This window comes from Lissotriton helveticus, chromosome 7 (genome assembly GCF_964261635.1).
Source record: "Lissotriton helveticus chromosome 7, aLisHel1.1, whole genome shotgun sequence".
In the NCBI taxonomy this organism is placed as follows: domain Eukaryota; kingdom Metazoa; phylum Chordata; class Amphibia; order Caudata; family Salamandridae; genus Lissotriton; species Lissotriton helveticus.
The window spans coordinates 1,423,190,357-1,423,262,445 of record NC_136068.1 but is presented as its reverse complement, the minus strand read 5'-3'; the positions used below and the strand labels follow the sequence as shown (position 1 = coordinate 1,423,262,445).

The window sequence follows — 72,089 nt, the reverse complement described above, 5'->3', positions numbered from 1 at the left end:
ATATGGCCAGTATGTCATTTTAATGTTCCAACGATGTAGGCCTGATGGAACAAAATTGACAACTTTAATTAAAAATTTTGTGGCTTCACAGTTGTCAATATCAGGAAGGACTTTTGTAACTGTAGCAATTATATATCATGATGGTCCTTCAATAACATCAGGACATTATACAGCTTATTTAAAGTGTAGAAATGGCTGGTCATTCTGCAATGATTCTGTTTTAATTTTCAAAAAAAAATTGCCGTATGACCTTAAAAACTCTTACCTGGTGTTTTTAAAACCAACATTTTAGGGAAAGAATCTCGGGATGTGCTCTGAGGAATTTCAAGAAGTTCTAATGGCTCCTACACGATTTGGCCTTGAGGATAAGTGTAGTACAGAGACATAACTTCTTACCATAACACTGGACGTCATGGAGAAATACGTGCACTTTGAATGAGTTCAGAAAAACTGTTTCTTTTTATAAGCTAATTGAAGCAGCCAATCAAAACATGGAGTAGAGGGAATGTAAGTCTGCAATGCTGTCTACTGTTTTACATTGCTTTGTGATTAAAAGTGATGTAGAGAATTAAATAATTGTACTAGTCATAAAGGTAGTGTAAGTCTGCTTCATAGTAAGCAGTATCAGTGTGATAGGAAATGTAGAACATGATTGAGCAAGAAGGGGAAGATATTACTAGTCCAGGATTGTGAAAATGATCTTCAACATTTTAATTGTGAAAGTTGCGGAAATACAACATGACGGGATTGGCTTAAAAGAATTCTAAGAGTTATAAATGGCTCAGACACGATTTGGCCTTGTGGAAACGTGTGGTAGAGAGCGAGAAGTCATTTATTGTATGTAACATGTTTTTGAAAACGATGGAGGTTTTCTTTCAGAAAGTGGCGGGTTGAAAGTAATAACAGCACAACAGAGTGTAAGCTGTTCATAGGACATCCTTGGCCGTCATGGAAAGTAAGTTAACTTTAAGGAGTTCTGAATTCTGATTTGTTATGTTGTATGGGTTTTTTAAACACAATCATTTTGATTGTGTTTTTTTTTTCCCGCTGTTATATGATGAATACCTTCAAGTCACTGTTTTAGTGAAATTTGATACATTCTGAGAACAGCAAAAATAAACCATTTAACATGTATAATTAATTCTGTTCTGTTTGCATTTATGATGTACATGTAGAACTGTGTAGGAGGCATGGAGAAGGTGAGGCTTCTGTAAGTGTCAAAGTTGTTGCATACAGTGCTCATATTCTACGTAGTCTTTTATATTTCATTACTTTCACTGTTTCTGACTGATGTAAAAAAAATTTATAAAAAGAACAGTAAGTATAAGGGAAGGAAACAGACAGTTATGTTAAAAGAAACACAGCTATAGGGAATAAACTAGGGATACTGTTACCCGCAATCCTCTGCTGATGATGTCACTGAGCATGTCATGAATGATGTAATATGTGACATCATCAGCAGTGGATTATGGGTAATAGTATCTCTAGTTTACTCCCCTATAGCTGTCTTTCTTTTAACATAACTGTCTGTTTACTTCCCTTATACTTACTGTTCTTTTTTTTTAAAAAAAATGTTTGGTTCGCTTCCGGTTCGCGTACCGGGGAGCAAACTGGGAAGCGAACTAAGAGAAATAGAGGTTGGCACAGTTCCAAATATTGTACCAATTTTTTAATAACGGGGAGGTAGTTCTGAAAAGAACTTTTTTTTTATTGTTTTTGTTGCTTTATATTTTTTTTTATTTTTTTTCTGAACATTTTTTTACTTTTTTTGAATTTTTCTGAACAGTTTTATATTTTTTTGGGTTTTTTTTCGGAGGGGGCAACGAAAACGATTCATTGTAAAGGGCTCAACAGGAGCAACAAAACAAAAAAAAAGAATTTATTATTTGGGGCGTTTCGTACAAACTTGCATATGATAGTCAATAGCTCTGTTGATCAGAGTGATGCTACTTTCTCCGTAGCAAATGAATCCACTGCAATGTACGCAGACTTGTTTTACTTCACGAAATCTCGTTTGTATATTTGGCACCATCTCCCTGCCCTCTGGTCCCGTTACTTCCGGTACAACAGATCTTCTGGCCATAATAGGGAGATTATCTAGGTCATTACGAAACTGTGCAGCACTGTAGTTGTTAGGATGCCACCTAGTCATATGGCGATGCATTGTGTAGTTTCCGAAACTGTATTTTTTGTCGGTCCCTCTGGACAGTCTATCTTGACATATAAGGCAAGTTACGTATCTTGCATTTACTTTTTTCTGACCTTTGGGAATTTTAAAAAATTGCCAAATGAAGTTTTCTTTCCGGTGAGACGTCCTGGGCTCCTCAGGCAAAAAGTGCCTCTCTTCGTGCTCGTCGTCCTGTTCCTCTTCTTCCTCTTCTTGCTGAATTATAACTTCAGCAGGTGGTCCACTCTTCCTTGGATGTGGTGGAGGTGGTGGGGAAGCACCAGCTGAAGCTACTAAAGAAGCCATTGCTCACTGGTAACAAAGGGTCTTTCTCTCACAATGATGAAAGTCAGAGTGAGGAAAGAAGGAGGGATTTTCATCATTTGGGAAAAACAATAGTTCTCAACCAATGAAAAGTGTTCATTTTAGATTATATGACCTAGTCTTACATCATTAGGAAACCAAAAGTGAAATGAACCAATGAAAAGTGTTATTACCAAGTCACATGACCTGCTGTGTTTACGTTACGCGCTTTGCAGGGCCTCCCGGTTTGCTTCCAGAAACCTGTGCTTTGCGACTCGGTAAGCGTACCAGTTCGCTAACGTAGCACGTCATATGACGTATCACGCGACAACGCGAAACGTCATGCGGACGGGAGGCGTCACGATGTTGTTTTCTAACGCGGCAGTTGCGGTAAAGAAACGTTTACCGGCTCGCGGTCTATTTCGCGGCATCAAGGTCAGCTAACGGGAAGCTTCCCGATTCGCGAAGCGAGAACGAAGAAAAAAAAATATTTTAAAAAAAAGTTATTAATAAACATATAAAATATATTTTTGGATTTAAAGAAGAATACATTTTACAGCTACAGATATTAGCTGTTAAAAAACCAATGAAATTCACTGAAAAAACCATAGGTTATAGACCATATATAGTTAGGAATTAGCATTTACAAAACCTTGAAAATTCACTGAAAAAACCATAGGTTATAGACCATATATAGTTAGGAATTAGCATTTAGAAAACCTTATTTTACTCACACAAAACCATTGAAATTCCATATATAGTTAGTTGCACTAACTATATATCGCGCACCCGCAATCCACTGCTGATGATGTCACATATTACATCATTCATGACATGGTCAGTGACATCACTGATGACATCACTGATGACATCTCAAATGACATCACTGATGACATCTCAAATGACATCACTGATGACATCATGACACACCAATACCAGTTACTACATACGCACTCACTGATTCCTACGTCTACACACACATTCACTCATTCACCCATACAATCACTCATACATACAGTCACTCATTATTACAACACTATCATATGCACTCATACACCTATGCAGACAGTCACACACTGCCACTCATCCATGGAGTTACTCACACACCAAGTCAGTCCTGTAAAGAATCAATCACACTTCCATTTCTTCATCTATACAGTTAAACACAGAACACCATACTTCAGTGACATCACTGATGACATCACTAATGACATCTGAAATGACATCACTGATGACATCTCAAATGACATCACTGATGACATCATGACACACCAATACCAGTTACTACATACGCACTCACTGATTCGTACGTCTACACACTTTCACTCATTCACCCATACAATTACTCATACATACAGTCACTTATTATTAGAACACTATCATATGCACTCATACACCTAGTCAGTCCTGTGAAGAATCAATCACACTTCGATTTCCTCATCTATAGTTAAACACAGAACACCATACTTTTCACACATATACTAACACATACTTACTCTCTTATACAATCACTGATACAAGTACACATTGATATGCACAGAGTCACACACCTCCCAGCCAGCCACACACACACTCAGTCTTCCATACATCCAGTCATTCTTCAATATGTAAAACGTATTTAAACTTTACAAAAACACACAGACACTAGATGATGTCATCAGTGATGTCATTTGAGATGTCATCAGTGATGTCATCAGTGATGTCACTGACCATGTCATGAATGATGTAATATGTGACATCATCAGCAGTGGATTGCGGGTGCGCGATATATAGTTAGTGCAACTAACTATATATGGAATTTCGATGGTTTTGTGTGAGTAAAATAAGGTTTTCTAAATGCTAATTCCTAACTATATATGGTCTATAACCTATGGTTTTTTCAGTGAATTTTCAAGGTTTTGTAAATGCTAATTCCTAACTATATATGGTCTATAACCTATGGTTTTTTCAGTGAATATATATATATATATGTTTGTGACATATGTTAGTGGCGTATAAATGCACAACAGTCCACTTATTACATGTAGGTTCCAGGCTCTTGGTGCAATTTCTGTGGCAACTAACAATGGACAAAACTGAAAGTTAAATAAGAGTGGGCGACCCATTTAAGAAGCTTGTTTTTGTTTCAGATTCAGGTTATGCTAATGGGTTGTTGGCTACCCCTGTTCCCATGTCACATACTTTCAACGGGAGAGGGTTAGCAACTACCAAAGACTTTATTTTAGCCTCACGTTCGCACGCGCACATGCCCCTCTCTTTTACCATGGGGGAAAATGCCCTGAGCGACCACTTCCCCCTTTCCTTATTGGTTAAGTTACCCATCTTGAGACCCAAAATTTCTAACAAGACTACACAAGCATTAGAAAATTTCGAACTGGACAAAACAAATGGATACACCTTAAGGTGGGTGAAAGTAGATCCTGACACCCTGGCTAAAAATGTGATTATGAATTGTAAGTCCTCAATCGACACCTGCTTAAATGTTTTAGCACCCAATGCTAACATTGTGCGCTCCTTTTATGAAATTTCCAAGGAGGTTAATAATCTGCTAACTATTCAGTATCGTAAGATTAAGAAAAATCATGGGTGGTTCGAAAGGAAATGCACCAAAGCTTATTCTAAGATAAACAAGCATTAGAAATGCAATCGGGCTCGGATTTATTTGAGTTTGAGCTAATGGCATTGTAAATGCCAATGTCTTTTTGCCATGTGTTATGGAGTGTGTGCATGTGGTGTGTAGTGGAAGTATCTTGGTTGAATTGTAATTTTACCAATGGTGGCATGCTGTGCTTTATATGAATATGTTTAAAAGTAAAGTGTACCATACTGCGATTGCTTGGTGGAAAAGTGCACTGCCGGCTGGAGGTGTGTGTGCCTGGTGGAAGGGTGCACTGACGGCTGGTGGGTGTGTGCTTGGTAAAAGCGTGCACAGATGGATAATGGTTGTTGGTGTTTGTGCATGGTGAAAGCATTCATTGACGGCTGGGGGTGTGTTGTTGTGTGTGTTGTTTTCTGTGTGCTGGTGAGTGTGTGGTGGTGAGTCTGTGGGGGTGAGCCTGGGGAGTGAGTGTGGTGGTGAGTGTGTTGTGTTGAGTGGTGACAAGTGTGTGGTGTTGAGAGACTGAGGTGTGTGGTTTGTGTGTGCGTTATGTGTGTGTGGTGTATGTGTGTGTGGTGTTTTCTGCACACTCACACACTGCCCCTACACATTCACACACTGCTCACCCGCACACTCCCAATGTCACCCTGCATAGTCACACACTGTTTACCCTGCACACTCATTCTGCACACTCACACAATGTGCACCCTGACACACTGTCTCTGCAGTCACTCTGCACTCACTGTCACTCTGCACTCACTGTCACTCTGCACTCACTGTCACTCTGCACTCACTGTCACTCATTGTCACTCTGCACTCACTGTCACTCTGCACTCACTGTCACTCTGCACTCACTGTCACTCTGCAATCACTGTCACTCTGCACTCACTGTCACTCTGCACTCACTGTCACTCTGCACTCACTGTCACTCTGCACTCACTGTCACTCTGCACTCACTGTCACTCTGCACTCACTGTCACTCTGCACTCACTCTGCACTCACTGTCACTCTGCACTCACTCTACAGTCACTCTGCCCTCACTGTCACTCTGCACTCACTGTCACTCTGCTGTCACTCTGCAATCACTGTCACTCTGCACTCATTGTCACTCTGCACTCACTCTGCACTCACTCTACAGTCACTCTGCACTCACTGTCACTCTGCACTCACTGTCACTCTGCACTCACTGTCACTCTGCACTCTACAGTCACTCTGCACTCTACAGTCACTCTGCACTCTACAGTCACTATGCACTCACTGTCACTCTGCACTCACTGTCACTCTGCACTCACTGTCACTCTGCACTCACTCTGCACTCACTGTCACTCTGCACTCACTCTGCACTCACTCTACAGTCACTCTGCCGTCACTGTCACTCTGCACTCACTGTCACTCTGCACTCACTGTCACTCTGCACTCACTGTCACTCTGCACTCACTGTGAATCTGCACTCACTGTCACTCTGCACTCACTGTCACTCTGCTGTCACTCTGCACTCACTGTCACTCTGCACTCACTGTCACTCTGCTGTCACTCTGCACTCACTGTCACTCTGCACTCACTGTCACTCTGCACTCACTGTCACTCTGCTGTCACTCTGCACTCACTGTCACTCTGCACTCACTGTAACTCTGCACTCACTGCCACTCTGCACTCACTGTCACTCTGCACTCACTGTCACTCTACAGTCACTCTGCCCTCACTGTCACTCTGCCCTCACTGTCACTCTGCCCTCACTGTCACTCTGCACTCACTGTCACTCTGCACTCACTGTCACTCTGCACTCACTGTCACTCTGCACTCACTGTCACTCTGCTGTCACTCTGCACTCACTGTCACTCTGCACTCACTGTCACTCTGCTGTCACTCTGCACTCACTGTCACTCTGCACTCACTGTCACTCTGCTGTCACTCTGCACTCACTGTCACTCTGCACTCACTGTCACTCACTGTCACTCTGCACTCACTCTGCACTCACTCTACAGTCACTCTGCACTCACTGTCACTCTGCACTCACTGTCACTCTGCACTCACTGTCACTCTGCACTCACTGTCACTCTGCTGTCACTCTGCACTCACTGTCACTCTGCACTCACTGTCACTCTGCACTCACTGTCACTCTGCACTCACTGTCACTCTGCACTCACTGTCACTCTGCACTCACTGTCATTCTGCACTCGCTGTCACTCTGCACTCGCTGTCACTCTGCACTCGCTGTCACTCTGCACTCACTGTCACTCTGCACTCACTGTCACTCTGCACTCACTCTGCACTCACTCTGCACTCACTCTGCACTCACTGTCACTCTGCAATCACTGTCACTCTGCACTCACTGTCACTCTGCACTCAGTCTGCACTCACTGTCACTCTGCACTCAGTCTGCACTCACTGTCACTCTGCACTCAGTCTGCACTCACTGCCACTCTGCACTCTCAATCTGCACTCTCAAACTGCACTCTCAATCTGCACTCTCAAACTGCACTCTCCACTCTCAATCTGCACTCTGCACTCTCAAACTGCACTCTCAAACTGCAATCTGCACTCTGCACTCTCAAACTGCACTATCAATCTGCACTCTCAATCTGCACTCTCAAGTCTCATACTGCACTCTCAAACTGCACTCTCAACTCTCATACTGCACTCTCAAACTACACTCTCAAACTGCACTCTCAAACTGCACTCTCAATCTGCACTCTCAATCTGCACTCTCAAACTGCACTCTCAAACTGCACTCTCCACTCTCAAACTGCACTCTGCACTCTCAAACTGCACTCTCAAACTGCACTCTCAAACTGCAATCTGCACTCTGCACTCTGATTATGCACTCTCAATCTGCACTATCAATCTGCACTCTCAATCTGCACTCTCAAGTCTCATACTGCACTCTCAAACTGCACTCTCAAACTGCACTCTCAATCTGCACTCTCGAACTGCACTCTCAAACTGCACTCTCAAACTGCACTCTCAAACTGCACTCTCAATCTGCACTCTCCACTCTCAAACTGCACTCTGCACTCTCAATCTGCACTCTCAAACTGCACTCTCAATCTGCACTCTCAATCTGCACTCTCAAACTGCACTCTCAATCTGCACTCTCAACTCTCAAACTACACTCTCAAACTGCACTCTCAAACTGCACTCTCAATCTGCACTCTCAAACTGCACTCTCAAACTGCACTCTCCACTCTCAATCTGCACTCTGCACTCTCAAACTGCACTCTGATTCTGCACTCTGATTCTGCACTCTGCACTGCCCGTAGTCCCATCACACGCAGGCGGCTATGCCCGAAAACAAATGGAAGCGCACTAGCTGGTAAAACAGTCCTGAGGGTTAATGCTCCTGCTGCTGAGGTATGGGTGTAGCCTGCAGGTCTCAGGGAAGAATCCAATGGACAAACCTAGGTGAGCGACTGTACATTCTCTAAGCTCCGTGTTTAATTTGCAGATCACACCCTCGTATCCGGGTAAGATAGCTCAGTTGGTTAATGTTGCTGCAATCTTTGTATATTCACGAGGCAACAGGGTTGAACGCTGGTCAAGTACATCAGTGAGTTAATGGTTCTTCAGCCAGTGTCTCCTTCTGCCCATGGTTACGAGGAGCCAAAGCAGGGGCCAGGCCCACCCAAATGTGAACTTTGGCCCACCCAATCACGGCAGAAGAGGCCACGGAGAAGGCACCTGTTAAGTGCTCCATCAATCTCAACGTCAGCATGTCGAAATGTTGTTTTCACCGTCTTTAAAATTGAAAATGGGTTTTGGGGTTAGAGGTGAGAGAGGAAACAAGTTAACAGGGACAGCCAAGCTCAGGCTCTGGCTTGGCTCTTAGAGCCATGCACAATCCGAGCCCTGAAAATGTTTGCTATGTAAAACATATAACAAACATCATGTAATTTGTTATTTATGGTGTAGTTTTCTCAACTATTGGGTGAAACCTGACGATTTTATATCTCTGCAACTGTAATGTTAATTGTGCTTATATAGAGCTTCATGCCTCTGACGCGTCGCCAAAGCGCTTTACCGAACGGGTACCATCTGTGAGGAAGTGCTTGATCGCAATAATTTGCAGAGGTCTTGTGGGAAGAGTTTAGTGTCACTCATGAGTGACTGACCAGAGTGGCCCTCTTATTCTGTCTGTTCAGTACTGGAGAGAAGAGAGTGAGTGATAGCGGACACATGGTTTAACATTAGTTGGTTTCTAACACACACATGCCCGCTTGTACGTATGTTAAGTTGCATGTGGCTGCTTTGAAACGGGCATCTTTTACCCAATTCGAAGCGCTCCATGGTGCATCTAGCCAGCTCCTAGGCACTCTTTATTGCATCTGTCCTGTTTCGCCGATACAGATGAGGGAGGGGGCCTGTCTCAGCGCCGGATGAGTGAGGCTAATGAAGCCCTTTCCCGGCCTGGCATGCAGCAGCTGCGCGCTGAGCGCTGCTGAATGGTGAACGCGCCCGGCCATCTGGATTCACTTACGGAGGCACCCTGACAGCTCCTAATTATAATTAATGTACTTCTTTGCGCGCACACGAACGAAAAATGACCAACATGGTGGACGAAAACTACATTTACCCTATCACTTCAAGGCTATTAAAACGACACCACAACGAAGACGAATCACTGGCCAGATGACATAACACACTAAGGAATGTGTGGAATTTGTCTCGCCAAAGCCCTAGGAGATACTTTTTTTCCTCTTCTTTAACATTAGGATCTCGAAACTCCTCCCACTTACGTGGGCGGAGGCCTCGCCCTAAAAAGGAACTGCATAAGCAGCCCAGATCATTACTCAGAGTCAGACAGGCTAGATCAGAATATAGAGGGGCGGTCTTAGAGAGGAAGCGTACTTTACGTAATGAAGCATGGTACTCCCTTCATAGTGCGGCGTAATTGAAGGATAGTGCTGCCTTTTGGAAAGTTCTGAGGGCCCCTTTTCTGTCTTCTAATGATGGCCCATCTGTAGACATAGCCATTTCTGAAGAAACTTGAATTACCCATTTTTCCGGGTTGTATAGTGACCAAGGAAACCAGGGGTCGACATTGACTGACACTACTAGTGACAATTACGACCGGGTCGATCTTAAAATTACCCTGGAAGAAGTGAACAGGGCCCTGGCCCTTAGTCTGAGAGGCAAGGCACGTGGTCCCGATGGGGTACCAGTTGATCTGTTTAAATTTAACGTGCCTTTTTGGGGGCCCCTATTAATCCAAGTCATTTACTCCAGCATTAAATCAAGTTTCCCCAAGACCTGGGTGGAATCCACCATTATTCCTATTTTTAAAAAGGGGGACCGGCATTACCCGGGGTGCTACAGACCTATCTCCCAGTTGGATTCTATGGTGAAAGTGGCCGGGTGGGTATATTAGAGCGCCTGCAAAATTGGACAAAGGACATCCAGATTTTATCTGACCTACAGTATGGTTTTCGTGCCGGGCATGGCACAATAGAACAGAGTCTGAACTTAGCCATCCTGGTGGGCAAATATACTAGAGCCAAACAGGGTAGCCTGTTTTGTGCTTTTGTGGACCTCACCGCGGCCTTTGGCTCTGTAAGACATGAAAGGCTGTGGGAGGTCCTTGAGGCAGCAGGGGTGGATCCCCATATTATTGTTTTTTTTTAAGATGCTTATATAGTGGAGCTGTTGCAAGTGTGTGGTACGGTCTGGGTGGGAGTGTTCTAAGACTTTTCCTATTAGGGGAGACGGCAGAAAAAGTTGTGTTCTGGTCCCCTTCCTTTTTAACCTTTACATTAACGGACTAGGTGAAGTACTAGTACCGAAGAGTAAACATTTTCCCAGAGCCGGAGGCCGTCCCGTAGCGGCACTCCTTTATGCGGATGATGCTGTGTTAATGGCTTGCACCGAAAATGGCCTCCAGAGGGTCTTGGATAGTTTTAGTGAGTTTATGACAGACGATGGTCCTAATATAAACATCTCAAAGACCTTTGTGCTGGGTCTCCCTTACATCGCTGATGTTATAAAACTAGAGCCAATACTTCTGTGGCGCAGAGTTTGGTGCAAATAGGGAGATCCTGCAAGATAGCTTGAGGCTGGAAGGGGCGCTAACGATTCCCTGGATCAAGTTTGTATATGATTTCATGAACAATTTGGGACATCTAGAGTTTTCCCCTGATCCAAACACTCTGCTGGCAATTCCAAATAAGACTTTAAGAAAAGAGGGTCTGCATTTATTGGAATCCAGCAGAATGGCAGGGGAAGTTTCCAAAATTAGTGTAAGGCAACATCAGTTGCTAATCACAACCTAATTAGACCATACCTAATTTTTGTACCCGAGACATTTGATAGATTTCTTCTAACAAGATTTATTTATTTATTTATTGCCATTTATAAAGCGCGACGTATACCCGAAGGCGTCTTGGCGCTGGTTAATTTGCAGACTTCAGATGGTTATTAAATGCTCCAACAGGTTACCCACTTGTTTAGAGATTATTGGGTGAACAACCACGTCTTAAGTCTCTTACGAAACTGGAGGAGTGTGGAACAGGTTCTGATGTCCTGGGGCAAAGTGTTCCAGAGTTTGGGGGCAGCGACCATAAAGCGACGATCACCCCATGACACTGTTTTAGCGCGAGGGACCACTAAGTAGTTGCAGTTGGAGGATCGAAGCTGACGGGAAGGTTGATATGGGAGCAATTGCTCTGTTAGGAAATGCGGACCTTGCCTTTTTAGTGCTTTGTAAACTATACATAGCGACTTAAATTTGATCCTATTCTGGATCGTCAACCAGTGGAGTCGTGTGATAGCGTCCGATATGGGCACAAACTTTGGAATTCCAACAAGCAGACGTGCTGCCGCATTTTGTATCGACTGCATTTTTCTCATGACTCTAATTTGGGTGTTGAGGAAAAGCCCATTGCAATAATCCAATGATGTTAAAACCAATGAACTAACCAAGGTTTTAATGGCGGTCGCTGGAAGATAGGGACTTATTTTCCGGATCATGCGACGTTTATGGTGGGATGTAGAGGCCACTTTGTTGGCATGATCCATGAAATTTAGGCCATCATAAAAGGTGACTCCCAGATTTCTTACTTTGGTTACTGGCTTAGGGGGGGCACCGAGTGTAGAAGGCCACCAGAAGGCAGACCAGTCCGGTGAGAGAGGTCCAAAAATCATCACCTCAGTTTTTTCTGAGTTGAGTTTCAGGCAATTTATAGCCATCCACTCTCCTATCTCTGTCAATCCATTTTGGAAGCGTTGGGCGATTTCCCCTCCGTCACCCCTAATGGCCATAACCAATTGCATGTCGTCTGCATATGAGGTTAGGCTCATCCCGTGTGCTTTGATGACATTAGCAAGGTCCGACACATAGATATTAAATAGTGTCGGACTCAGGGATGAGCCTTGAGGTACCCCACATGGCAGCGTCAACTTGGCAGATTGGTAAGGTCCAAGAGTGACGGCCTGGGTTCTATCGGAGAGAAACGAGGCGAGGAGGTCTCTTGCCGTGAGGCAAATGCCCATCTTTTCGACACGATCGACCAGGATCTTGTGGTTGACCGTGTCGAAAGCGGCTGAGAGATCCAGCAGTACCAAAACTGCTGTCCCACCCTGGTCTCTTATAAGTCGCACATCATCGGAGGCTTTAATTAAAGCGGTTTCGGTACCGTGATATTTCCGAAATCCGAACTGAGTATCGTCCAGCAGTCTATGTGTCTCAATGTACTGTGATAATTGCATATTCATAGCCTTTTACACCACCTTGGCTATGAAAGGCAAACTGGCAATTGGCCGGTAGTTTTTTAACTCAGTCTTGTCCAGCCCAGGTTTCTTTAGAAGAGGTTTGAGCAGTGTGGATTTTAAAGACTGAGGATATGTCCCCGAACACAAGATTGAATTACATACTTGCGTCAGAACAGGTATGATTGAATCCATCACCGGTGGGAGAGCCGAAAATGGACAAGGATCCAACATGGATCCCGTTTTAATTGTGGAGACGATATTTAGTATATGGTCTTCAGTTAGTGGTTTGAAACAGGTGAAAAATGCAGTTAAAGGTGTGTTTGGGACAAAAGGAATTGTTGTGACGGACTTGATGAGAGTGGATTTAGAAGTGAAGGCTTGGTAGATGTCATCAACTTTAGAAAAGAAAAAGTTAGCCAAAGCATCACACATAACTTGGGATGGGGGTGGAGTTAGGTCGGGGATGTTGCCTGAGAGGGATTTAGTAATTTCATATAATTTTTTGCTGGAGTTCTTTGCCTGCTCAATTTGATCCGAATAGAGAGATTTTTTTGCCTTTATAATCATGGTTTTGTAAGCAGCCAATGAGTCTTTATAGCGGGTCTTGCTTACTTGGTCATACGTCTTTCTCCATTGTCTTTCACAATGCCTGTTTTGTTGTTTTTGTTGTTTTAATTCATCCGTATACCACGGTGCAGTTGGAGTAGACCTGTTCTTGGATATTGACTTAGTAGGGACCAGGAGATTCATGGCGTGGCCCAACCTGTCCTGAAATAGTTGTGTGGCCATAGTCGAGTCGGGCGAGATCAACGGGCGTGTGCTGTCAAGCTGATTTCTTAGGTCTGGCTGATTAATATTATGCCAAGCTTTAAAGGAACCCAGACCAGAGGGAATGGTTGCCTTGTTCGAGGATTTGTTTATTGCCAGAGTGCAGAATACCACGTAGTGGTCTGTCCATGGCATTGGTAAAATATCCGATACCTGGAGCGCCTGAACATTGGAAAAGATGCCATCTAAGATATGTCCCACCCGATGAGTGGCTGATGTAACCAGTTGTTGAAGCCCCAAGGTTTCCATGTCTGAAATAAGAGCCAAGGTGTCTTTATAGGTAATGTCCACAGATTAATGTCTTGGTCGACAATGAATAATTGGTCCCATGTACTGCTTCTATGTCCATGTAATAATACCTGTGAACAATCTACAATTCACCTAGGCCTGTTTTACAAATTTTATATTGACCCAAGGAAAATTTGGATAATTCCATTCTTAAGAAATTCAGGTTTACGACAGTGTTGCCCAGCCCTGATTTTACTCCAGCTACTGGAAAATGAGCACATAGCATGGAGAGTACCTATGTTTTTATAGAAGGCGTTTTATCTTAGTAAACGTATTACAATAATTGAGCCGTAAAATGCATATGTTCCTCCGTGGGTACGTGATTTTATTGCAGGAAATTAATTGGAATTATTGAAATCTTGTATTCTTGTACTCATCAAGTAGAATTTTTAAATCTTTTGTTATTTTTGCAAAATTAACATGAAATGTAATCGATTTTATGTGCTTTCATGACTGCTTAAAAAACAGCCGAATAAACATTTATTTGAAAAAAAATATAACTCAACTGGGCAAAACTCATTTACAGTACCAGAGCACATACATTATGACACAGTGCACAGCCATAAAGCCAATAAAAATGATGTCCTGCTGAAACATCTAGGGTGGCAGCGAGGAAAGGTAACATTGATACACTATATATTTATCTGTGTTTTAAGTGCTCTGTACCAAAATAGCAAAGCTTCAGCACGTTCTGAAACTACAGAATTGTCATGTAGCCTCTTAAATAGAAAACCTTAATACAAAACAGGAAGGAATGTGATAGCATTCATCTTTTAAATAAAAAATGTGCTAAACATTACGAACTGTGTTCTTAAAATCGATTTGTTTGCAGTACTTTGACAGTAGCGCAAATATATAAGTAAGTGAGTGGTTTTGCCTTTGGTATTCGTTATGTATTCTGGGTCCTTATTTCAGCCCTTCTTGGCTTAATGACTTTACCATCGTGTTTCATGTTTAGGTGATGATACCATAGATGCAGTGGGCTATGCAAAACTTAAACTGCCAGGAGATTTACTAAAATGTCAATGTACAATTCCCTTTACCACCCACTGTAAAACCTGTCAATTTTTCGTAAACAAATTATCTGAACATTTGGTTATCTCCAGCCACATCCAAAAAATAACAGCCAAAAACAATGAATTATAAAGTTTGCTTCACATTTATTACCCTTTACACTTGTGTGTACATGACAAGATTTACAGTATAAACACAAAGAAGTTCATATTCTATGCACTTCTTCTGCTTCTAACGGTCAGGCGTTCTCATTATTCAGCTTTCTGGAATGCAAATAACAATACAATAATTAAGGATAGTAAGCATCCATTTCAACAAAGAATAATAATGCTTAGTGATAAATAATTCAATTAATGTGCAAGAACCCTTTTGAGATAGCAGTTCTTCAGTCTTGTAATCAGAGGGTAGTAAAGGATATGCTAAATAATAACTCAGTCATTAGTGATAATCTATCATTCTGCCCCCTTAGACCCCAAACTCTGTGACATGTGGAATGGCTGATATCTATTTATTATGTCAGCAGCATATGGAGATATGGAATCAAACACTAGTTTATACAAAGATTAGACATATAAAGTGTGATATTCTGGATTCCATGCTCCCTGTGAAACAACCCTTGTGGCCCTTGGTGCTGGCATTGCCAGTGTATGCATGCTTCCTAAAGCTATGGATTTATTGGTGCATGCAACCCAGTGGAATACAAAGCCGCTGTTCATGTGCAAGTCCTCCAGGCCACACGTGCTTTTTCTCTAATTCAACAGAATACCCAAAGCCCAGCTCTTACCTTGCCCATGCCAATGTCGCGGCTCTTCACTCTCATCTTGTTGACCTGAGACTCTGCAATGTCTGCGCGCTCTGAAGCCTCCTCCAGCTCATGCTGAGTCTTTCTGAATCTAGACAGGTGGGTGTTTGCCTGTTCCTCCTGAAACCGGTATAACATAGTGTTCTGTTAATGCAGTCTGAGTAAGTGTAACTCATTATCAGCTTAGAATGTTTCAGTGTATGACTTCCCGTTTACTCACTTGTTCCATCATTCACATCTAAACAATACTGTGTGTAACAAAGAAGATGCCCGAGCACTACAGGTGTGAATGCACCTACATGACTGATCTTAGATTAACATATGTAATAACACATCAACCCATATATGAGTACATACACTTACATTGGTTTCCTACATCGTAGCTGATCAGACCCCACACACTTACTAGGGCAAAAACGTTTGCCTTGAAACTGGTCCTTTGTACATCTTTATAAAATGGTACATTTCATAGTTTCAATTCTACTGTATGCCTCTAAATCACATTTACCATCAATTTTATATATGAGTATGGACAAACTGAAAGAACGTATGTTCTCCGATAAGAAAGGTAATTCCTTAGAATGTTCCAGACTCTGATATTTTCCTTCCTCTCTTAGTCTTGATCCAGAATGGAAACACCAGTGTGTTGGGCGTATGTTCATAAGCTTAATTGCGGTTCACTATTATTTCTTCCTACAACGATCTAAGATAGCTTTTTCTAACGCAGTGCTCTAGAAAAGGCTTGCCAGTGCATTATCACATGACTCCTCTTAATACTAACACTGTTAGGTTTAGTAGGTGGCATAACTGGAATACATATTTTTCCATGACTCATTTTAAAAAAAATATTTTCAAAATATTTGACTGAAATGATTGCAATAAGCTCTCAGCTAAAAAGAGGAATTGTGGTCTTACAAAGAGCTTGTCAAGGACGATACAATCCTATGGTATATAGTGAGTTGGAATTCGTATAAAATACTTACAGCATCCTCTACTTGTCTCTTGTATGCTTTCACCTTCAACTGCAACTTGTCCACCAAGTCCTGGAGCCTAAGGACATTCTTTTTATCCTCTTCAGACTGTAAGTAAAAGCACAGTTCGTCATTCCAAGTGGGAAAATGACAACATTGTGTTAATATTGCCCAACAAAGCTCCCAAAACCCAGTCCACCGTAGTTACCTGGTAGGTGACCTCCTTGAGTCGCCTCTCATACTTGCGCATTCCCTTAATGGCTTCTACTCCACGCTTCTGTTCTGCCTCAAGTTCATTCTCCAGTTCATGCACCTGCAGGATTACATTTTTGGTGATATTACAATTTCATTTAGTGCTCTTGAACAGTTCTTTTGCTTTGACAATTTTTTAAAAATGTTATTCTAGTCTTCATTCTTGTTAACATCTCGCCAACTTGTCAGGACTGGTTGTGTGTTTAAGGACATCTTTAACAGGTTTACATGACCAGACATATCCTGTTGAGCTGTATGGCAATGTCTATGCATAGCACTTTCATTCACTAGCTAGAGACCATATGAGAAAACGTTTTTCTATATTTGTGAGTTTACTCCATTATTTGGAGCTAATTTCCAAATATTTTAAAATGTATAAAAAACTTGAGAAGATGTGATAGGTACAGCTACTGAAGATTACTTATATGCATCAGAATGAGTAAATGTAGCAGATGTATATTTACACAAATATTTAGGTAGCCGCTATTTATGGCTCACATTTTCCTTATTACCCACTCACCCTGAGAAGAAAATACTTTTTCTCCAGGGAGAAACCCATTTCTTGCCCACCCCGGGGTGTACATCTCATCAATTGACACACTGACTGCAGATTTACCCTTGTCCTTGACAAGAATAATAGTAAGTCGTATTTATACAGGCAATGTACCAAATGCCTGTGAAGTTTTCCCTAATTTTGAATCCATCAACACCCACTCTCTGCTCCTGTGAGGACATTTACTCATGCCATTTAATGTGCGTGTGTAATTTCATTTGTGAGTACAAATGCACGTTCTGTGAAAAACAGCTATGAATTTACAGTCAAACCCCTCAAAGTATTATAGGGAAGACTTACTTTCCCTCTGCATTGGTTATATTTCGATTTAGCCAGCATTTCTACTTATATTGATAGTTTAAATATGTTTGTGGTAATGTTGTACAGATATTGATAATGTTGTAACGAGATTGTGCAAGTATTACTCATATGTGTATAGAATAAATATTTTGATGAGGAGACATTGAAAAGAATGAAGGATCAAGTGGTGCCCCAAACTGAGTATGTATTGTGCAATTAATGGCATAGGCATCAGAGGTCTATACCCTGGCTTCCAGTTTCTGAAGCTGCTTCTTGCCACCCTTCAATGCCAGCTGCTCAGCCTCATCCAGGCGGTGCTGCAGGTCCTTCACTGTCTGATCCAAGTTCTTCTTCATCCTCTCGAGGTGGGCACTTGTGTCCTGTTCCTTCTTCAGCTCCTCAGCCATCATGGCTGCCTGTGTGTGGAAAGCAAAAGCCATAATAAGCAAGTGCCACCTCTTTTGTAATACAAGTTTCACTGAAAAATGAAGTGTGTTGTACACAATTTCATTATGCATATATAATGTTAAGCTACTTGCTTTAACTCTTAAGTTCTGAGAAGTAGATGGAAGTGAAAGAGTGAACAGTTTACCCAACTGTCAACTGGAGTTGGTGATAGTATCTTAATTGAACTGATTTAGACTATCATAAGCAAAAATATTGTCTGATAGGAATATCATCTACAGAAATATCAACCCATTGTGGATTTTCCATTATTTATTACAATTGGCTAATATTTTTATCACAATGTATAGAAAACAATTTTTCTGTCAAATGATATTTTAGTTGCGATATTCTGGTACCTTAAGAATTTTTAAGATGGAAACATCTTAGCAATACCTGCTGGGATATCAGCAGTGACCATGAGTACATCTACTGCACTAGCTCTGAGACAGTGAAGCTGAAAATGTGTTTCGGCTGCATTGAAACTCTTCTTATGCCTGAGTGGGGACAACATTTAACACATCTTATGCACAGCAATGAGATTACAACTATCTTTCAATAGCATTTTTTGAAAAACTGTGATGTCACCGCGAAACCCTTGCAGGGGTTGACTAAAGTACACCGCTGTGGCCAAGAGTCATCATCCATTGCTCAGAGGAATGAGGAGTAGGCCTTACTCCTCAGTCCTTCCAGCAGGAATGCTCTCTTTACTGAGGGTTTTCCTGAAAGCCAGATGCAACTGACAAAAGAGGAGCTCGGAGAAATAACGGGTTTCTTCTTTTGCTACCTCATCTGGTCATCTTTATAATTCTGCCTACACTTTGGGATTTTTCAAGCTTTCACACTGAAAACGCACCTTAGGGAAGTTTAATCAATAAAATGAAGATGAATCGGTGTAAGTACAATGAACCCAACTGCCATGATATTGCAACGGAGACTAGGAACTCACTGGTAAAAATGTCTGGTGTGGCCCTTAAAGCTGCTAAAGTACTGTCACTGAAAGACATCATGTTTTTCCAAACTGTACATTGAGTATGTACTGGGATTATTATCTGAGAAGCCACTTTCAGTATAATGTTTATATCTGGATGCCCTGCTACGGTGCCTAATTTGTTAAAGAATAGGGGCCGTGATAAACGTTTTGTTCAGAAGTAGGCACCCAGCTTTATCAAATGTCAAAGATGCCACATGCCAAGGCTGCCTAATCCGGATCCACCTCATGTCTCCTTCATCCACCACAGACACTCTCTGCCCATATATGTAGCACTTTCTGGCTCTTTTCTCATCCTTGCTTTCTTTGTCGATGATTTCCACCTTTTTGTTCCTTTCCGCCTGTAACCCGAGACTAAATTAAGCACTGCTCTGCTGAAAATAAACTGCTTTGCAAATTTAAAGTTAATAACTTGGTAGAGGTAGGTGCCCTACTTGAATTAAGTTTACTTTTGGAGCCACCCCGGTGATGCATTTCCATTCATGCCCTTCACCGACCTTAAACAAGTTTAAAAAGAAATCCTGATTCCCAATTGAATTACAATATTACTAAAGACAACAAGTACTTACATCTGTGATTGCCTTTTTCGCCTTTTCTTCTGCATTTCTTGCCTCCTGGATGCTTTCTTCTACTTCACTCTGTAGCTGAGAAATATCCGTCTCCATCTTCTTCTTCGTATTGATGAGACTGGTGTTCTGGGAAGTAAAGGGGTCATTGTCAATTGAAGCATTAATATTAAAGCAAAGTGCATGAGCAAACATGTCAGCACCGAGAAACTTTCAGTATACCTGAGTGTGTAGCAGCTGCACCCTCTCAGTGACATCGAGAAGTTCCTGTTCAGCCACTTTGCGGCCACGCTCAGTCTGTTCCAGAGCAGCTCTCATCTCCTCAATTTCTGCAGCCATCAGATTGCTTCTTCGCTCAACCATGGCCACCTGTTCTTTCAAATCTTCATTGCTTCGAAGAGCATCATCCAGGTGAATTTGGGCATCCTTTGTGGAATTGAATAAACAGAGTGTGATTTGCAATCTATTGACAGTTGGTAGTACAGCTGAGAAAAAGTAAAGACAGCCAATTGGATCATTTACCTTGAGTTGCGCTTGCACATTCCTGAGCTGTTTCTGTGCTTCAGCTGCCTGGCGGTTGGCATGTCCCAACTGAATTTCCATCTCATTGAGATCTCCTTCCATCTTCTTCTTTAGCCTGAGGGCATCATTCCTGCTCCTGATCTCAGAATCCAAAGTGCTTTGTAGGGATTCCATGGCCCTCTGGCTATTACGCTTGATTTGATCGATTTCCTCGTCTTTCTCTGCAATCTTTCTATCAATCTCAGATTTCACCTGGTTCAGCTCGAGTTGTACACGCAGGATTTTAGCTTCTTCATGTTCTAAGGATGCCTGAAAACATTAAGAAGTATTGCAGCACTTAAATTAATCTCTACATAAAAACATAAATAGTTTTGGCCAATATGGCTTTAACGGTATGTACTTGCCTCAGCTTCTTCCAAGGCAGATTGGAGTTCGGATTTCTCTTGCTCAGTTTGTTTCTTAGCTTTTTCCAGTTCATGAATACTTTTGCTGCCTTCCGCAATTTGTTCGGTTAGGTCAGATATCTCCTCTATAAATTTGAAAAACCATGCGTTGTTGTATCTGGCATGTCAGTATTAAAATTAGCCATTCGGTACATAGTATGGAGCACTAATTACACAATATATTATTAAGATAAACAGTTGTGATTTGTTATCGATATATGCTAGAAAATCATGAGTATTCCAGTTATTTGAAAAGTCAATAGAAGACAAAAAGGCTTTCTTCTCTACAGCCGCCTTGAAATATCATGACAATCTAAGGATATTAACGTGTATAAGCTGAACCCTTACTTTTTGAAAACATGAATCTCATCATGATGATACAGCACCCCAACCTTGTAACATGCCTGGGACTTCTTCTCAGTACAGTTTTTCACCCCCATTTACCTCATTGAAGTGCGGAGACTGCTTCTAAAACTACCACGCGTATTAATCATAATTTGCATTCCACTTAAAGGTATATACACCACCTTTGTGACATATATGAACTCATATTTCCACTTGCAATACAAAAAACGCATAATCCACTGAGGTTTCCTTCTAAGGCTGCTTCCTAATACCATTATAAAACATCTGCCATACCCTACACTCCATCTGATATTACTGCACTCAGCTCTCTCAAAGTACAAGAGTTGTCTTTTAATGCTTCAAAATCCTATTGTTATCATGTACATAAGAGTCTATAATCATAAAAATAGAGCACCAGTCTTATAGTTTTTCAACACAGTCTGAGTCTATCTGACCAAATATTCATAAACGGTATGCTATCCTATCAGAGGATATTCCAAGTTGACTTTACAATATAGATGCACATTCTATCAGAGGCTGTGCCATTTGATCCTTATACTATAAAAGCGCTCTATCATGAGGCACCACCATATACTCATCATGATGATGTCATTATGAGGAGGCTAGAGCAGCCCACTGTAATGATGTGCATGAGGATCTCAATGAGGTCAGAACACCTTACCCCATTGACACTACTGACATAATTTCTCGTCCAAACCGCAATCCACAAAAGCAGTGGTCCCTCAAGGTTCTATCATCTCGCCCATGCTTTTCAACATCTACATGAAGTCTTTACCAGTACTGATCAATAAATTTCACCTCACATTCTACAACTATGCAGATGACACGTAAATACTCCTTCAACTGGAATGGCCGAAAGACATTGGAAAATCACCAATTTTCAGCTGCCTCAGAGCCATGGATCAGTGGATGACTTGGATCCATCTCAAATTGAATGCTTCAAAAACTGAAATACTCACGTGTGGCAATTGGAAAAATTACAACCCGCTTGCCGCATGGCCTGATGAACTGGAATCACTGCCTAAAGTATCGAAGGAAGTAAGAAACCTCGGAATGACCATAGACTCCAAGCTGTCAATGAATGTCCAAGTGGATAAACTAGCAAGATCAAGCTTTGCTACTATAAAAACGCTGCGACTAATTTTCCCTCATTTGGGATTTCCACACAAGGTCCAAGCTACCATCTCCCTTGTTCTATCCAAACTCGATTACGCCAATAACCTCTTCCACGGATCACCTTTAACAACCATGAAAAGACTACAACGGATTCAGAACTCGGCTGCCAGACTACTCTTGCATCTCAAACCACGAGACCACATCTCCCCTGCCTTGAAAGCCCTGCATTGGTTAATGGTTGCCAGAAGATCCACGTTCAAGCTGCTTTGTATTACCCACAAAGCAATACATGGAATAGGACCACTCTTCATCAAGAATAAAATCACCAAACACATTCAACAAAGGAACCTCCGCTCTACAGGAGCATCTCGCCTCAAAATCACACCATACAAGAAAAAAAACATGGGTGGCTCTTCCTTCTCTGTTCAAGCAGCCAAACTATGGAACTCTTTACCCCCCAACATAAGATCCACCGACAACCACCTTATCTTCAGAAAACTACTCAAGACCTGGCTCTTCCCCACATAAGCACCATACGGAAACAGAAATTTACAGCACATCCCTCTGTATATAAGCATTTGTTTTCACTATAGACGTGTACCTATCTTTGTGTATTACTTTATAAAACATGTAACATAATTATGTTGTTTAGAGAAAATAAAAAATAAAATAATAATAACAATAATAATAATAATATTCATCTTTGGTCTACATGTACATACTTCTATTGTGCATCTATGTATCTTCCATGTACTTGGATCTGTGTGTCTGTTACTTTTCTCCTGAAAAAGCATATCCAATGTACTACCCTATTTCTCATCCTGTGCCTCTATCAATATATTTAATCTAAATATACTTACTTCCTTTATGTATCTATATACTTTCAATGTACTTATGGATCTATATATTTATCACTTTCTTCTAATTTAGCATTTCCAATGCACTAGCCTATTTCTCAGCCTATACTTCGCTCAATATATCTTCTAGCCCGACCTTCTGACTCATCTCAAACTTCTTTCTACTACTCCTTCTAATGCACTACCCTATCTCTCATCCTATACATCTATCAATATATCCTCTACATCCACTCTCTCATTTATCCCAAACCCCATAGCACTACTATGATCGCCAAAATAACCCTTTCTAGACTCTCTCCTGCTCTACCCCTCCTTGCATTATCTGACATCTCTTTTTACTGCACCGATCCCCTAAAACAAACCTTTCTAAACTCTCCCCTCTGACTCCTTCCCTCCAAAACTCCTTTTTACTCATCCAAAAGCCTCTTCCTACTGCTAAGACCTAAAAAAAAAGAAAAATCCTTCACTCTTTTATCCCGCAACTATCCTTTTTCAATCAAAATTAACAGACTAACATGTTCACTTCTCAAATTCCATATTCCATTTTCAACTATACGAATATACTGCCCAAATAACTGAATAACATATCTACTACTCAAATTACTTTATATTTATACTATACTAATTTTCAACACTAATCCTTTATGGGTTCCGGAGTGGCGTGCTACTCGCCAGAAAAGCGCTTCAATACCCATCAGGGGTAACAAGTGCTATATGAATGCATATCTTTCTTCCACTTTTATCCATCCGCTATCCTTCTCACTCCAAGTAACAGACTAATATCCACCACTGAAATTACCTCATATTTCACCATATTAATTCACCACTAATCCTTTATAAGCTTCCTGAATAGCATGCGTCAACAAGCGAGCGATAAATAAATACAAACCTTTGTCCTACTCTATCCTTCTGCTATCATTCCAAATTCAAATAACTGACTAACCTGTCCACCACTTAAAATGTACTTGCATGTTTCACTATACTAATTCAATACTAATCCTCTAAGGGTCCCGGAGTAGCGTGCTACCCGCAGAAAAAGCGCTTTGACGCCTCGTCAGGGGTAGTAAGCGCTATATAAATGCAATTACAATGCAATACAATAGAATAGTTTATTGAGTAGGGAGTAGCATCAGCAATGTCCCATCCATAATGGCAGTCAGCAGATACATGACTGACCACATTCTACAGCTCTTTAACATTCTAAACAAGCATTCTACATTCTACAACCCACATGTACTAACCAAGGATACCACACTTTCATTTCAAGTATGTTTGTAACCCCTATATGAGTAGACGAAACTGTATTATACCAAACAACCCAAATAGGATGAGGAAAAGTCTGAAAGAGTAATGAAATGTATTTGTGTACTTAGCTTTAAAAACGTACATCTATAAAATATGTATTTATGCCTACAAAGCAAAGACACCCTGGCTGAATCCAGCACTTACGCTGAAGGTTTTTATTTTCTCTCTTGAGAGTCTCAAGCTGGTCCAAGGATTCCTCATAGGCATTCTTCATTTTGAACAGTTCTGTGCTCAAGGACCGCGTCTCTTTCAGAGAGGCTTCAAGGTCAGCCTGGGCTTCATCATGCTTTTGTTTCCATTCTGCCAGAACCTATGGAATCATACCATTTACAAGTTATAGAACACATGTTAATCTTCCGTTACACTTGCATCTTAACAGAGTTTCTCTCAGAATATCTGTTATCTCTCAGACCAAAAGTCAAATAATTGTTCTATTTTCTACCCAAATGCCATCTGTGTGCTCCTGAGCTCTCCTGAACTTTTGCTTCTATTGTGCATACAACATTGTATGTCAGGTTACAACATGTCATTCCATATTTTGCCTCCACTTGTATTTTTTAGGATTGGGCAGAAGGGCCTGATTTGTCTTTCCATTGCATCGGAAAACTAGTGTATGAGTTCACTGCCTTCAAGGTCTAGATGTCAGAAGGATACACAATTCCACAATCCTCATATTCTCTCACGAGTTTTGATTATTATGCCATAGACCAGTCCCATAATGTCACCCTTCGAAACTGCATGTGCTTGAGTGAATATTTACCCTCGCAAACAGTGGTAAATAGCCAAGTGTGCCAAGAGTGCAACGGGGTTGCATATTCGCTGTGTTACCTGAGTTAGCATTCCTAAATGCTGAAGGATAAGGTGTCCACTAAAATGACGTTCCAGTCTATGGAAATGAGTGTGTTAAGACTTCTTTCTAATGCATTTATTAAAGCACCACATTATTTGAAACAGTTATAAAATGTGGTACTCTCTTCCATCAGTAAGAGCACATTTATAGTTCCTTGTTTCTGATGTGTTGTTAAGAAGAGGGATGCTTTCTTGTTTAGATGTCCACTTTTGTGGACAGCTAGACGTCAGATCCTCTCCTCTGAAACTTTTTCTACAAGAATCCACAACCTCCATTCTGTATTCAGGCCATCTGGTATTCTTAAATATGTCCATCTTGAAGTCTGAAGTCATGACAATGAACATTAAGGGTCTGTTGGTCCCTTCTAGAGGTAGAGCCAGAATAGCTTATTGTCTGTAATGTGGCATGAAAAGCTAGAAGTTGGTGCTTATTTACAATTTTGTCCTGAACATCTTCTTAAATTACACAGCAAACTCAGGATTATGACATATTAGGATCTGATTTATATACTAAAATGTAAATTCAATGTTTCTGGTTTGCATAAAGGAAAATAAGCTTGGGGGTGTTTTTCTAAATTGCAGTTCAATATTGGACCTCCCCCAATTGCAAAGAAGAGAATTTGAAACTTTGTGTTTTTTAACTAACAAACAGAAAACGATGTGTCCCACCTAAAACAATGTGTTTACAGAAAATAACTGTAGGAATTCAGTAATGTAAAATGTAAGATATTCCACAAAGGTTTTCCCAAATCACCTTATCAAAGTTCTTCTGCTTCTTGTCTAGAGCTGCACAGGCTGAATTTGACCTCTCTACGTCAATCATAAGATCTTCAACTTCATTCTGAAGTCTCTGCTTTGTCTTTTCCAATGAGGCACATTTAGAATTAACTGCTTCAATTAGTTCTTCTGCATCCTGTAGTCGCTGAGCAAGCTTCTTCCTAATGTGGATAAGAAGATATGGACTGTATTCTGGTGCATTTGTTTCATGATTTGTATACATAAATCCCCTGAACCAAAAAGTTATTTCAAAACAGTGAAAGACACAAGACATTTTTTTAAATGTGCAGTATTTGGCTCTAGACTGACCGCTATCAAATCATTGAAGGCATAAGACCTACATAGGGAGTTGTTGGATTTTTAATATCAGAGTTTATTTTAAAAATGTTCTGAGAGTATTTCACTGACCAAGATCATTTCTCAAATTTTAACATTGTAGTAATACATTTAAATATTTTCAGTTTACAAAAATAAGTTTTCAACCATCAGAAATGGTGCCGGTCCTTCATGCGTCTTATGTGTTTGTTGACATAAATATCTTTCAATAAATCAACTTAAGATTTAAAAAGGCTGGTGTGACACCTGCGCTATCAAGACCTCAGAAGTTCCTTTGCAGAAAAAATAGCTCTTATGATTGAGAACAATATCTTAAATATAATGTGTTAAAGCATCCCAAGAAGAAATGTTAAAGCCAGGCCTGAAATAGCCATTTATTATATCCAGAATCATAAATGTAAGTAACTGTCATAAGTTTTACAAAGGTCAAACACCTTTGCTTAAGTCACGAACATTTTACTTATGTTTAACTCTCGCATGCCCTAATCCAGTGATACACAAGACAATACTAGACATACATAAAACATATTTGTTTGAATATGGGTCCTGAAAATAAAGTCTGTTAACATTGGATACAAATCAAAAAGACTTTTTATGACGCAAATAATAAGCTCCCTGTGTGTCTCTGGTTTGTATCAGCTGTATATTAATAACTATGCCAATGGGCAAAAAAGTTTGCACCGAACCCAGCATGACGATTCTTTGAGCATCACTCAGATACTCATATGCAAACGGAATTACCAAACATTTGTTTGACTGGATCTCAAAGATCATTCCGGCATCTACAGATTTCCTCTAGTGCAATTGTTTGTAATTATGAAAGTGCTGTCGCTTTTCTCGACATTAAATGAACTGATTTTCTGTAATTACATATAGAAATAAGAATGCAAGCAGTTGCAAATGTCACAGAAACCTACTTGGCCTCTTCCAGCTCCTCGGTGCGCTGGATGGCGTCTGTCTCATACTTGGTTCTCCACTGAGCAACTTCTCCATTGGCTTTGGACAGGGCTCGCTGCAGCTCAGCCTTGGCCTCCTGCTCCTCTTCATATTGTTCACGCAGTAAGTCGCAGTCATGACGCGCAGATTGTAAACCATGCGCAAGTGCATTCTTAGCCTAACATATATGACATAAAATATTTATTTGGATCAAAATGTTTAAGTGAGTCACCCCCATGGTTCTGGGGTGAATTGACAAAATTGTGTAGTACAAGTCAACAATTAAAGGCTTGGAAATGTCAACATGTTCAACATGTAGTAGCTGACATCAACCTCTACTTACCACAGTCAGGATCATAAAATGGACAAACAAATAAATTTCAACAATTAAAACATCAAAATACGCATTACAGGGATAGGTGCCATTTTCCACCAATTACATATGCAAATGTGATTACATTTTATAAGTGAATATAATGCCAGAAATACATTCAAAAGCAGTGTATAATCATTTTAAAAAGCCTATTGCCTCATTAATAAGTGTGGGCAATGGAGTCTGACAAATGCTGAGCATTGTGAAAGAAATTGTCCAAAAGGTACTAAAAGCTTTCTATCACCAAGGCAACTACTATTGTAGACATGCAGGGTGCTCTCTTCCCTCAGTAAAAGTCATGGAGATCAGAAACCAAACTGTGAAAAAAATACCCAATTACATTTACTTCATTCAATTTTATGATATTCAACATTTCACCACTGTGTGCTAGCCATGAAGCGCCATAAAAGATCAGTCACTGACTACAGAAAATTAGCTTGGCTGCCCTATAAATGATGGGAGTGCAAACCCCGTATTGGGTGCACTTCATGAGCATTTTGGCTGTGCACCTTGTTTTCAGGATCAAAAACATCACATGCCTGCTCACTCAAATAGTTCACACTTGTGCCGGAGATACTGTAGTGCATATATGCTTGGATCTGCCTTTACCTTCTCCTCTCTGTCTGCGTTTAAATGACCCAAAGTCATTGTGGGGGGCACATGTATGTGGTGCTTATAGGATATGGCAATGAAATGCTGAACAAGTATTCACCAATAATTAGCTACTAGGTCTTTCATGTGTGTTTCACATTTTTCCACACTACTTTTGCTTAAACGTATTCCAATTCGAAGAAGAAAGCGAAGTGGACCAGAGTTTTTATTAAGGTTGTCAATGACAAAGAGCAGCTCACTCCCTGATACACATGGATTTGCAAGGATTAGCTAAAACGCACAAAAATATGTATCAACATGAAATAAGGTTACTGTGCATAGAATGAGAATACAGATAAGAGCAACGTATGCTGTTTTACATCAATTACCTTTAGTTCTTCTTCCAAGTGTCTTTTCAGCTCTTCAAGTTGCTGGGTGAAGGCTTGCTTGCCTCTACTTAACTGAGATATTAAAGACTCTTTCTCATCTAGAAGCCGAGAATATTCGCCTACAACCAGATTTATCACAAAATCAGCTCTTTTTACCCATGTTCCAACAGTTTAACTGTGCGTATAATATAGAAATGTACACTACACGTGCCCTTTGTGTACTTACCATTCTCTGTTGACAGGCGAGCTTTCTGGGTATTTAAATCATTAATTTGGCGCTGATGTTCTTCATCTTTTGACTTAAGTTCAGAAAATTGGTCTTCCAGAGTTCTGCACATTTTTTCCAGATTAGCCTTTGTTTTGAAGCAAAATGAGAAGAGTTTAGATAAACATGTTGCAAAACTATAGCTGCAACTCATGATACTCCCTGGGATTGAGAAACAAAATAATTACCTTGGTTTTAGAGACAGACTCCATGTTACTTGCGAGGTCATCAATCTCCATCTTCAGTTCACTCTTCTCCTTCTCTAGTTTCTGCTTGACTCTCTGCAAATTGTCGATTTGCTCCCCAAGTTCTGCTGCACTGTCTGCATGCTTTTTGCGCAGAGCGGCTGCTGTTGCCTCATGCTGCAAAGTTGACTCTTCCAGGTCACGGCGCATTTTCTGGAACTCTGCCTCTCGCTTTTTGTTCATCTCAATCTGAACTGAGGTGGCCCCACCGGCCTCCTCCAGCCTCTCACTAATCTCTTCAAGTTCCCTGGAAAGATCTGATCTCTGCTTCTCTGTTTTAGCTCGAGACGCTCGTTCTGCTTCTATCTCCTCTTCAAGTTCTTCAATACGAGCCTAGAATAAGCATTTTAAATATTACCCACTGTTCTATAGCCATAAGCTGCCTCTGCTTCAAACTGGCATTTGAAATTAACAAATACTCCATCAAACTCGACAAAGCTAGTTGATAGATCTCTAAAAACCTAAAACTTTAATCTGAAAAAGAGGTAAAAATGGTTATTCAAAATTTCACAGAAGCATATATACACCATTTTACACACACACATACACTCATACAGACATAAAATGTTGATATTTATTCTGCTTATTAATTTGCAATATTTTTCCATGTTTGATTGAAGGTTGGGGTAAATATTGCCCCTCTCACTTGAATAATATAAATGTATGTAAGCATGTATACATAGAATTACCTGTAATTCCTTAATTTTCTTCTGTGATTGAGCCCCTAGAATCTGTTCATCTTCAATCCGGCTTAGGAACTGGCTAATCTCAAACTCCTTTCTGTTTTAGGGGAAAACAAATACACATATTGATTGTGTCAAAGCAAACATGTTGTCTAAGGGATGTTTATCCATCGCAACCCTGATTATCTTCCGAATCACAAATGTGCCATTACTCCCCTTGAAAAGGTCTGAGACTCAGGTGGTATTTTCACACCAATATGTTCCACCATAACTATTGATATATTCCTTTAAACGAGGTAGACGATGATAAATTCACCATCTGTCAGACTCTAGGCTTTGCCATTTATTATAGAACCCTCAATCACCACCACCACAGAGCAATGACAATGGCTATCATATTTCTTTCCCGTTGTCTTTGTTGAAGCAACATTATATTTTTTATGTTTTTACTTTTTGTTCTTTTCGTCCAGTTGCTGCTTGTCATTTTCCATATCCATTAGAGACTCCTGGGCAAGTTTGAGGTCACCTTCAAGCTTCCTTTTTGCTCTTTCAAGGTCCATGCGCAGCTTCTTCTCTTGTTCCAGAGACCCCTCAAGCTAACAAAACAGAAAAAACACAAACTATCATTATTCTGGCCTACATGATATGGATTTTTGCCAACTGCCACCATTAGTACAGTAGATGTCTTACATCATCCACTTGCTGCTCCAGTTTAGATTTCGCTTTTGTTAGGGTATTGACTTTATCTTCCTCAGCTTGGAGATCATCCAGCGTTTGCTGATGGGCTTCTTGAAGAGCCTTTTTCTCCTTGGTGAGCTTGGCAATGCTTTCATCCAGGCCAGCCATTTCTTCAGTAAGATTTTTAACCTAAATATGATTGAAAGATTTGCATATGTATCCATATTTTAAAATAAAAGTGATGTATGTCTTTTATTTACTTTTTCTGTGCATGCTTCCCACAACTCCTTAAAACAATTGTACCTATAATTGTGCATAGACAATGTATTCTATCTTTAGCAATTAAGCAAAAAGTAGCAGCATGTTATTTTAACTGAAAGGGCAAGATAAGTTTAGGCTACCAGCATACATTTTTGAAATATCCAATTTAATACATCATTACATGCCAGTCTCTCTCACAGGTAAAGTATGGTGACATATTTAGTTTGTTAGTTTTATGATCAACTGAGGGACACATGGTGGCACAATGGGCGTAATGCATAGGCAAAGGAACTTGATATTTTAATGTTAAATTGAATCTGTTTACTGAGGACACCAACCTAATGATCAAATAGTGAACCACATACAAATCTTGTCTAGATATCACCAATCTGCCAGATAATTTCTGATGATATAAATAACCTGTCCGGGCCCAATATATGTATGTGGAAGAGAAAGGAAAATGTGGCATCAACATAGCCCAAGGAAAGATCAAAGACATGGCCCAAGTAAATATCGATGACGGTTCTGCTTTTCAGCAGTAAGACAAAGGAGCATTTTCATGTGGCATTTCTCTTTAAACAATGTGCCCACATTTCTGTATAACACAGGGTTCATCAAAGGTTGGACACCTTCTGATGAAGCATTTGATTAGTATGACATACCTTATTCTCCGTGGCATGTTTCTCCTTCTCCACCTTGGCCAGTGTCAGTTCAAGGTCATCAATGTCTTTCTTCAGTTCAGAGCACTCGTCCTCAAGCTTCCTTTTCTTGGCTGTTAGCTCAGCATTGGATTCTTCTTCCTCCTCAAGCCTTTCAGTCACTTCCTTTATTTTAGCTTCAAGGCCAATCTTACTTTTAATGAGTTGCTCACACCTCTCCTCAGCATCAGACAGATTTTCCGATTCCTTATATATGTAAAACAAATATTTAAAACATCAGATTCAAAATGTAATGCTGTATTGCCAAAAATCTAAAGTATCAAACATAACAATTTATGGGATTGCTTGTGCCTTTTGGTAGATGCTGAAGCAACAGATGTAAGTAGTCACCTTGTGGTGACAATTGTTGAAATTAGCCTCTGCCTTAACCATACTATCTTTTCTAATCATGTCCCTCTTTACTTGGGACAGGTATTTCCCTAACTCTACCTTCCTGAAGATTAAATTAGCTGGCACTTTATAATAACATCCCTACTATTGCCTACAATTCACAACATAACCTCTCACAGTTGACACTGAGCATGCTCCATTCTCAAGGGAGAAAGAATATTCAGGTGTCATCTTGTATTTTCTTCCTACACTCTGTATGTAATGCCACGTGCCAGAATCATCAAGCAAGTTAGGGCAGTTTGCTGTCAGAATTTATTTTATGCCACAAAACTGCAAGGGAGAGCAATTCGAGTTCATGTTACCTTAACGTGCATTGAATGACCTTTTGTTTTTTCCTCAGATATATAGATTCTCCATGTAACACCCTCCATCTTCATACATGCGAATCACAGATACATATGAAAATAGTCTTGAGGAAGATAAGACTTTCACACTCAGAATCAACTGATTCATTATGCATTTTATACTGCTCAGTATTTGCAAAATCAACTATATCAAGTAATTTCCAACTAGTGCTAACTGTTACAAAAATGTTGACTTGGTAATTCACTAAGGGCCAGATGTAGGTAAATCGTATTTACCGATTCATAAATACCGAATTTTACCGATTCGGTATTTATGAATCGGTAAATATGAAGGTGTGACATGTAGGTAAAATCGGTAATTGAATTACCGATTCTGTAAAAATCGGTACTTACCGAAATACCGATTCGGTAATGGCCATTGATTCCTATGGGCTTTGAAGCCCATAGGAATCAATGATTCGGTAAATACCGATTCCAGCAAGGGTGCAGGGGGTGTCACTTTGACACCCTCTAGCACCCCAAATACAGGCATGTGTGCCATGTGGCACACAGACATGCCCTAAAGGCATGTCTGTCTGTCACATGGCATAGGTGTGCATGCACACATGTGCATGCACACCTGGATTTGGTATTTTACCACCCAATTGGATTGGGTGGTAAAATACCGAATCTGTAAGGCCTTAGGGACTCTGAAGAGTCCCACCTACATCCCGAAGTTACCGAATCGGTAAAATTACTGATTCGGTATTTTACCGATTCTGTAAATCGGTAAATTTAGCCCCCTACATACCGAAAACCCATTTACCGGTCGGTAACGGCCGACATCGGCCGTTACCGACCGGTATTTCGGCTCCTACATCTGGCCCTCAGAGTTGTAATGGAATTCTGTAAAGCAATGCATTAGAACCATTGAAATGGCACTGAATAAGTACTGCAGAAGAAAGCCTGGGGTGAATTGACAAAATCACTCTCAACGATATTGTTGAACATAAATGATGTGTCCTAAATACTATTTGCAAAAATATTATGTCATTGGGTGGAGATTTTCTATTATTTAATCCATATTCAGTCCATGATATTCTGGTACCATACCAAAAGCTGTAGTCAAAACAGATGCTGAATAACGAAGTGCTAGAGAATTAAACTGAAAGTTCAGTATATACATGGAGCTGCTAAGAGAACATCATTGTGTACAAATCTGCATTGAGATCGCATCTCCAATTGAATCAAATGTGTGCATTGTTCCTAAGACATATCAGCCCAATTAGACTAAAAGTCTAATTGATCTGCCTAAACTGTGGATCCCCTACCATCAACTAAACAGCCATTTGGCTAATCACTTGGTTGGTATGCAAAGTATTACTTTAAAGACTACATTTAAAGTTGCAAAGCAGAAGCTCCATAGATTGAAGCCTTTGCCAATTGATGTCAAATAATCCTTGAAAATATTTGTCAGTCAAAGGCATATGCTAGGTTTCTTCTATGTAAATTCATTCATAAACATATCTTTCATTTAAAAGTAGTTGAATGAATGTCAGTGGGCTTGGGTCAATTTAAGATTTAGAGACACATCAAGATTAGCTTTTTACAGTCACTTACAGACTGGACTTGAAGAAGCAGGTCATTCTTTTCTTGCATTACTTTAACCATTTTCTCTTCCAGTTCTTTCTTTTTAGCCTCAGATTTAGCCAGACTCTCTTTGGTTTTCTCAAATTCTTCCTTCATGTTGGCCATCTCCTTCTCAGATTCTGCACTCTTCAAGAGCGGCTTAATCTTGAAGTACAGCTTCATCCATGACCAATGTTTGACATTCATGAATGAGCGGATGTTGTACTGAATGGTGAAGATGGACTCCCTGAAAGTTAATAACATAAATTGGTAGGTATTCAGATAAAAACAACAGGAAAATATCTTAGCACGTTATTGTTAAACTTTTATGTTCAAAGTAAATTTATGCACTTAAAAGGTGTGTGAAGTTTCATTTACACAACTAGTCACCTTCTCAAAGTACTGTGTATACTAGTTTCCCTTTTCTGATTTCCCTAGATGACCACACTGTTAAATAGCATACCTCTAATCTAACACAGTAATATGAGAAACAAGAGAATAAACATTCTTCAATAGTCAATCCACATGACTTGTAGTTTTTGTTACCAACATGGGCAAATGCTTTTCTGAAAGCTTCATCTTTACCTAGTGTACTCAGTCCATATGTAATTTTCTTGTTACTCCTGACTTCCCAGGCATTGAAACTGTTACCTTTTTCCATTGGAAGAAGGTGAACACAGCTTATGTTCTCACACTGTTTTACCTAAGGACTAACAGGCTAATGTCTGATGGAAAGACACAACCCAAGGAAATCACTGCTAGAAAGTGTGCAGAATAGCAGGAAAATGTATGGAAATGTATGAAGTGCTGAGGAATACTGTAATTTTACTTTAATATTTGCTTGTCATGTTTGAAATCTTAGAATAGCTAATTTCAGGGTTGCCATATTGCATCTTAGAGATATTATACAGTCATTTGTTTTTTTTAAGTTTATATAGCACACACTTGTCCCAAAGATATCAGAGCACTTTACAAGAGCACCAGTTGTGTTACAGATGGAAATATTCATTTTTGTTGGGCACAAGGAGATTAAGTGATTTGCCCAGAATCACAGGAGGTTGAGCATCCATGCTGAGACTCAAACCCGGTTCCCCAGCGTCAAGGTCAACCGCTCGAGGCATTAGGCCACATCAATCCTCATTCATTCATTCAGCCTTCTGCCTTTCCCATTTATAGCATTTAAAGCACATAAGTTATGGATTGGGACAGAATGAATGCAAGGAAGCTATTCCTAAGATTGAAAGCAAGGTTATCTTAAACCATTTGCCTGTATTAACTGTTCTCTTATTTGCCCAATAAGTAAAATATACACTTTCTATGCAGCATTGAAATTGATTGCAGATCGTTAGGAAAGAGTTTGGAAGTGACCTTTGTTAATGGGAAATAATATGTTTACTATATCTCTGTTTTTCTGCTATATCAATTTAATAAATGTAGTTGCGTTTGGAGATGATGGCAGGCATGATAATGGGTGAAACCTAAGCAATGAGACACGTGGGGGGCTCTCTAAAATAAGTAGGAATGTTATTGCTAATGTCTTTTCTTTGAAGGCTGATTTTGTGAGATAAATGTCTCACTTATGGAATTATCCAGATTAAAGACAACAGTTACAAAGATGCAGATTGAATCAGTGATCCTAAGTATTGTATCATTTATTACATTTAATTTCCTTTTACCTAAACATGCAATCTGTATGTGTTTTGCATGTCATTATCCCATGGAATTGATGATGGCATTGTGATATTAGTGACTCCTGATTAAGTCGATGCAAAATACATTGCAATACATTACGTTTGACATAGTGCTGGTTACATGCAGGAAAGCTTTTTCACAATATCACGCAGTTCTCACCTCCTTTGCATCATCTTCTGAAATTCTACTCTCATGAGGAAGCCACGGCACATAGCCTGAGTACGAGTTATCAACTGGGCTAAGCGCTCATCTCTCATCTCTTCAAGGGTACCCAAAATGCCAGCTTTGAAGAAAACCTATTGTGCAGAGTGAAAGGTTGGTTAACAGCATATACAAAATGCAGAAACCATAAGGATAGTAAGTATGTACATAATGGGCATTTAAAATTTAAACTTGCCAAGGCATCAATTTCACCAATTAATATACATGTTTCTAAGTTGTTTAAAAACGTAATTTTATACAGTGTGATGCAATCATTATGTGCAGCAGATATAAAAGCACAAAAGGCACAGAGAATAGTGATGTGTAAGTAATGTAAGTTACCAACAAGAAAGCAAGTTGTGTCTTTGTTTTATTTTTTTATTTTGACACAATCATCACATAGCATCAGTACCCAACTGCAGAAGTAGGTGACTTTATCCACCAGAGATCAGCGTGTTTTTCACCATGTTGGGTGCACCGTTCCCCTGCCCATAATTATCAGGCAAACAAATTCTAAAGGGAATTGAAATTCATCTAGCAAAGTAAAAGAATTGCAGTTTCTTGCATGTATGTATGTATGTATATATTGGCATACTTATATAGCGCTATGTCTGTCACCCAACGGGCATCCTGGCGCTTAGACTCTGATCATCCATACAAGATGTAATCCGCTACAGTCCCACTTACTCTGCTCTGGGAAAAAGGTGAGTTTTTAAAGCTTTCTTAAAGGAAGTGATATCTCCAGTGGTTCTCAACCCCAGCGGTAAGGAGTTCCACAGTCTTGCTGCAGTATATCTAAAGGATCGGCCTCCCATCCGAGATCTCAGAATCTTGGGAACTGATACCAAGCAGGCTGAGGCCGAGCGGAGAGATCTGGAAGGGGTATACCAGGAGAACAAATCTCGCAATGGTGCCGGTCCCTGGCCATGGAGGGCCCTAAACACCAGGCAGAGGGCTTTAAAGTCAATCCGCTGGGAGATCGGCAACCAATGAAGATCCTTGAGTGCCTTTACAGATGAATCAGAGCGACGACGCGAAAGAGCCAATTTAGCAGCAAAATTCTGCACGCGTTGCAATTTCCCCACCAGAGTCGTTGGTGCCCCCAGCAGTAGTGCGTTGCAGTATTCGAGTCTGCTCAGGACTCTGCTCCGCACTACCTCTGGCATGGAATGCGCGGGGAGCAAAGGTAAAATTTTCCGCAGCGTGCGGAGCAGAGCCATACTGGTGCCCACCATTTTGTTCACGGCCGCATCCAGCTGAAGGTTGGAACCACACATCACCCCCAGGTTCCGAACAGAATCAGCCGGCGCACTAGTGCCCTGAAAGGCAGGGGGGCAGTAGTCCTGTGGAAGAGGCCTTGGAATACGATCCTTTGAACAATGCAACACCTCGGTGTTAGAGCTGTTGAATTGCAACGAATTCTGACACAACCATTCCGCCGTAGATATCATGCAGCGGTGGAAGGTTTCTTGTGACACGGCCTCCTTGCCCTCAAATGAGAAGACAAGCTGGGTATTGTCAGCGTAATTGGTGATTGCTATGCCAAAAGATTTTATTAACTTGACCAGGGGGCGGAGGTAGAGATTGAAACGGATTGGGCTGATGGCCGAGCCCTGGGATACACCCTGACCAACCCTTCTGATGTTAGATTTGAAGGGTGGCAGGGCCACCACCTGATGTCTGTGTCTAAGGTACGACACAAGCCACTCAAGTGCTAGGCCAGACACCCCCGCCTCCTCCAGCCTCCTGATCAGGATCGCATGGCTGACCGTGTCGAACGCGGCCGACATGTCGAGCAGCACTAAAAAGGCTGCTCGACCTTGATCGGCACGAGTTCTAAGATCATCCAAAACGGTCACCAAAACTGACTCCGTCCCGTGGGCTGGCCTAAAACCAAATTGAGCTTTGTCCAAACAGGCCTTAGACTCCAAGAAAGGCGACAGATGTTTTGTAGTCCATTTCTCCAAGATTTTAATTGGAAATGGAAGCAGGGAGATTGGTCTATAATTCGCTGGGTAAGAAGGGTCCAAGGTTTCCTTCTTAAGAAGTGGAGATACCACTGCCAGCTTCCAGCAATCCGGGACCCGTGCGGACCTAAGGGACTGGCCACAAATGGCGAAGAGTGGAGGAAAGAGCTCTTCTTGAAACAGTTTCCAATATTTATAAGGAAGCGGGTCTAGGGGCAAACCCGACGAGACACCATTAGCAAGTGTACAAAATTCCTCAAAAGACGGGAGCGGGAAACTGTTCAATCGAGCTAAGCTAGCATCTCCATCCAAGGTGGAGGACACGGAGGGGTTAGGCTGGAGTTGAGGGTCAGAACCTGGTGTAGTGGCGAGATTACCTAAGATGGCAGCGATCTTATCTTCAAAGGCCTGTGCCAGCGAATCACATAATGATTGAGATGCGGGGATATCGTTTACAGTGCTGGCAGGGCGTGACAGGTCTTTTACAATCTTGAATAATGCCTGAGATTTGTTCGTCGCTGACAGTAACGACTCCTCTAAAAATCTGGCCTTTGCACATCTAATCTGTGCTTTATAGATCGCCAAAGCCCGTTTGAAGAGGACCCTATCGGAATCAAGATATTTCTTTCTCCAGGCACGTACAGCCCGCTTGCACTGGAGTTTTAGCTGAAGCAGATCCTCAGAGAACCACGGTCTAGCGTGATTGGTCCTGTCTTTAGTTTTACGGAGCGGAGCCAGATAGTCCAAAGAGGCCACAATACGCTGATTAAGCGTTCCATAACTCATGTCCACACTATCTCCCAGCGTAAAGCCACCCGGAAGCAAAGTATGCAGAATTAGCTGTTTTGTGAGCTTAGACCACTGTCTGGCCATCTTAGTAGCTCCTAAACTGCTTTTCTTCGCTAAGGCGGCAGGAAGTGAGAGAGAGAAATGTACAAGCGCATGGTCCGTCCAGCACAGAGGTAAGATGTCCCGTATGGTCATATGGCTGGCATCTGTAAAAATCAGATCTAAAATGTGGCCCTTTGAATGGGTCTGGGAGAGTACTAGGTGCTGCAGCTGGATATTGCAGCAAGCCTGGATCAAATCTTTATACGCTGAGTCCACAGGGCCATCCGGCCACAGATTAAAGTCCCCCAACACCATAAGTCTCGAATGGGAGTTAAATAGATCATGAATAAGATTAATGACCTCAGCCACGTCCGACAGAGCACTGGACGGAGGTCTATAACATAGCATCCCTGTGTATAAAACAACACCCTGCCCCTTTAAAGAAAAACCCATCAGTTCACATCCTGGGATTGCCTTAATGTCAAGCTGGGTAAGATCTAATGTCTCCCTGAAAATCAAGCCGACTCCTCCCCCTCTAGCCCCTACCCGGGGGTTATGTCTGATTTTATAGCCTGGGGGGCAAGCAAGGCCCAACTCCACCGCACTATTCGCTCTTGTCCAGGTCTCAGTCATGAGAAGAATATCCAGCTCATGAGAATCAACGAGTAACGCAATTTCCTCATGATGTTTGCTGAGAGATCTTACATTCAGCAAACCACAGGACAAGGATTCTGGATGTCTGCTGATAGTAAAGTGCTGGCGGCTCGGAGAGATATCGGGGTTTAGGCGGAGAAGTTCATCTCTAGAGTATATGAAGGCAGTTCGAGACAAAGAGGCAGCATGTCCGGCCCCCGGCGCGTCCTGTGCGCGAACGGGCGCAAACGGGCTTACCTCTGGCATGGTGATTGGAAGGGTATGTTTCTACAATGGCAAGAGAATGTTTTTCCAAAATCTTTGCCTCTATGGGGCCATATTCTAATGACATAAATGTCAGCAATCTATTGCCCACTAAACAAGAAATTTAACACATTCATAGTTATTTAGTGACATTAGCTGATGTTACAGATAACTTTGGTTGACTTCTAATGCAGCTAGTTTCTAAAACGAGATGATGTGAAGAAGTACGTCACTGATGTTTCAAACCCTGAGCAATGTAGATCGTTGATTGAGGACTGTGTTTCTAATTACATGATTTATAAATAAATGAACACATATTTAAGATATATGGCAGCAACATATCTTCAATTCAGGCACAAGTGGATATCTGCTTGTAAAATATTATTATATAACAAAATAAAAAAAACAAAAGTATCATAACATTTAGAATTTATTGTAGCATAAATGATATATATTCACAGAATACGCGATAAAACATTAATAAAAAAATATTTACCTTCGTATGCCCAAATTTGTACTGAGTATGGTCAATATCTATAGATCCAAGAAGCTTCTCTGAAGCTTTCTTACTGTCAATGAACTGACCTTCGGGAATAGCACTTGCATTTAAAATCTTGTACCTGAAATAAAGTAAAAAATAGAACAATGCTTTTGTTCATGAATTATGGAGTGGATTAACCAGATCATATAAGCACTAATCTGCATTCTGATAAATAAAGATGTATGACTTGCTAGACCCTGTGCTTCCCCCATCATGTTTGGAGAGGGTATAACCACAACCTTGACCAGCCTGGCCACCTTGCAATCTTTAAATCCATAACCATCAATGAATACCCACCTAGCAAACTTTTGATTAATGTGATTAAAACACGGTGTAGAATGAAAATAGTATCTACTCAACTGGAACAATATATACCATCTCATCATTGGCCAAGATGATAATCTCCACATCCCTACATCACTGATCCTACATAGTACTCAGGAACAAGGAATACATGCAAGTTTGCACATTTTAATTATATGTTCCCACTTAGGTTAGACACACGCTCTAATTGTAATCATGAAATTATTCTTTTCCAAATTCCTAAATCCATTTTTGATTTATCAAAAATGTTGTTTGCTTGCTAATAGATCAATAGATGAAAGCACCCTTTTGAAGTTTCTATAGACTTTTCATAGACTTTTTCTGTTTGTATTTGATTTTCGATTAACGCTTAAATAGAAAGTTGTCAAGGTTTTCATTTTAACATATTTTCTTGTAGGTACCACACCTGGGGGAAAATGCACTTTTGTCTAAGAAGTTTATCCTTAGAATATAAATGTGACTTCATTCTTTGCTGTCTTATTATTCAATTGATGCTGGCATTAAATAGGTGTCAGTATAAAACCCACCTAGATTTAACATAAGAAGTGACATAGGAAAATGGCAGAGAAATACAATGATAAACAAAGGTGATATTTATGTAGCATATACCGTTGCTTGAAGTCACCATATAAAATTCTGCTTGGGAATCCTTTTCGGCAAATTCTAATACCTTCCAACACTCCGTTACACCTCAGCTGGTGGATAACCAAATGGTGATCCATGGCGCCTTAAAGAAATCCAAACAAAAATTAGCTTTAAAACTAAAAGTGCACATTTAAACATGTACTAAATTGAATATATCAGCGCCATTTACATTGTAGACACAAATCATGAATTTTAAAATATTCTGTTATATTGATACATCTAAAGCCCATGATGAAGAGCTCGGTTCACACAGCCATTTTGACCATGAGCGTGTGTTATTCATATATACCCTTTGATGCAAAATAGTTACATATGCTATACACAAAAGGATACTAAGCAACTGTAAGTTCATTTATTCCTCTGTAATTGTACACCGACTGACTGTATGAATGAAGGATTTATAGCCTTCCATAAAATCTCTCAAAGTCGTCTCACTACCAATTGGCAATTTAAATGTTCTCTTACCAGGCGTCTTTGTTTCATTGGGAATGAGACAACGCACAAAGTGGGGGTGGGTGCTTCTCAGGTTGGACATCAGTTTGTTCAAGTTTTCCTGTGGTGGAAGCATTGAGTAATAGTTGCATTCATTTCGCTATATGTTCAAACAAAAATAAATAAATCTGTGAATGTGGCTTACCCTGAACAGAGCTGACACAGTCTGGAAAGAACCACCCTTCTTCTTGCCGGCCTTTTTGCCAGCGGTATCTTAATTGAAAAGAGGAACAAGGTAAAAGAACTGACATGATAATTTATGGCTGTAAACATGAGCAAACAGATAAACAGTATGACATACTGTGTTCCATTAAGCAGGCAAAAAGCAACACCATAGTGTCAGAGTGGTCATTTATAGTGTCAAATTTTCTGTTTCTTTATTTTTGCTCCATTCTTTATTATGAAACATTGCTGATATATTTCTAAGGACTTCACTGACTGTGGCATCATTGTGTGCAGTAACACCCACAAAAATGGAGATACCATCGGATTCGATATCCCACTTGTGCAGTATTACCAACCCATTCCTAGTGCCGTAGTTCGGAAAGAGGGATCACACAGTAATTCCATACGTTTTCACCCTTTTGGAGATGCCAGACTCAGTATATTGTGTTTTTTTTCCCATGACCATTCCGGCATTGCTGGCGTTTATTTTGCAAAATCTGTGTGGCCAGCATTGTTGGTGTTTATTGAGCAAAATCTGTATGGTGAAAAACTGTGTGGTCAATGTAACCTTTGTGCACAAGTTTTAACTGTGATTCAGGCTCATTGTTATAGCAGCCTTCAGAATGGCAACCAATGTGTCTGATAAAGTGTGAGAATACATTAGTGATATCTACCAAATTCTGCACCTTACTGCCATGAGCAGTATTGTCCTTTGGGCATATATGTATGGGGGAGGGAGGGAAAGGTGATCTTTCCCAAATTTAGGTTCTCATTACAAGTACAACAGTCCCAAGGGGGCTTTTGTTCAGTGCGCTGAATAAATGAATATAATGTTAACCATGTATGCCTTCATTACCGCTTGCTCTTGAAAATAAATGGGCTTCCAAGTTGTCAATTCTTTTAACAATTGCAAAGCATCCTTCAAAGAAATGGTTAACTTCATAGCAGTGCATTCGTGATATGAAACATCACCTGTTAGATTTTGTGAAATCGTAATTTGTTATATTGCATTGAGCAGTAGTCTTGTATTATATATAATTATATGAGATGTTCACTATGACCTGCAAGTATTTAACATACAATCTAGCCCCTTCGGTGATGCAGCAAGGACCTTCACTGGTCAGCAGTATAACATATTCTGACTGTATCAATTACCTGCTGCAAGTTCTTCAGACCTTGCTAGGTGAGACCTGCACAATCCCTTCCTTTCATCCACAAAGGAAAACTTAGATAGATAGATAGATAGATAGCTAGATAGATAGCTAGATAGATAGATAGATAGATAGCTAGATAGATAGCTAGATAGATAGATAGATAGATAGATAGATAGATAGATAGATAGATAGATAGATAGATAGATAGATAGATAGATAGATAGATAGATAGATATTTCATCTAAAATTATACCTTCAACTCCATAAGAAGTATAGAGAAATGACAAAAGCTTCACAGATGCTTTCTGGTACAGTTGAATGACAGAGTCGTTCAGTGGATCCTTGTTCTTCTCAAGCCAGCCAGTGATGTTGTAGTCCACTGTGCCAGCATAGTGCACAAGTGCAAAGTGGGCTTCCGCTTTGCCTTTCACAGGCTTGGGCTTCTGGAAGTTGTTGCACTTGCCCAGATGCTGGTCATAGAGCTTGTTTTTGAAAGAAGTGTCTGTTGCCTTGGGAAACATGCACTCCTCTTCCAGGATGGAGAAGATGCCCATGGGCTGAAGGATGAGAAAATATAAATGTAGTGGTTAGGCATCAGATATGCTTGAATAAATAGCATGACAACATAGTTTAGTGAAGTGAACTTCCTGTAATTTGTAAGAGGGGTTGTGGATTTGTAGGGTAACAGTAATCTTTAATACCATGTATAATGAATTAACAGTATAATGTTAGTGCCCAATATGGGAAGCTACGGCCACTGATCTATATTGAACAGATATAAGTGCTAAACAGGACTGAATTCTTTCTGTGGTATATTTGATTAAAGAAATGTTTACTCATTTCTAGATTTTCTAATTCTAGATTTTGGGTTAGGTGTAACAGTCACAGTACTGATTATTTTTTCTTTGTTTAATGGTCATATTGGCACATCATGGAGATAATCTAGTAAAAGGTTAATAACATCAACTATGCAAGGGGCGGCAGCGTCTCTTAGTAAGATTAAAGGATCCATCACTTTAGATGTCTAGCAAAGAATACAATAGAGCTCTAGCAGAGTAACACCATCAACTTTACCTTCTCAATAAGCTCAATGCAGGCAGCCAAGTCCATCCCAAAGTCAATGAACTCCCACTCAATCCCCTCTTTCTTGTACTCTTCCTGTTCCAGGACGAACATGTGGTGGTTGAAGAATTGTTGCAATTTTTCATTGGTGAAGTTGATGCACAGCTGTTCCAGTGTGTTGAACTGAACAAACAAGAGGCAACACGTGTTTGTGAGTAGAAGTATAAGAAAAGTACACATCTTCAAATTCCTTAGATTACAGATCTGTCTCACAATATTTCTATTCCACTTACATCAAAGATCTCAAACCCAGCAATGTCCAAGACGCCAATGAAGTGCTGTCTTGATTGTTTGGTGTCCAGCTGCTGGTTGATGCGAACAACCATCCACAAGAACATCTTCTCATAGACTGACTTAGCCAACGCGCCAACATTGTTGTAAACCTTAGTAAAAATATTATTTTAATGAGTATTCACATTTTTTCATTGCTAGTGCTCAACAGACAAGCACTGACAAAACTACTGTACCTGTGCAACAGTTTGGCCTTTGGTCACATACTCATTCCCGACCTTCACCCTTGGGTAGCAGAGAGCCTTAAGCAGATCTGCTGAATTTAGACCCATCAGGTAAGCAATCTTGTCAGCGACTGCAATCATAAAAATACACTTATTGAGGATATTTGGAACAGTCAAAATAATTGCACATACCCGAGAATTATCACAAATTATCGATAATATTCAAAAACACACGTAAACATGCTACCAGCCCTAAATAATGCTAACCACAAACCAAACCTGGAACTGTGAGAGAGATTCTTTTACATATGGTGTATGAGTGTCCTGCAATGTACCTCTTTTACATACACATTTCCGGCAAAATAAGGAGGGCATAACAGACTTGCCTCTGGTATTCACAGTCATAACTTTATGAGTTTAATCCAAACTTGGGCTACCACTTGCTTTTTCTTCTGACAATGGAAAGTCAAGAAGAAAAGTTGTATGACATCATTTATCCTTGTAACCTTTTGATGAAAATAGGGATTTAGCTATGAAAGGTTTTGCATATTTTTTATCACGACAGTCCCATTCCATACCATTCATAAAATCCATATTTCTTCTGAAAAGCCAGCCTTGGCATTTATCTTTCTTTTGTTTGTTTAAAAGCAAGTACTCTAGCTGAACATGTGTGTATTCACTCTATTTTTCTGTTATCTATTTTCCTGTCAATTCTGCTATGAGTAGTTACCATTGAGCAGAAGACAGCAAAGAATGCGATAGAAAATCTTGATTGCATAGGTGTGGTGCTCTATTTTAATGCCAGCTTTTGATTTGGCAAAATTAACATTTCTGTGCCCAGAGTTCCGACAACACATGTGTAAATCCAATACCAAGTGAACTGAAAACGTCAGAACAGTGTAACATTTACCTTCAGTGCCATCTGGCTCCGCCTGCTCCTCTCTTTGCTTCTGCTTGAACTTCATGTTGCCATGGTGCATGACTGCACCAGTCAGTTTGTAGATGCCCACTTTCTCATCTGTGTTGAAGCCCAGGATGTCAATGGCACTCTGTACGTAAAACACAGTTCCATTAACAACATGTCGGGAGGGTCAGGATGCAGTGCACAACTTAGAAAGAGAACACTTGGATGTTAAATGTAATGCTTTACAGTAGATTGCTTCTTTCAAACATGTGGGTCTACAGTGCACATGTACTGTTTATTACCCAACATTATCTGATTGTCTTATATGAATGAGATCGTCCACTTTGAACTGTGTGTTTGTTTGCAGTGTTATTGAAGAATAAGCATGTTTACATGCCAGACTAAAGAACTACACAGGAATTCAAAAGGCCACAGATGAAGATTAGATCCAGCAGTGTTAATGCTGCATAAGCAAGTGTGAATCTGGTAAGGTTTGTTAAAGGGTTTCTGAGAAACGGGCCTGGCGAGACTCGCCTGGTGTGAAATTTCAACATTTCCTCTTACAGTGTTTTGCATCATTGGGACTTGGAAACCTAATCACAGGTTGGCCTCCTTTTTTAGAATGTTTTTCCCAAGCAAAGCAGGATTAATTAGTTAGGTCTGCATTTAGACAACCATAGAATGGGGAATTCCAGTCGAGTTTTCAGAAAGGCCTAACAACTTACAACAACTCTACTGTCACTTGTTATATGTACATTGATACTCCTGATTTAATTTTACTATCCTCTGGAACTTAGAGGTCAAGCATTGGCTCATAAACATTTTAGAAAAGGTATGTCAACGTTAACACTTACATCAGTAGCCATTAATTCCTCCTGGTCATCGATACTGGCTACAGAAATTTCCCCTTGGCTCACATATCCAAAGTCATACGGATTGGTTGTAATCAGTAGCATATCTACAAGAGATGTGGTGATGTTTAGTATTAATCAAAGTGGATAATGAAGAGTGTTTTTAATTTTAGATTTCATGGATGGAGCCATGCAGACTCATACTTACCAATAAGCTCTGGTTTCTTGTTACACATGACCTGGTAAAAGATGTGGTAGCTTCTTTCTGCTTTTAGCTGGAATGTTACTCTGGATTTTTCCAGAAGATCTGCCAAATTTAAGAAATATTAAAGGCATTATTGTTTTCATCCTTGTCATTGAACTGTAAATTTGCCACTCTACTACCTTGTTATAACTTACAGGTTTCAATATCGGCTGAGGCCAGTTTTCCTGTAGCCCCAAAGTGAATCCTGATGAATTTACCCTGTGAAATAATGATAAATACATGTCGCATTGAAACATCCACTATGGTACAGTGATATCAAGTGCTTTTTCATCTGCTTTGGAACGACACATAATAATATATTTCAAAGCAAGGTATTAAAAAATGACTCATGTGATGACAGGTAATGCACAACAAGAAAAATAGAAAATATAGACCCCTGTCACTAGCCTTCACAAAAGGCACAGCAACAGAACCTGGCCAAAATGAAATATAAACATGTCAGCTCACGCCTGTGCTGACAGCAAGTGAAGCCGATATCATGCAAATGCTCTGCATACTTGATTCATAATGTGTGGTTCTTCTGCTTACAGGGTTTTCCCCTTATTAGAATACAAAACTGCTAAAAAAAACATGCTGTTTTGCCTGCCCTCTAGTAACCAAGGTCCCCACTACAAAAGATCATTGATTATTCCCAGATACACTCTTGTATATGAAGCATTGTGTGTTGTTTGAAGATGTATGCCTGCTATGCTCAGCGTAGGGTAGAATTCCTGGTAGTTTTCGATCAATGTTGGGAGGTTTTCCCTAAATCCCTCAAGCTATTTCAAGGTGGGCAATTGATGGATAGGGAGCATGAGGTAGATAATTGGGTCCTCCACTTTGAAGTGGGGATTCTGATGTAGATGCTGTCTTTTCACTATGTCCCTTTCTATGTCCTCTTCTCACCTTATCCAGTGCATCAACATACACTGTGATGTGGAAATGTGTGTGATTTGAGGGCTGTAGTGAACTACAGGCAAGACTTATGGTCTAAAGGCAGGGAGATGTAAGCCTAACTCTTCCCACACAGTTTTGCGTAATTCTCCATATAGGTGTGAACAGTAGTTCCCATCTAGGTCATAATATTAAATAAAGATATGGGCCTTTTGATGATTACAATTGTGTAAAACACAGTCTTGCAATAATTTGATATCTGCTTTTCCTAATTACATTTAACAGCTTGACCTAAAGAATACACATAACAGTAGACAATGAAATATCAATTGTATGTGACACCTGATTAAGAGGATGGGGTACACATTTAACTCCTGATATATATATATATATATATATGCGCACACATATCTATATGCATAGGTTTGCATGCGCCTCGCCAGATAATGGTATTGTGAAACAGGATTTTATCAAACTTTTTACTGCTCTTTCTCATTTTAGACAAATCTTTCATTAAATATGAATGAAACTTAAAAACAGTAGGAGTACCAGTAAGAGTCAAGGTGGATCCTAGAAATATAGACATGGGATAGATGGAGCGAAAAGGAGAAAAAGTGAGTGTAAAGGTAAAATAAAGGCAAGAGAAAGTAGATGGGGCAAGGAAGAGAGAGGATAAAGTAAAAAAGGATTATATGCATAGACAGGGAAAGAGAGCTCAAGAGCTATCGGGAGGAGAAGAGAAAGTGAACAAGATAAATAATTTAAGTGTGAGAAAGAGGTGAGTGGCCTGTTTCTTTAACTAAAAGATGTGATGAACGTCCATAGTCTTAAATATATACTCTGACTCAAAGAATTGAGGGGCTTTCCACAGCTAAATCACTTTGTGAGGGCCATTCCTATGTATAATTTATTCTCTAACTCAGAGTCTGAGGGTTCCATCCCTCTGAATGATTTTCTCAGAGAAGAGTTAACTAAAGCATTTGCTGATGTTACTTGAAAATGACTGAAATAAGCTATGGAGAGAAAATAGCTCAGCCATAAACTTACAAAACGTGATGAGTTGTCATTTCTCACAGTCTTAGCATTACCGAAGGCTTCCAGCAGTGGGTTAGCTGAGATGATTTGATCTTCTAGGGTGCCCTACAAGAAAAACATTTCAAATTGTGAATTGCCATTTTGAATATTCCACTGTGTAATTATGTCTATATTTTTTTGAAGACCAGTGTAGAAAGTAATTTGCAATAAAGTAAAAATCTGATCCTAGATCCTCATCTTCTAATAATGTTAACAATGATCAAAGGGCTGTCATATTGGTCCATAGAAGGTTAAGGAGTGCAAACTCAACATCATTTGTAGATCATGGATTTCTAAAAATTACTCTGCTGAGTCTTGTAGTATATGATCTTAGTCTCTTCTATACCTGTGTCTGACTCACTCAATATGGACTCTCCCTGCAACATGTGAGTTCCACAGTAACGAGTGCGGACCCATGAAGAGAACATGGACTACGTCAAGTTTATAATGTCCATTTTCATTACCCAGTGGGTATTACAGCATTATACTGTGTTAAGAACATCAGAATGGGAAATAAAGCAGTATCATTGTATGTTTCTGCTGTATATTTCGGTGGGAAACTTGGGATCATATTGATTCCTCCACCTAAATTCTATAGATCATGTGAGTAATAATTACCACACTACCTGGAATCCAGATTCTGGACAAAACTATCTTTTGTACAAAAATCAGGATTTCCTTGGGACTCAGAAGGAGGACTAAAACTTGGGTTGAGCCAAGTAAGCAGAAGGACAAATAACAGTGACAATATGAGTATGATTAAATACATCTATTCTAAATATATTAATCATTAAAAACATTGTTGAGGGATATATTTATTAAAATAGAATACGTAATTCCTAGGGGTATCTGCTGAGACTGGGCTCAACTAGATTACTATGAAGGCTCATGACTTTTCTACCAAACTCTTCACTTATCTGTAGTCAGCAAAGGAGACATTGGTAGAGGTGTATACCTTCCATATCTCTTATGTATGGTGAGTGTTCACAGAGCTCACAATGACCAACTGAAACCTAACCTCTGGCTTACAGTTATTCCCGCCCTGGTTCACTTAGCATGCTCAAGCCAATTTTAACTATAATGTGCCAACATAAAGGCTTTAAACTCTGAAAAGAGACTAATTGAGCACAAATTGGTCCTGAGAGGAAACAGAAATGTGAGCGTAAAGTTTCACGCATAACCTGCTGTTGCAGAAGGCCCAGCTGCAACAGCTCTGATGTAGTTAAGTGTTCCCCATATGGTGATTCCCTCAAACATATTGAAAATTTCCAAAGTAGCCACACCAGGGGCAGGACAAAGAATGGGGTATTATTGCTGCCCACACTTTCTTCTGAAGGAGCAAGTTGGATTTATCTACCTCACTTGAATGTTGTAATGATGCAATATTTTATAATCAGTTATTAGCAGAATGACACGACTATTCTAGTTCAATGTCCTCATGAAAGGACATTTAGCAAGGTTCCTCTGCTTTACCTGAATCTTTCCAGGTTGTGGCTCCTGTTTCTTCTTGTCAGAAGAGGCTGCAATTGATGCAAAGTACTGGATGACACGTTTTGTGTTCACAGTCTTTCCTGCACCAGATTCTCCGCTGTGGAATACAAAGAAGGCTATGAAAAAAACATGCAATTCAATAACGCAGCCTATTTAGTTATATTAATGAAAGCACACTTACGTGATAAGGATTGACTGGTTTTCTCGGTCTATGGTTGGAAACAATTAGGAATAGTCAATTAAAATGCAGAACAAGGCAAAGATTTGCAACAGAAAATATTTCTTCTAAAGAAGAATTCATAGAAAAGTTATTTTTTGGCAGACAAATAGACATAGCAGTCATCTGACTCTCTATTCAGGTATTTACCCCAGCTTACTTATGCTTGATACTCTTGTATGCCTGTATGCATTAGTTGCTGCATGAAATTCCTGGAAGAGTCTGTATCTAAGCAAAGATTCAGCCTATGGTCTGGGAGATTACTTACCAGTTAACATGGACTGATAGGCATTGTCAGAGATGGAGAAGATGTGTGGCGGGGCCTCTTGACGCTTCTTGCCTCTGTAGCCACTCACCACTTCTGGGTTGTACACCGGCAGCCACTTGTAGGGGTTGACAGTTACACAGAATAGACCTGAATAGGTCTGAGGGAAAACAGAGAATAATGCATTGGTGTACATTGGTTGGGGCAAGGTAGTGAGTGACACATAAAGAAGAATTTGACAGTACAGGTGCACAAAATATGGCAAAACCATTTCGGAAGCATGTTTGAGGAGAAATTAGTATGTGTGTTTGTGTATGATTGTGTGTAAACATAAATACGTCTGTTTGCTGTAAGAATGATGCCCTTAAATCAGGTAGCCTTGTAGAGACTCTGAAACATGCCCACAAAATGAAAAGAAATAATTGCATGAAACCTGTTTGTTCTGCGCTGTGATCTCTACTGTGAGCCATGAATGCAGAAATTAAAAGGATCACTAAGGGCCTGACATCAGTGAGGGGCTGGCAGTTAGAAAAACATTTACTGAGGTAATGAGTAGGGGCAGATGGCGGTAGAAAAAGTGCAGAGCATCGCCTAAGGAATTGGTGTAAGTGTCTTAAAACTTTAAGTGCTGTTAGACGGTTGTAAAGGAGATGGGTTGACCACTTCCAAAAATGAACAGGTCATGGGATCCAATCTAAGTCACTGGCTTTAGAATCAGTGTCTGTAGATGGATCAGTGACGGACAATGCAAATTGAAGAGTAAACTTAGATCAAATGTCTGGAGCTGAATAGCTTGTTTCACACTACAAAGTATCATTAGACTTACGTAGATCATCCATGCTGCATAGCGCTCTTTGAGGTTATACAATACGGTTGCTTCATTCAGGTGAGTCATCATAGCCATGTCCTCAATTTTATCATACTTAGGGGGATTCATCGGGAAGACTTCATCATCCTTCACTGTGAGTGTCTGTGAGTAAGAAGAAACAGTTAAAGGTTTGCCAGACTGTGTGCGGAGAATCATACCTTTAGTGGATCAGCAACTGTGTCCAGTGTTACTTACTAGACCACTTTGTGTCTTCACAGTGACTTTGCCACTTTCTCTACTTTGGATGACACCCTTCAGGTACATCTCCTTTGGCTCCATCACAAAATATGATGTTTTTGCATCAAAAGGACGATTCTGGTCCTCAATTCTTTCCTTCTCAGTCTTCCTGAGAAACTGGGCAGCCACCCCAAAGATGGCCATCTCAGCATCTGAACTCATGGTTGCAGAGTTCCTGTCAAAGTGAAATGGTTTTCAATAAAAGATCATTATGCATTTAACTATTTATCCTTGTGACTTAGAATATGCATATCTGAATGTATATCCATCTGTCTCTCTGTCTTTTATTTTGTACATCAGCCTATCTACACGCCAATATAGCTATACATCATTCTACCTACTTTTTTAGCTTTCTATGTCAGAAAAGTGTAGGAAATGCACCCTATCATATTTTCTAAAAGAGAATTTATAACAGGGAAGTGACCACCTTTTAGTTGCCAACCTGCTATGTGAGACATTTGTTTAACATCTGTTGAGATTTAATCATCACGTGCTATATATAAATTAGCATGCCCATCTATGCCCACCAATATGACACTGGGTAGTTATAGTGTAACACTTTCATTTACCTGTAAGGTAGCATATTGGTACAACAGAAAACAGAGAAAGAAAGAAATATGTAAACATAAAGCACACGTTTTCCTCTGTCTATCTAAATAAATATATGTGTGTATATATATATATATATTTTTTTTTTTATTCATTATAAGAAAAAGATTTATTATATTTTAGTTAGAAGTAGGTAAGTAAATTGCTGAGCCCCACCAGGAGCGCAGCACCCTTGTCGCTCAGCCAATATCTTCAACTGACCCTCAATCCCACTCAAAACATTCCCAACATTCAACATGACCTCACAAACTGTCTCAGCAGCAGGAACTCGGAAAGCTGGGGAGGAGGCATTAAGTTACAACAGTACCATACATTTTTATTGTCATTTCATTAGCTATCGTCAGATCTATCAATCTGACGTTAATGGATAAGACCAGAGCTCATTAATCATGTAAAGATATCCAAATATTTCCCAGGTCCAGATCAAATGGACGAATCCCGGTCGGTATTAAAGGATTGAGCTGAAATTAGGAATGGAGGTTGGAGGTTTAAGAAAATGCCTAAGACTTGTCTGTTTTAAGATTATATTGCTCAGTGGGTGCCTCCTTCTCAGGCACTGAGAGATCCCCCTGGGGCTGATTCGTCGCGACATACAAATGAGTAAATAAATACAGGTGTGACAATGCAATTATTTACACATGTGAGGTCTAGTGTCAAAGAACACACCTGCACTGCAAGTACTCTTTCCATGATTAACCCCCAGCATTAGAACACTTTGTAGACAGAGTGCAGGCGGGAGAACGGTAAGCTGGGGCCACCAAAGGTAGCTGTACACGTAGCAATCAATGCTTGGATTTTTAGCATATTGAAAATAGCTTTGAGCACATTTGAATTCATTTTACTGATTGACAGCTCCCATGTGGTACTCTTGGCTGACTGACACTTCTGTCGTCTTGCAGTCGGAGTCGGGATCACATAATTTAGGTTGGGTGTGCACGTAATTCCCCAGTTGGTTCCACATGTTTAAACATCAGTTAATGTTCAGTCACGGACCATCCCCTGTCTATGTCTATGTCTATGTATTTGTTTTTGTATAGCGCATAATTCACCGTTCGGTCTCAGAGCGCTAGCGAAGGACTGAGCTATAGAGGGCTGGCGTGGGATTTAATATCAGTTGAAAAGCCAAGTTTTAAGGTTTTTACGAAAAGTTTTGTGGCTTGGGTCCATTCTAAGAAGTAAAGGAAGGATGTTCCAGGTGGAAGGGCCTATTTTAGAAAAACTTCTGTCCCCATTTCTGACTGTCCTGACCTTAGGGACCTTTAAATAGTGTTTGTTTGAAGAACGCAAGGTTCTCCCTGGGCAGTAGTCTTGGAGCTTTCTCTGCAGGTATTTAGGTCCGAGGCCATTGATGGACTTGTGCACCAAACAACATATTTTGAATGAGATTCGTTTTCTTATTGGGAGCCAGTGAAGAGCCTTCAGACATGGAGCTGAGGGGGTGCGAGGTGGAAGATCAAGTGTAAGCCTTGCAGCAGAATTTTGTAAAGTCTGGAGTTTAGTTAGAGCGCTATCGTTAACATCGGCCAATAGCGCATTACCATAATCCAGGCGGCTGATTATAAGACCTTGAATGAGAGGTTTGCGGGAGGCAAGTGGGAGCCACTTGAAGATCTTCCTAAGGCTTCTCATTAGCCCTATACTGGAGTGGACAACCTTATTTATGTGTGGGGACAGAGATAGTTTGTCATCAATGATGACTCCCAGATTTCTGACTGAGTTTTTGGGAGTTGGGCATAAGCCTAAAGATATTGGCCACCATTCATCTGTCCAGATTTTATTTGCCATGCCAAACAGCATGATTTCCGTCTTTTCTGCATTTAACATTAAATAATTGTTAGTCATCCAATCTTGGATAGCAGTCATGCACTGTTGGAATCTCAGTTTGGCATCGGCTGGATTGGGGCCTAGAGTTATCAGAATCTGGGTGTCGTTGGCGTAGGATATCGTATCAAAGCCATATGTTTTGATCACCTTCGCCAGTGGGGATAAGTATATATTAAATAATGTGGGGCTCAATATAGAGCCCTGTGGGACACCTGCATAGCTATGCTCTGTTTCGCACTCTCACACTAGCGCTTCCGGTATGTCTTTACTTTATGTCCTCATTCTGTATAGAAGACAGTATGAGGTACAGTTGCACGGGCAGTCTTGGGATGGCTGAGTCAACAATGCAAGTGCTTCATTGGACCGGATTAAGCAGTTAGATGCATGTGTTTGCGTTCGAACACTTTTAGCCATCACCTTTCCATTTTACATGCCTATCAAAACCTTTGCAATATTTAGCAAGAATACTATGCACAAGTTCCTAAGTGCAGCAAGAGAGGTAAGACAAGATCTGCATACTGGACGGAGGCTTCATGGAGTGCATGGTCTGCGACATGTGCAAGATGTAAATTGTACCATGGTCCTTGGAACATACATTGTTTCCTTTTACAGTTCTGCGTCTTCAGATTGCATGCTGTCTTAAAGAGCCTCCTCAGTATACCCAAAAACCATCATGAAAAACTCTCCTCTCTCTTTCAAATGAGTGCCCCTCCTTACTTTCCATCCTCTGCATGTCATCTCTTTTTTAGATCAGCCTGCTTTAAGTCACATGCATGTTTGCCTTAATCTTTCTTGCTGCATTTCTGCCAATTGCCATCATTTCATTCCAGAATTTCAAAAATCACATCACATACCCTTCCCAACTGATAATCATACATAACTCCTGTTTATTTAAATGATTACAAAGAAACTGGAGTAAATCCATGGAAGGGTTTTCTTTGAAAACACAATGTTAATCCTAATAACCACTAGATTAACTAATAACCTTCGATTCCGGAGGAGCATGCTGTCCAGTGTAAACCTCTTCAAAGCCTCATCAGGGGTAGTAAGTGCAATATACATTCAACTACAATAAAACACAATATATAACCCTCCCTGCCCCAAATAATGCCATAAAACTCACTGGACTGGATTGTAGTTCATACAGTCGGAATAACAATTGCCTTATGATGCTTAACACTTTCACACTCTCATGACACAAAACTGCCATGGGTTAGGTCTTACATCCAGTGGTGTATCAGTTCACAGCAATAAACCACCCATCGCCAACGTAATAGGCATGAAATAACTGAAGAGATCTGCCAAACGCTGCTGGCCAACAGAGGACTTTAATTTAGTCCACCACTTCAGGTCCGGACAGGTTACATACTGTGACAACTTCTTGACATCTCACAATGACAATCAGAAATGGGATGATATTAACAAAGTCTTTCCTAGCAGATGTCTCAAATATTTCTCCCTCAAACCTATTCCTGCCCAGGACCATAAGCTTTAAAAATAATCTCTCACACTGAACAACCAATGAAGTTACTAGTTAGGTTACTAGTTTGGTGATCCAGCCATGCATGCAGGTGGGACTGCGCACTGAGGAACCCGTGCAATGTGAGAAGCATCTTCTAAGAGTTACTGTAACCGAATATGAGGACCTTGGGACTAGTAACAATAGTTAGTGGTGCATGAACCACAGGGAGTCAGATTGTTTTCAGGTCATTTCTGCTACTCTTTCGCCTGCTGCCAGAGATCAATGCATTATCGATTAATCCTAGCACCTGAGCAACTCAAGCAACTCTAGCAACTCAAGACCTGGCTGTTCGTGCAGAAGCGGATCCCCCTCCTCAAGCGCCTTGAGACCCCCCGGGTGAGTAGCGCGCTATTTAAATTTCTTGATTGATTGATTGATTGCTTGGAGGTAGGACGCTCGAGTCACACCCTCCGGTTGTTAGTCATACCGTCACGATGTGTCGATGAAATCCTAACCTGAATGCTGCTTCATTTTAATTGATTTTATAATAACTTTAAAAAAGCCAGCAGTGTGTTTATTACGAGCACTTCTTTTCAACATGTTTAACCCCGAGGTACTTAAATCACATTTCACAAATTATAAATGTCCTATTTTTTTGTACCGTGGATGGAAGACTACCTTGTCAAGCCTTTATAAAGCATTTCAAAGTTCAAAAAAGTTTCAACCTATCAAATATATTCTGGGTTTTTCTATTGTGTTCCTGTTTTCGAATCCCAAGCACACCTGTGTGTACTCCGATATTAAGGGTTTCTGCGATGAACACAAGACCCATAACTAGTGCAGCGTCAAACAGCTGGCTCGCTGCCTTACTTTCTTCTCCTGTATTATTTATCTGGCTGGTTATGCCAGAATGAATAATTATCAGATACTATTTTCTTTTGTTGTCCTGGATAAATCATAATACAACTTGTAATCCCTTTCTCTTGCTTTTGCGCTCTAATTCGATGGAGAGCGAGACAATTGCACTTTCCCATCGTCAATATTCACCTCCATTCAGACACCAAACCAGGCTGTGTTTTGAAAATACCACTTACCTATGCCGCCTCCCAGGTGGAAAAAAGAATAGAACAAAGAACCGGGCACCCCGAAGGCTGAAAGACAAGAGAGGTGTTTGTAGGCCCGGCTGCTCGTGGTTAGCGTTCGGTGCGCGCGCCACGCCGCTAAGGAACCCCGGCATTGTGCGCAATAAAAGGGAAACAAACAGACCATCCTGGCATCCATCGCTCGGCTGGTCTGAATGGCCTGCTGAGCGCGCCTCCGGGATCGCTTACAGCACCAGAGGGCACAGCTGGTGTCTGTTTATTTTGGACAAGCTCTCCACATAACGGAGAGCGAAACAAATAATTTCCGTATGCATAGATGACATCGGGTAAAAGCGGAATAGGTGTAGGGTCGGGCCAGGCTTTCTATGGATACAGCAATTGTAGGGGACGCATCTCTCGTACGTCTCAACGCCATGTTCACTTACCTCTGGTCGGTGAGCCAGTGACGGATTAAGGACAAAGGAGGACCCGGGACGCTTTTATAGTCAGGCATACGCCAACACAACGTAGCCGGCGGCCATATTAGGGTAATCATTTAATGCGAATCTGAATGTCAAATTCTAAGGGCTATGATTTCTCTTCATCCCGCCTTGGTGAGATATAATTGGCTGACGCATGCATGTTATGTGCTGGGGTGGATGCCTTTGATTCCTATTCTCCTCGAAGTGACAACTTACACCGGGCTCTTCTCAGAAACACAGTGCTCCTAGACGAGAACAAAACTTTAGTATATGAGAAAGGAATGCGACCAGCTACACATAATGCACAAGAGTCTAGGAAATACTACATTAGAATTATATTCAAACCGAATTTTATTTTAACACAGCACTTATTCTGATAGATATTATTTTTACACACTCTGATATTGTGCAAACAAGTTGATGTTGTAACATAATCTAGCAGGATTACCTCAAGTGGGTTCAGGCCAAACACAACGTATAGAAAAAATACCTCCTCCATATGATACCTTAGCAAAAGTCCAAAGCCTTATGAAGTCAGGGTTATATGGGGCTCCTTTATGGAATATAAGAGCATACGTTCACATGAGGAGGGGGACGAACTTGTATCTGCTTCTGTATTTTGCTTGCTCGTTTTATCAACCCATGAGGAGTATAGTTTATTTCAAATGCAGCGTTGTTTGAAATTGCATCCATATAGGAGGAAATAGCACCACAAGCTAAGCTGACAGCTTTGAGCCTGATTCATAAAGATAAAGTTAGACCAAAAGTCTAACTCATACCAAAAGTCTACCTTTACTATTTTTCGGTTGTCACAAAGGTAAGTTACTACTAGTAACTTTACTACTAGTAAAATTACTAGAAGTAAAGTTACTAAAGGCGAAATAGTAAATCTAGCCCCTCTGCAATCCAACATTTTTCCTAATGTTGGTTAATCTGGAATTGTATTAATTATTTTGTGTATTATTAAATGTATAGTGTATTTTTAATATATATATATGTGTGTGTGTGTGTGTGTGCGTGTGTGTGTGTGTGTGTGATCAAGGACAAGTGGTGTCTGAATCGCGTAATTCTGAGGAGCAGTAAAGATTAGTGCCAATATTTCCAGTGACACGTGTTCGCCTAATGTGAGTGCGGAAGTGCGAAAGAATTTGTGTGGTCTTTGATATATATATAGACAGATAGATAGATAGATACATGCCCACATCTATCTATCTATCTATCTATCTATCTATCTATCTATCTATCTATCTATCTATCTATCTATCTATCTATCTATCTATCTATTCTCTATCTATCTAGCTATCTATCTAGCTATGTATATAGATATAAGTGAGGTATTGCGTAAAATCTGATGCGGGTAAGGTGAGCTGGTGTGGCACTCGGGGATTAAAGCGTGAGCCCCAATTGTGTGTCTTCTGCTGTAAAGTCATGTGGCCGCTGCACTACAGTTTTGGAAGTATTGTCAGCATGTGTTTATAACTACTAGGATGAACTACCGACCCGTACTGGTATGAAAGTCCTGGGGTACGGAATATATGTGAGGTATTGTCTAGAGTCTCATGCTGCTAAAATGAGCTGCTGCCAGGGTCGGGGATTAAAGCCTGAGCCAAACTGTGTGTCGTATGCTGTGAAGTCATGTGCTCTGGCCGCTGTGCCACATCTGTGCAAGTAGTGTCAGCATGTAGTTATAGCTACTTGGATGGTGCTGATATGATATGGTGCTCCACTCGTCATTGCTGTAAAGTGATGTGGTCTGGTGTTTGTAGCATATGTGTTCAAGTAGTATTAGTAGGCGTTTATGCCATACAGGGAGTGGGAAGCGAACTACTGACCGCTACTGTGTGTTCATAGTATACCGGAAGCAGAAGTGAAGTAGTTACACCTACCGGTTTGACCTAAGGGCTCTGGGCTCTGTATGATACTAGCCTCTGTAGTATAAGTGTGTAAGTAGTATTAATATGCTTTTATAGTATATAGGGAGTGGGAAGCAAACTACTCACCCCTACTGGTGTGAAGACTCGGGGATTAAACCGTGAGCCTAAATTGTGAGCTCATTGCTGTAAAGTGATGTGCTCTGGGCGCTGTAGCATAACTGTGGAAGAAGTGTTAGTTTACGTTTATACAATATAGGGAGTGGGAAGCGAAAGACTTACCCTTACCGGTCTCAAGACTCGTGGATGAAACCATGAGCTCATTGCTGTAAAGTCATGTGCTCTGTGTAGTATTCCAATGTAAGTCATTGTAGAATGTTAGTATGTAATTCTACTAGAGTAAGTATGTAATGTAAGAATGTAGGGCTGTCATGAGGGGAACCTTGCGAAGTTTGTACACAATGCTGGATTAGACTGTTGCTTTGCTGTCTGCTCCTGTTGATGGTAGTTTCAGGTGTCTTGTTTTCTTGTAATAAATCTACTTATTGGATCCACTGCTGTCTGCCTCTTCACTACATAAATTTGGCGACGAGCGAGAGAAGGCAAAAAGAAGGCACGACTCACCAATATTTAAAAATTGCTTTTGTTGTGCTGAAGACCCGTTTTCTTCGTGTAGCTGTTTCTACTCATGCCAGGGTTGTCGTCTCATTGAACTATGTCATCCGACTTCTGGTAGGATGTATATATTTAGATTTTGCGCTTCCTCTGCTTCATCACTACATGCTGGTCGCTGCACTACACATGTGTAAGTAGTGTTAGTATGCGTTTATACTAACAAGTGCATCATGGTCCTAGGGAGGGCGACCTCTCAGGCGCAGCTCATACAATGTCCCGGGGTGTGCATTCGCAGGACATTTGTGCATGCTATTAGAGGGTGGTGCATGGCTTCCACCCTGTTATAGCAAATACTTGTTTGACTACTTGAAGCGAGAGGAAGAAAACCTTGTATCGCTGTAATAGAGGGGATGCGGATGGTAAAAATGGAGAGAAAAGAAAAAAAAAACGGGGTCTCACCCGTTCTTTAAAATGAGGCCCCTGGTGGGTAATGTTCCGTGGCCAATTCAATAATTATATTGCGGGGTCTCTGTAGGATTGGGGATCTTAATGGCGCATGTAAATTAGGAGCTCTGGGGTCCGCGAGAAAGAGTGGGGTTCAGCAAGTCCTTAAAATTAAATACATGAGGCCAGAGACTATGGGCCATATTATCAAGGAAGCAGCGATAAGGGGTTGATAATATGTCCTTGTGAATTCCCATAGAAGCCCAGTGACATCACTGATGACATCACTGATGACATCTCAAATTACATCACTAATGGCATCACTCATTACATCATCCACGTGACAATCTGATGCACATACCGATGCTCTAATATAAACTTTGACTACTATTTGTGAAACCATACACAGAAGAATGCCATAAACTACATAGCACTCTCTATTTCCTAGGTCTGCACACACATCCAGTCACTAATACATGTAGTTACTCATCAATACAGGACTATAATATGCACTCATACATCTATACATGCAGTCACACTCTGCCACTCATCCATAGAGTTACTCACACACCTAGTCAATAATGCAAAGAATCAATCACATTCCCATTTAATCTTGTATATAGTTATACACACCAACTTAGTTATTTTTAGACATACCATATCACTTATTTATACAGATACTAACACATATTTACTGTCTTATACTGAAATAACACAGTTATCTTGAAATAACTTAGTCTCACGTATACTCATTTATATACTCCAACACTCACATATAGTGGCTTAAAACATATGTAGTTAGTCACAGATATACCACTGAGATATTTATTCACTCACCAACACACCCATAGACAAACTAACTCACCCATACAGCCCTTCCCAGATGCACTTTTTAATCCATACAACCACTGAATCACCCACTCAGACATTTATGCACAGACGAATACACCCACCCACCCACACAGACACTCAGAGACCAATACAGATACTCAGACAACAAATCAATAACCTATATAGACACTCATGTAGCTATTCAGCAAGCCATGCAGTTGCTTACACACCAATGGAGAGACTAATACAGACTTTCATACAGTTTAGTCACTAACCCATGCATTTAGTAAGACATGTTCAATCACTCACTTATACAGTCAGTCACACACCTACAAAATAATTCCTTTAGGCACTTGTAAATGCATTTATTTTTCAATACACCTTGGCATATATATATATATATATATATATATATATATATATATATATATATATATATATATATACAAAACATATTTAAACTTTACAGAAACACACATTCACTGGATGATGTCATGAGTGATGTCATAGGTGATGTAATTTGAGATGTCATCAATGACGTCATCAGTGATGTCACTGACCATGCCATGAGTGATGTAATATGTGACATCATCAGCAGTGCATTGCGGGGGTGCAAGTTATAGTTAGCTCAACTAACCATAACAGGCAAATTTCTCTGGTTTTATACGAGTCAAATGTTCAACTAACTATAACGTCCCTGATACCTATGATTTTTTTTGTGAATTTCCAAGGTTTTTTAAATGCTAATTCCTAACTATAACGTCTGTAAAACCTATGCTTTTTTCAGTGAATATAACTATATGTTATGTTATGTTATGTTATGTTATTAAAATTTCTAGAGCGCACAGCTGCCCCAGCAAAGGGGCGTCCTGGCGCTTTGACAGATGCTGTAACATAACACACAAAAGAAATTAACCAGGAACTGGAAAGAGGAAAGTTTTAATAGCCTGCCTAAAGGCGAACATATCCTCAAGAGCTCGAATGTGAACTGGTAGCGAGTTCCATAGGCCAGCCGCTAGAACCCTGAAAGAACGGCCACCCATCCTGCTCAACCTGAAGCGTGGACAGACAGCCAGATGAAGCCCCTCCGATCTTAAAGATCTCGACGGCACATAGGGCGTAAGTAGAGTGACAAGTGCCGGTGGCGAAGAAGTTTTCAAAATTTTGAAGGCCAGACACAGCGCCTTGAACATGATTCGCTGTCTGACCGGGAGCCAATGCAAGGCCGTGATGGTACCAGACACTGAACAGTGTCTGGGAAGGCCCACAATGGCTCGTGCCGCGGCGTTTTGTACTCTTTGGAGCCTAGAGGCCTCCGCTTGATTCACCCCTAACAACAGTGAGCTGCCGTAGTCCAGCCTAGATAGTATTGAGGCCTGAACTACAAGCTGTCTGGTAGGGGGATCAAAGTACTTCAAGACTGGCCTAATACCACGCAGTATTCCGTAACACGTGGCAGCCACCTTCTTGGTGTGGTCCCTGAAGGTGAGCGCAGAGTCCACCCAAACTCCTAGATTTCTCACTCCAGCCACTGGAATAGGCGTGACACCAAGCTCTGACGGCCACCACTGGTTACCCCATAGCTCAGCGTGCTTCCCTAGAACCAGTACCTCCGTTTTGGTGGCATTCAACTGGAGGCAGTTGGTGCGAAGCCAGCTGGCTACTGCCAAGAGACCCGCACGGAATCTCGGAGCTGCTACCTCGGGGTCTCCGCTAAGTGTCACCGCTAGCTGTGTGTCGTCCGCATATGAGGCCATCGTAAGACCCCACTGTTTGACGACACCAGCCAACGGTTTCACATAGAGGTTAAATATGGTAGGGCTCAACGAAGATCCCTGTGGAACCCCCATCTTCAGGGGGTAAGTGGTGGATTGGCCAGGTGGTATAGCCACTTTAAAAGTACGATCAGCCAGAAAGGACCGAAACCATTGGAGAGCGACATCCGTCACTCCCGTCTCCTGTAAGCGCTGGATAAGTATTTGGTGGGACACAGTATCGAAAGCAGCGCTTAGATCTAATAATATAAGCGCTGCAGTATGACCTAAGTCAAGTACCTGGCGAAGATGTTCCAAGATGTAAAGTAGTGCCGTCTCGGTACTGTGTCCTGACCGGAATCCGTTCTGGCTGGGGTCTAAGATCTGGTTGCAAGCCAGATGCTCAGACAAAACCGAGTTGACGTGCGCTTCTGTTACCTTGGCGATCCATGGCAACAGGGAGATAGGTCGGTAGTTTTCTGGCAGTCGGGGTCAGAATTAGCTTTTTTTAGTATGGGGGTAACCACTGCCTGCTTCCAGGCCGCAGGTACAGTTCCAGAAGACAGAGACATATTAATGAGATCCAGTATGGGGTTACGACACAGCGGGGAAAGTGTATTGATGAAGGCAGGCTTTAACGGGTCCGCCGGGGAGCCTGATTTGACCTTGAGGCAGAGTCTGTCAAAGGCCTCAACCGACAGTTCAGGTAAGATAGCCAGAGGCTCATGATCCAATGTATCAGAGACAGTGGCTTCACGCTCCTGGTGGAGTGTGTCGAACCCGTGATATATTTTTTCCACTTTCTCCACAAAAAAAAAGGCCAATTTATCACAGTGTGAGTCTGTGCAAATCGCCTCTGATGAGGATCTGTTTTTCATTAGGTCCTTCAGTACCTTGAAAATCAGTTTTGAGCGGTTGGTACTGGTGGCAAATTCCTGGGCATAAAATGCAGCTCTAACTCTGCATATAGCTCTGTGGTAAAGTTTCAACTCAGTGAAATACCGGATTTTCAGAGCCGGGTCATATGATCGTCTCCATTCCCTCTCTGTCTTACGGCAGGATCTTTTCAGTTCTGCCAGAGACTCGTTATACCAGGGGCTAGGTGCTTTTGTCCGGCCTTTCGCCCATCGTAAAGGTATCAGAGAGTCCAAGGCGTCAGTGATCCACATGCAGAACTGTTGGTAGCCTTGTTCCACATTGGTGAGATTGTTCAGAGGTTTCCGCTCTAATATACCGTAGAACTCTTCCAGCGTAAGTTTGTGCCACGGCCTTTTAAGGGTTAGCCTTTCCCTGGATATAAACGGCTTGTCATGGACCGGGCAAAGTGCTTCTACAAGTAGATGATCAGTCCACCCTAACCTCCTTGGATCTGACACCCTTAACCCGTCAAGTGTGGAAAAGAAGGGGTCAAGGATATGGCCTCCAACGTGGGTTGGACGGGTGACAAGCTGAGTAAGTTGGAGAGCTTCCAAGTCGGCCAACAGGGAGCTCACGGTAGTGGATGACCCATTATCAAAATGGATGTTAAGGTCACCCAAGATGTTAAAATTGGCGCAGCCCAATGCTATAGGACTGACCATATCGGCCAATGCGGATCTGAATACCGAGTCATTGCCAGGGGGGCGGTAGACCAGCAGCCCACTGAAGGTGAACTGATGGGAGAAGGCGACTTTAAAAATAGCGCTTTCACATGCAGGTAGTCCTGATGGCTTCCATTCTGCTGGGAAGCAGGATTTGACAGCCATAGCAATGCCACCACCTCTTGTGGTCCTATTAGAGGTGAAGATGGTGTAGTTCTGGGGGAATGCCAGATTCAATATGGCAGAGTCAGAGTCCTGAAGCCAGGTTTCTGTCATTAAGAAAACATCTGGATCCTCTTTATCCATCAGGTCATAGATGGACAGGTGGTGCTTTACAAGAGATCTCACATTAAGGCACCAAATACGGAGATCTCTCGAAACAGCACGAGGCCGTATGACAGGGACGACGTTTTCCAAGGAACGAATTTTGGTTGGGCTCTTAAGAGACCAGCCTTCACAGGCGCAGCTGTAAGGGCCAGCTAAAGGGTCCACAGACTTACACGCAGAGCCCCTGGACGAGTAACCTATGGCCAACAGCTCTGACCGTGTGTATGATATCATAGCTGGCAACACAGCATACGGCGCAGAGATAGCAGATAGGACTGAGCCTGCCCGGCCTCGCGCTGCCTCGACGCGGACGAGCGCAGACGGGCAGGACTCAGGCACGACTCCGGCTAAGCGACGGCGTCCACATCTGCGCGTCCCGCTGCGCGGGAGGGGGGAGCTTTAAATAGGCTCTCCAATCGTGGCGCGAGCGCGAGGACGCTCCAAGATGGCGCCTAAAGCTACACTTACTGCCCAATCCAAGATGGCGCCCACAGTGAGCCACCCCCGGGATCCAGGCCCGCCAAAACGGCAGTGCGGGAGACAATTATGTGCGGAATGGGGACGGGGGCAAGACCCTGTTAAAACCAGGGGAAAGTGCTAAAAATGAAAGTAAGCAAAAGACAAAATCGGGTAAGTTAAAATAAGCGCGCTAGCAATAGCGCTGGCAACAGCAGTTAATGCGCGATTAAATCAGCATCTGTCATATATATATATATTGAGCAAACACATATAACTGTTAAACACAAGTTATCCAAAGCAAATTGATTTATTCCATAAATCAGCACAGGCGTGTTACGGCAAAAGCCTTTATCAAATAGGGATTCTTTGTGTTGGATTGAATATGAAAATATATATATATATACATATATATATCCACGCTCAAATCGCACCTTGGGACAGCGCACTCCTGGACGGGTGCTTCAAATGCGACGGGGCGTTCCCGTTGTTACATCTGCGCATTCCTTTTCCATTACCGGTCTCAGTACAGCACTCATGGGACCCGCTGCAGTTTTTAAAGATGCTTTAATTCCTGTGCGGAAAACATGAAGAAACATGACGCGATTCGGAAATGCCTTAATCAAAGTTTTTGATAATTCGTGCCAACAAAGCAGACACTTTTAAGTTTACGTTATGTGGGTCACATGATCAATTGGTGCATTACAATCAACAGAGGACTACTGGAGTATGATTTCAGTCGCCATCTTTGAATGGTTTGTTTGAAACTTTATCAAATCACCTTTCCAAATGACAATAAGCATTATATAAATACTACATGGCATTTCACCCATTCATTTCCTATTATTGGGAAAATAAAAATTGGTAATAATGCAACTTATCAACACCCAAGACTGTCGTATATCGGCTGTAGCCTGTGCAGAATATCTACAACTTAAGCGGGTTTCCTTTGTTAACGTCAGTGAGCATTGCATAAATCCAACACAAAGTTACACCCCTTCATATCCTGTCAAGAAAATAATTAAAGACAGAGGTACCCCCATATAAATTGTGCGTGTATCAGCAAGCGGCTGATTACCTCACTCCAGATTTGATAATTATGCTATGTATCGGCCTGTCCTCACAAAAGCATTATTAAAAGCACAATGATCAATAGATTCACAATTTCATGTATTTTACAGATATCAAAAGAAAAAATCAACTGAGTCCTTAGTCTCCCAGATGAACTATCATCTCTTCACCTATGGTTATTCCATTGAGGGCTCTGGTACCCAGATCTATTATATACTGTGACTCCAGTCTCCGAAGTTTCCTGACTCTCAGCCAGATTCATGAAGCAAGAATCGGCTCGCAAAGGGCCAGATTCTGCGAATCTGGCCCTTTGCGAGCGCTTTTTTTGCATTCAGGATTCATCATCCCAAATGCAAAAATCGCTAATTTTAAAATCGCTAAATTGCCAGGAATTGCATTTAAGGAATCTCTATTTGAGATTCCTAAAATGCAATTCATGAACCATTTTAGAATTGCGAATTCGCAATTTTTGGCCGCTATTTACCGCGAAGTCTGACTTCGTGGTAAATAGCAAAAACTTAGAAAAATGCACTTTAGTGCATTTTTCTAAGTTGGATGTTACACACACACATGTCCTTTGGACATGTGTGTGCGCAACACCAGTGTAAATCACCATTTCAGGGGTGCTACAGGGGCACCCTTGAAATCGCTTCCTTATTTGCGATTCGCTAATTGCTAATCGCAAATAAGGAATGTCTCCCCATTCATTCCTATGGTCCTTTGGAAATTAAGGAATGTCTCCCCATTCATTCCTATGGGCCTTTGGCCCATAGGAATGAATGGGGAGTCATTCCTTATTTGCGATTAGCAATTAGCGAATTGCAAATAAGGAAGCAGTAGAAATCGCTATAAATTTTGCAATTTCTACATGCGTCCCGTTTTGCGAGTCTTTAATAGCGATTCCTTAATAATCGCTATTAAGGACTCTCAAAAGAGGAGCATGATGAATCTGGGGGTCTATCTCCTACCCTCACACTTAAAGGTACATGGTCCAAACCATAATAATGTAAGAGCTCCCTATTACTGTTATGTTTCTCCGCGAAATGTCTTGCAACAGGGTAGGTCACATCACCCTTCGCTATGGCGTGCATGTGTTCTAAAATTCGTATCTTTACAGAATGTATAGTACTGCCTATGTAGCATAAGCCACATGGGAATTGCAGGCAATATACCAAGTAACTGGTACGACACGTGAGAAACTTGGTTATAGGTTTGGGTTTAGAAAGACCACTTAACATAAAGGAGAGTTTTCTCCTGCTGCCTATACACGCCTTGCATTTACAGCAAGGATAGAAACCCCTAAGCTCCCTTAGGGTTCCCTTTTTCTTACTCTCTGTGTGTAGGTGAATGCGTACCAGGCTGTCTTTCAATGATCTAGCTCTTCTAAATGTTATCTGAGGGACAGAAGGGATATCAGAGCCAGTTTTTAAAATGTGCCAATTTCGTTTAATTATTTTCCTCAATTCATTGGCATCATTCGAGAAAGTGGTATTCATTCTAAACGTATTCTTTCCTGTGTCATTCACCTTACTTTTCCTTTTCTCTTTACTCAGAAAAGTGTCTCTAGGTATATTTCTTACCGTATTGAGGGCCTCAACCAGGAATTCTCTATTATATCCTCTATTTACAAATCTATTCACACTCTCTTTGGCTGCAATTTCAAAATCAGTCTCCCTGGTGCTATTACGTTTTAGTCTTAGGAATTCCCCATGCGGGATGCTCCTGACTAATCCTGGGGGGTGATTGCTAGCCGCGTGCAATATAGAATTGCCCGCCGTTGGTTTGCGGTAAAGGGATACATGCAGAAGATTATCAGACACACTAACCTTGAGATCTAAATATTTAACAGTCTAGGAACTAATATTGCCACTGAACTCCAAATTCCCCACATTTTTGTTGAAACTGTTAATGAAGTTAGAAGCTGATTCCAACGACCCGTTTCAGATTTTACAAAGATCGTCAATGTATCGGTACCAGGAGATAACTCGACTCAGTTTCAAACGAACCATTGAAAGATGGCGACTGAAATCCTACTCCAGTAGTCCTCTGTTGATTGTAATGCACCAATTGATCATGTGACCCACATAACGTAAACTTAAAAGTGTCTGCTTCATTGGCGCTAATTATGAAAAACATTTGATTAAGGCATTGCTGAAACGCGTCATGTTTCTTCATGTTTTCCGCACATAATATATATATATATATATTTATATATGTCTCCACATGTTTTCCCCAGATACGAGGCCGCACTCTGTAGCAGGTAGGATAACAACCCTTTATTTCAAAACCAGGCAGCTTCTCATTCCGTTTTTGCGTCCCCCAGCCTGACGCGTTTCAGGGAATCCTTTCCCTTTCTTCAGAGGCCAAAACACAAGCAGCCTTTCTTTCATGCAGCTGCACTGTCCCCTGCACGCTATTTAAATGTCTTTGGCCTCCGGTGTGCCAATCAACAATTAGTTCAATCCAAAAGGTGCATGCTGGGACCTGCAGTACAATTTTTGCACATTTTAACCCTCCAGTGGGTCGGGAGCTCGTGTTTTCTTTCCAGGGACCAATCCTTAAAGCCCTCCATTGAGCCCCGAATGGGACTCTGCCTGTTTATTTAAATTACCTGCTCCACCGATCACGAAGGGCAACAATTTCCCCTCACGCAGACTCAGTTCTTTCCAAGGCGGTGAGTCGCCTCCACGGCCTGGAAACGCCGTGTTAAAATGTCTCCACATGTTTTCCCCAGATACGAGGCCGCACTCTGTAGCAGGTAGGATAACAACCCTTTATTTCAAAACCAGGCAGCTTCTCATTCCGTTTTTGTGTCCCCCAGCCTGACGCGTTTCAGGGAATCCTTTCCCTTTCTTCAGAGGCCAAAACACAAGCAGCCTTTCTTTCATGCAGCTGCACTGTCCCCTGCACGCTATTTAAATGTCTTTGGCCTCCGGTGTGCCAATCAACAATTAGTTCAATCCAAAAGGTGCATGCTGGGACCTGCAGTACAATTTTTGCACATTTTAACCCTCCAGTGGGTCGGGAGCTCGTGTTTTCTTTCCAGGGACCAATCCTTAAAGCCCTCCATTGAGCCCCGAATGGGACTCTGCCTGTTTATTTACATTACCTGCTCCACCGATCACGAAGGGCAACAATTTCCCCTCACGCAGACTCAGTTCTTTCCAAGGCGGTGCGTCGCCTCCACGGCCTGGAAACGCCGTGTTAAAATGTCTCCACATGTTTTCCCCAGATACGAGGCCGCACTCTGTAGCAGGTAGGATAACAACCCTTTATTTCAAAACCAGGCAGCTTCTCATTCCGTTTTTGTGTCCCCCAGCCTGACGCGTTTCAGGGAATCCTTTCCCTTTCTTCAGAGGCCAAAACACAAGCAGCCTTTCTTTCATGCAGCTGCACTGTCCCCTGCACGCTATTTAAATGTCTTTGGCCTCCGGTGTGCCAATCAACAATTAGTTCAATCCAAAAGGTGCATGCTGGGACCTGCAGTACAATTTTTGCACATTTTAACCCTCCAGTGGGTCGGGAGCTTGTGTTTTCTTTCCAGGGACCAATCCTTAAAGCCCTCCATTGAGCCCCGAATGGGACTCTGCCTGTTTATTTAAATTACCTGCTCCACCGATCACGAAGGGCAACAATTTCCCCTCACGCAGACTCAGTTCTTTCCAAGGCGGTGCGTCGCCTCCACGGCCTGGAAACGCCGTGTTAAAATGTCTCCACATGTTTTCCCCAGATACGAGGCCGCACTCTGTAGCAGGTAGGATAACAACCCTTTATTTCAAAACCAGGCAGCTTCTCATTCCGTTTTTGTGTCCCCCAGCCTGACGCATTTCAGGGAATCCTTTCCCTTTCTTCAGAGGCCAAAACACAAGCAGCCTTTCTTTCATGCAGCTGCACTGTCCCCTGCACGCTATTTAAATGTCTTTGGCCTCCGGTGTGCCAATCAACAATTAGTTCAATCCAAAAGGTGCATGCTGGGACCTGCAGTACAATTTTTGCACATTTTATTTTCTCTATTATATCCTCTAATTACAAATCTATTCACACTCTCTTTGGCTGCAATTTCAAAATCAGTCTCCCTGGTGCTATTACGTTTTAGTCTTAGGAATTCCCCATGCGGGATGCTCCTGACTAATCCTGGGGGGTGATTGCTAGCCGCGTGCAATATAGAATTGCCCGCCGTTGGTTTGCGGTAAAGGGATACATGCAGAAGATTATCAGACACACTAACCTTGAGATCTAAATATTTAACAGTCTAGGAACTAATATTGCCACTGAACTCCAAATTCCCCACATTTTTGTTGAAACTGTTAATGAAGTTAGAAGCTGATTCCAACGACCCGTTTCAGATTTTACAAAGATCGTCAATGTATCGGTACCAGGAGATAACTCGACTCAGTTTCAAACGAACCATTGAAAGATGGCGACTGAAATCCTACTCCAGTAGTCCTCTGTTGATTGTAATGCACCAATTGATCATGTGACCCACATAACGTAAACTTAAAAGTGTCTGCTTCATTGGCGCTAATTATGAAAAACATTTGATTAAGGCATTGCTGAAACGCGTCATGTTTCTTCATGTTTTCCGCACATAATATATATATATATATATTTATATATATGAATATATGTGTGTGTGTATATATATATATATATAAATATCCATATTACCAAAGTTTTGCCATATTTAGAAACACCAACGCAGTTAGAAATGTCTTCCTATCTTTATTTGCAGTTACAAGCACAACGTGCATTCTTCCCCCAGTCCAAGCGCCAAATGCATTTCGAGCATGAGCTCTTTTTCAATGGCTTGCGCACGAGTTCTGGCAGCTGTGGGGACTATTTCCTTACACTTCTTGCCCCGCCCAAGTGGGATTTCATCCGCCCAAAGTGGGATTACATACCAAAGTGGCTGTTGGGAAATGTAGTCCGCTGCTCAGGTGAGTTCGTGTACAACTGTACTCCCCCAGTGGGTTTGAAAGGAGGAGAATCACCTTCGTGCATGTAATTACCCACGCTGCAAAAATCGGAAATTTCCAACTCCTTTTCAGCACTCTTGATTTCTAGTGCAAGGTCCGCTGTCATCACGGTGGGGCATTTCAGCGACGTGGCAAACGCCGCAAATTAGTTCCATATTACCAAAGTTTTGCCATATTTAGAAACACCAACGCAGTTAGAAATGTCTTCCTATCTTTATTTGCAGTTACAAGCACAACGTGCATTCTTCCCCCAGTCCAAGCGCCAAATGCATTTCGAGCATGAGCTCTTTTTCAAAGGCTTGCGCACGAGTTCTGGCAGCTGTGGGGACTATTTCCTTACACTTCTTGCCCCGCCCAAGTGGGATTTCATCCGCCCAAAGTGGGATTACATACCAAAGTGGCTGTTGGGAAATGTAGTCCGCTGCTCAGGTGAGTTCGTGTACAACTGTACTCCCCCAGTGGGTTTGAAAGGAGGAGAATCACCTTCGTGCATGTAATTACCCACGCTGCAAAAATCGGAAATTTCCAACTCCTTTTCAGCACTCTTGATTTCTAGTGCAAGGTCCGCTGTCATCACGGTGGGGCATTTCAGCGACGTGGCAAACGCCGCAAATTAGTTCCATATTACCAAAGTTTTGCCATATTTAGAAACACCAACGCAGTTAGAAATGTCTTCCTATCTTTATTTGCAGTTACAAGCACAACGTGCATTCTTCCCCCAGTCCAAGCGCCAAATGCATTTCGAGCATGAGCTCTTTTTCAATGGCTTGCGCACGAGTTCTGGCAGCTGTGGGGACTATTTCCTTACACTTCTTGCCCCGCCCAAGTGGGATTTCATCCGCCCAAAGTGGGATATATATATATCAATCAGCAAACAGTTCGAAGGATGCTGCGCACTCCGGCTATAGATCAAAAAGATGATTTTGGAATACCATTTTTCACACAAGGCTGTCCTTGTGAGCTGTGGCACCGGCTTTGCTGAAACCGGTGATCTTACCATAAAACCTTCTTTGATGTAAATGTATTTGAGCTTGTAAAGCGCACTGCTACCCGTCCGTAGGTTTCCTGGCGCTGTATAACTCTGGGGAACCCGTCCTGGCTTTCCCTGTGGGATGCTCCCTGCTGGGAGTCCCCAAGGTGGAGCCAGGCATCCCCGGAATTGATGGGGCCATTGTGGAGATTAGGCAAGCTAATGCCCAGAGTCGCCGAGTGGAAACCCTGATTAGAGTAAGCACCGAAGTGAGAATTATCGAGTCCGCTGACCCAAGTCCACGACCCTGCCGCGTCGGGAATTGAACCCTGGTCCCGGGCCGACTTCTGCTCCAGGGTCTGCCGCCTCTAACCAGTGAGCCACACTACTCCACATATATATATACAGTTA

The 72,089-nt window shown here is 41.2% G+C and overlaps 1 protein-coding gene across 1 annotated transcript; it reads right to left on the bottom strand.

Annotated features, from left to right (window-relative positions):
- Positions 1-15,026: 15,026 nt before the first annotated feature.
- Positions 15,027-56,386, bottom strand: LOC144770326 (myosin-1-like). The gene is made up of 40 exons (XM_078654757.1): positions 56,314-56,386; positions 51,283-51,499; positions 51,046-51,189; positions 50,223-50,379; positions 49,919-49,946; positions 49,720-49,834; positions 48,220-48,312; positions 46,434-46,497; positions 46,243-46,341; positions 46,038-46,141; positions 45,190-45,328; positions 44,292-44,410; positions 44,058-44,207; positions 43,777-43,947; positions 42,956-43,259; positions 41,529-41,596; positions 41,357-41,444; positions 40,856-40,973; positions 39,878-40,001; positions 35,645-35,781; positions 33,785-34,040; positions 31,434-31,676; positions 30,523-30,699; positions 30,283-30,428; positions 29,839-29,929; positions 29,093-29,482; positions 28,866-28,992; positions 28,640-28,758; positions 27,268-27,464; positions 25,992-26,175; positions 24,533-24,698; positions 20,706-20,830; positions 20,302-20,610; positions 20,002-20,205; positions 19,783-19,908; positions 18,024-18,194; positions 16,882-16,986; positions 16,686-16,781; positions 15,685-15,822; positions 15,027-15,163 (listed from the first exon to the last, which is right to left on the bottom strand). Exons 2-40 carry the CDS (start codon positions 51,484-51,486, stop codon positions 15,152-15,154), a joined length of 5,808 nt encoding a protein of 1,935 aa, XP_078510883.1. The 5' UTR covers positions 51,487-51,499; positions 56,314-56,386; the 3' UTR covers positions 15,027-15,151.
- Between the last annotated feature and the right edge of the window lie 15,703 nt (positions 56,387-72,089).

Bases quoted from the DNA above. Each gene is read 5' to 3' on its own strand.
- LOC144770326 (XM_078654757.1), bottom strand. From the start codon at position 51,486: ATGAGTTCAGATGCTGAGATGGCCATCTTTGGGGTGGCTGCCCAGTTT. The intron at 50,380-51,045 runs GTAAGTCTAATG...GTTTTCCCTCAG, and splicing joins ATGCAGCATGGATGATCTAC to ACCTATTCAGGTCTATTCTG. The intron at 40,974-41,356 runs GTAAGAGAACAT...GATTTCTTTAAG, and splicing joins CAATGAAACAAAGACGCCTG to GCGCCATGGATCACCATTTG.